Source organism: Piliocolobus tephrosceles, chromosome 6, assembly GCF_002776525.5.
Source record: "Piliocolobus tephrosceles isolate RC106 chromosome 6, ASM277652v3, whole genome shotgun sequence".
In the NCBI taxonomy this organism is placed as follows: domain Eukaryota; kingdom Metazoa; phylum Chordata; class Mammalia; order Primates; family Cercopithecidae; genus Piliocolobus; species Piliocolobus tephrosceles.
The window spans coordinates 35,287,836-35,359,642 of NC_045439.1; the positions used below are offsets into that span (position 1 = coordinate 35,287,836).

Below are 71,807 nucleotides of genomic sequence, written 5' to 3' on the forward strand. Positions count from 1 at the left end.
GCTGCTGTAAGAGAAAGAACTTGAACTTGAATGTCAGCACCAGCGTCCAAAAGCGCACTGCTAGTCAGAACTTTTCATTTAATGCCTGGTCAAGCAGACATTTGTATTTTGCTGGAATTTATAAATGGGCCAGACTCACATGTGAAATTTTTGTGTCTTAGATTCTGTCTTAGTCCATCTACTACAACGAAATATCATAGATTGGATGGCTTACAAACAACACAAATTTATTTCTCACAGTTCCGAGGCTAGGAAGTCCAAGATCAAGGTGCAGGCACATTTGATATCTGGGGAGTGTCCACTTTCTATTTATAGATGACTGTCCTCTGGCTGTATCCTTGCATGGCAGAAAGGGTGAGAAGGCTCTGAGGTCTCTTTTATGAAGGCACTAATCCCATTTACTAGGGCTTTGCCTCAGGACTTCTTCAACTGCCAGAGCCCCACCTCCTGATGCCCTCACCTTGGGGGTTAGAATTTCAACATATAATTTGGGATGACGCAAATATTCAGACTAGCAAATTTCAATTGGGTTGGATGGGAGAGGCAACATTTTGTTACGGGAACTTTGGGGTGTCGCTTTTCTGGCCGGAAAACTCTGTGGCAAGTGGTGCCTCTGTGTGAGTTTTGCTCGGGTCTGCTGGGCTCATTCCACCCATTCAGCCTGGCCGGCTGTGCTCGGCTCATGCTACCAGCCTGGATCCTACACCTCGACGGGAGATTGCGAGTCAGGTGTGGAGCAGTGAGGGGTGTGTGAGCAAGTGTGGGGTCCAGCCACTGTGCACAGTCAGATACACTGACTGCTGCCATGGGGCGGGCAGCTCCAGGTGCTGGCACAGCTGTTGGCTCTCTGCAAGGCTGCGGCTGGGCCAGCTGCACCACAAGCAGCTTCCGTGGCTGGCACCAGGGAACACGGTGGTGCCCAGAAGCTTGGAGACTCCAGGAACCGCAGAGCCCCAAAGGGGGAGTCATAGCCCTGACTTGGAGAGCTCACAGGTCTAGGCTCCCCAAAGAGCGGCAGCTCCTCTCTCCTTCTCTCCTTCTCACTTCTCTCCTCCTTGTCACTCACAACATGGAGAGCAAGGGGCGTGTTTCAGCCCTGTCTGTATTACAGCTCTTTTAGCCCCGCCATTTGGCAGGTCCCAGATTCTCATCCTGTGTCCAGGAAGAATGAGGTACATGAGACAATTGGAGGGTGAGCAAGACAAAGAGGAGCTTTACTGAACAATAGAACAGATCACAGTAGACCTGGAGTGGGCAGCTCCTTTCCATAGCCAGGGAGTCCCAATGAGTGTTCAGCTCTCAGCAGAGAGGGTAAGACGAGAGCTCCTCTCTTCTGGGCAGGTCGTCCCAGGGAGTGTTCCGCATTCCCTAGAGAAGGTAGCTCCTCTCTGCAGCTGGTTGGCCCATCGTCTCTCCAGCTCTCAGCAGAAAGGGTAGCTCCTCTCTGCAGGCAGGTCTCCTGATAGGTGTCCAGCCGTCAGCAGCGAGGGTAGTTCCTCTTTGCAGCTGGTCGGCCTGTCATCTCCCCATCATCTGTCTGTCTTCTGATGGAGTCTGGCTGAATCTGAGGCTTGCATGGGCTTTACAAGGGAGGAAGTGTGTGCTGATTGGTCCAGGGGCGGCCTTGGGCGGGCCCAGGGAAAAGCACCAAAAGCTCCCCATGCAGTCTGTGGGAACTGGTGGCAGAGCCCCCAGGCTTCAGGCCCTCCCCAGTTTGAAGGTGGGGCTTCGCTCACTGTGGATGAGCCCCCTTCTGCCCAGGAGTCTGTCTGCCTTCTACCACTATTCATGGCGCCCAAGTTGTTCTGCCAGGGGGCGCCTGCAGGCCAGTGCCGGACTGTCCTCAGCCCCCCTCAGCCTCCCTCCAGTGCTTGGTGGTACCCAAAGTCCGGAGGGGGCCAAGGTGCCAAGGGGCTGGCGTGTCAGGCATGTCAGCACTGCCCCCAGTGTGTACACACTCATCTGGGCTGTGCCAGCCCGGGGCTTGGCCTCGACTTTGCTCTGAGATCAGAGCGGGCACTAACAGTGGGAAGAAGGCAGGCAGCGCAAGCAAGCATTTCTGGGGGGGGCGGTGAGATGGGGGTGGCAGGGGGCCTTCCTGGGCCCCCAAGAGTGCACAGATGCCTGGGTCTGCAACCACGGCAGGGTGCCTGCAGGGTGCACCCGGGGAGCTTTCACCCCATCAACTCGGAAGGGGTGGGGCTCCTGCTTGTCCCCCGGCTCCCACTGGGTCTGTGGAGTGTGCAGTCCCAGCCACGCCTCCTTGCAGCCTGGGCCAGGGCCTCCAGGTCCTCACTGGGCCACTCTCTGCCTGCTCCTCCATGCCCAACCGCACCACTCCCCCACCAGTGGGCAGCTCAGCCCACTCCATCATAGTGGCCCCTAGGGCAGTGGGCTCCCAGGGGCAGGCTCTGAGGACTGTCCACTTCCTCCTTGTACCCTCCTTGCAGTGACCGCGAGCGAGAGCAGCGACACGGGGCCAGGGTCCGGAGCGGTAGAGGCTCTGGGCCTGGAAGTGGGTCTCACATAGCCATGCCAGGGTGGGCACTATGCAGTTGGCTGCCTCAGGGACGTGGGGCACAGGGGTCTCAATGCTGCCACTGCCGTTCCTGCCGCCACTGCCTGCATCCCTGCTGCCACGGCCGACGTGATGGCAGCAGATGCTCCAGATGGCCCGCTACTGCCATCAATTTAACATTTTTAAGAGAACAACGTATTTTCAATCACCTAAAAAAAAATGAGTCAATAGTCTGGGTATGGTGGGTAATGCCTGTAATCCTAGCACTTTAGGAGGCCAAGGTGGGAGAATCCTTGAGTTCAGAAGTTTGAGACCAGCCTGAGCAACATAGTGCTATCCCGTCTTTACAAAAAAAATCAAAACATTAGCTGGATGTAGTGGTACATCTGTAGTTCCAGCTACTTGGAGGCTGAGGCAGGAGAATGGTTTGAGCCCAGGAGGTCGAAGCTGCAGTGAGCCATCATCGAACCACTGCCCTCCAGCCTGGGTGACAGAGCGAGACCCTGTCTCAAAATAAATAAATAAATAGGCCATTTACAAAGGATTTTAATAAATTTGTTAGTTGAAACAAGTCTATTATGTCCTGAATTGGGCAACACAAGCTAACCAGCACTTGTACTTGGACTGACAGAAGTGTCTTTCTTTCTCAAATACAAATATTCATTCGTTGCTTTTTCATGGCCAGTGGTAAGAGCCTGGACCACAGAATAATGTAAATCAGCATCAGAGCTCTGGCTCTGTTCCCTGCAAGGCACAGGGTCTAGAGTAAGTTACATGTGCTCTCCAAGAATCCATTTCCTCATCTATGAAATGGGAATAATAATTCTCCCTATCTAACATGAGATTTGGCCTTACCCAAATCTCATCTTGAGTTGTAGCTTCCATAATTCCCACATCGCGGGAGGGACCCAGTGGGAGGTAATTGAATCATGGGTTCGGGTCTTTCCCGTTCTTGTGACAGTGAATAAGTCTCATGAGATCTGATGGTTTTATAAAGGGGAGTTCTCCTACACAAGATCTTTTGCCTACCGCCATGCTCTTCCTTTGTCTTCCACCACGATTTTGAGGCCTCCCCAGCCATGTGGAACTGTGAGCTAGTTAAACCTCTCTCCTTTATAAATTACCCAGTAATATGTCTTTATTAGCAGCATGAGAACAGACTAATACACCACCTCGCATGCTTGCTATGAGGATTAAATGAGCTAAACCATGCAAATAACTCAGCCTAATATCTGGCACATAATAAATACTCAATAAATGCAAGCAGTTATGATAATAACTATTCCACAATTTAGGTTTCTTACTACCTTTCTTTAGCATTGTCTTTAAATGGTCTGACTAAAGTGTTTAATCACAAACTTTACATGGAACGTGGAGATAGTACTTTGCTGTTTTGAGAAATCGACATTTTTTTAACCAATGAATTTTCTGAATAGTGTTCTGTGGGTATTAAGAATGATAGGATGAGGCCAGGCGTGGTGGCTTACACTTGTAATCCCAGCACTTTGGGAGGCTGAGGCAGGAGGATGATTTGAGCCCAGGAGTTCAAGACCAGCCTGGGCAACACAGCGAGACCCTGTGTCAAAAAAAAAAAAAAAAAAAAAGAATGATAAGGATGAAAGTTGTCACCAAAGGTTCGTGTAGGAGATGATGAAACTGGACTCAAAGGTGAGAGGGGTTGATATAACTTACAATTACTTACCTGAGAAATCAACTCTTCTTCCAAATTGAGTTGTTTTCCTACCCTCAGCAAAACATGCTTCAGTTTATTCTCTGGCTTCAGAAAACTTCTATAAATCAAATACCTACTAAATCATCTATGCCCTTGAACCGAATCTAGGAAACTCTGAGAGATGATATTTATGCACTATATTATGGCAAGAATGGGCTAAAAAATGTAATTCTCCTTGGACAGCTTTGAAGAATAGGGTGTCCTTTGTTTATGTATTCTGAGGTGATGTCATTGTCTCGCTGGTCACTGGGAGGGTGCCAGGAGTTGCCATAGGGCTGGCCTGGAGCAGTGATGGATTGCACCTCTCACCTGGACCCTTCATGAACAATAGCCCCTTTGTCAGGCTGTGGACCCAGGCCTTTCTGCTTGTGAAAGGAGGTGCAGTCACGTGACCTGCATGAGGCCTGAAATTCTCACATCAGCCTTCCTACAAAAGGGCTGTAACCACAAAAGCCAAAAGCTATAGCTGGGTCCAGCCTCTGGCAAGGCACTGGGAATGCAAAGGTGATGACCCAGACAGGCATGGCCGCTAGCTTCCTGAAGCTTACATTCTAATGGGAAAGACAGCATGTAAACAACTGGCAAACAGGAATTAATTACAGTTGAAATGAGCGCCATGAAGCACAGAGCAGTGTTGGGTTTTAGAATAGGATCTAATGGGGAGGGAGAGGAAGAATTAGGCATGACATTGAAAACACATTTTGAAAAATATCAAAACAAGCACAGAAACATGACGTAGAACACCAACTGTGTTTCAGTTTTAAAGATAAAGCTGAAAACAGCAGAGAAACATCACATTTGCCTAGGGTGGGACTGACAGGGCCTCGTCCTCCTCTTAGATCCCTTGACATGCATCATTAGTGGTTGTCTTGCTATCAGATTAGTTTGTCACTTACAAAAAGGTTTTACCTTTATGAAAACTACAGTGAGCAGAGAATGATGGTGTTGATACATGAATGCTGATAATTAATCTCATGCTCCCTAAGATTGCACTTTTGTATCCTAGCTTCACTATAAAATTTGATGCTTTATTATACTGAACACATTTTTTCAAACCTCCAGAATGTAAGTTACACAATGCTACAGTTTGAATGTGTCTCCCAGAATTCATGTTTTGGAAATTGAAACATTTCCAAATGACAGTATTGGAGGTAGGGGCTAATGGGAAGTGTTTAGGTCATGAGGAATCCATCCTCATGAACAGATGCATGCTCTTAAGAAAGGGCTGGTGGGAGTGGGTTCACTCTCTTGCGCTCTTGCCCTTCCACTTCTGCCATACAATGACAAGCAAGAAGGCCCTCACCAGCTGCCCGTGCCTTGATCCTGGACTTCTCAGCCTCCAGAACTGTGAGCCAATAAATTTCTGTTTATTATAAATCACCCAATCTCAGGAATTCTGTTATAGCAGCACAAAATGGGTTAAGACAGTGGCATTGCAAACCAGTTGGAGACAGAATAAAATATCCAATGCATAGCAATGGATTGATATGCTCCTTGTTTGGGGACAGAGAAAAGTTAGACTGTCCCACTCCACCTCATACCTTACTTAACAATTAATTCCTTATGACCAAAGAGCTGAACATAAAGCAAAACTAGCAACTTTAAAATATATTTAGCAGAATTTGAAAAAAATATCCTGAGATGGGGAAAATCCCCTAAAGCAAGACTTAAATCCAGAAAACTTAAACAAAATAACTGACAGTTTGTTTACATAAAATGGCAAATTTTGCATCTAAACAGATACCATGAACAAAATAAAAACAAACTGGGTGTGGTGCAATGGTTTACACCTATAATCCCAGCACTTTGGGAGGCTGCAGTGGACGGATTACCTGAGGTCAGGAGTTCGAGACCAGCCTGATCAACATGGAGAAACCCCATCTCTACTAAAAATACAAAGATTAGCCGGGCATGGTGGTAGGCATCTGTAATCCCAGCTACTCGGGAGGTTGAAGCAAAAGAATCATTTGAATCTGGGAGGTGGAGGTTGCAGTGAGCTGAGTTCATGCCATTGCACTACACCCTGGGCAACAGAGTGAGACTCTGTCTCAAAAAACAAACAAACAAACAAAAATCCAAAAGGGCTAGACTGAAAGCAAACCCTTTTGAGTATACCTCACAAGCAGGTAATACCTGCTTGTGAAGATTACCTCCCCAGGTAATCTTTTCAGTAGAACTCCTTATCTTCAACACTCAGACCTCATAAAATGTACATATCTCTCCAATACAATATTTTTTGAACCAATGTTTATATAGAACATTTTATTTGCACATTCCCCAAACTCAAGATAACATTTTTAAACAAAGTAGGATGTGTGGGAGGGAAAGGGGAAGAATTTTCCAGTTACTTTCCAATTATAATTGGAAGAATGTCAGAATCACATGCAGATGTTTTGAAAAGTGCCAAGTGTCAACAAAGGGATGTGAGTAGGATGTTGATGGCTACACACAAGCAAATGTCTGTTAAAAGTCACATGAACTGTTTGGTGATCAGGAAACAATGTTTTGTGAGGTGGGGTGGCTCACGCCTCTAATCCCAGCACTTAGGGAGGTCAAGGCAGGAGGACTGCTTGAGGTCAGAAGTTTGAGACCAGCCTGGTCAATACAGCAAGATTCTGTCTTTCTACCAAAAATTAGAAACTTAGCCGGGTGTGGTGGCACTCACCTGTAGTCTGAGCTACTCAGCAGGCTGAGGTGGGAGGATTGCTTGAGCTCAGGATTTACAGGCTGCAGTGAACTATGATCATGCCACTGTACTCCAGCCTGGGCATCAGAGTGAGATCCTTTCTCTAAAAAGATTTAAAGGAAGCAATGTTGTATGCATCTTATGTACTAAATAATTTGTTAAATGCATTGACATATTCCGGTGTTTTAGGAAATTGATTGGCAGTGTTACATTGATAGAAAATGGAATCCTCGTTAGTATTTTCATTCAATTTCTGGTGTTTAGGGATGGGTTTCTGATGTAATGGAGACACATTTGTATTCACAAATGGTAATACAGATAGATCAGTATTGAGAAAATACATAAAATGGTTTGTTCAAATCTAAAAGAAAAAGATGAAAGAGAAAAAGATTTAAAATCACTAGGAAATGGGTAAAGAAATGAAACAGACAATTCACAAGACAAAAAAATATGAAATTGTGAAATTAGCTAATAAATATGAACAGTACTCAACCTCAGTGTAAGCAAAAAATACATTAAGTATATTCACTTGATCTTAGACAAAAGGCCCAGAAGCGATAATATTAAGTATATCCAAACAATAAATTACCCTTTTAAAATTATCACACTTACAGAAGAGAAAAAGTTTGATAATATTGAGTTGTTGAAGATTTGGGAAATCAGGCACTTTTACGTTTCTAGTGGCTGTGAACATTGATGAAGGCATTTTTCGAGGCAAATTCCTAGTATCTATTAAAAACTGCAATGCATACATACTTTAACAACTTACTTCTAGAAACCTATCATTCGGAAATACATATATTCACAAAGATATGTGCATCTATATGAACACATACTGCAGCATTATTTGTAATATCAAAACATGTTGAAAAAATCCAAAATGTACACCAAGAATTTAAATATATTATGGTATGAAACAGCATGCTATTGTTAGAGAGGGTCGGGTAGACTTATACGTACTGAGACGAAAGGTCTCCAAAGCATATTAAGTGAACAGAGCAAGTTGCAGAAAAATACATACAAAATTAGATATTTATGTGTATGCCTGTAGAGATATGTCAGCAAATACATAGGAAAGGAGACTGAAAGGATGCACACTGAACTGTCTAGAACAGTTGCTTCTGGGAGAGAAGTAGTTGTTGGAGGAGGTGCTGGACAATGGCATTCTCTATTACCAAACATTCCCGTTTCTTGCCTTGCAGTGCGCCTCTCTGCAGGAGGATATTTTCCCACACTGTTGACCTCAGGAATGACCATATTACTTGCTTTGGCCAATAACTGATGTTGGTCATTTTTGTGCAAAGTTTTAGAAGTCAGGGCACCATTTGCCTTGTCTTTTTCCTTCTGCCACGAGATTGGTGATATTCCAGATAGAGGTTAGGTTCTTCCATCAGTTTTCGTTCTGGAGTCAAGATGATAAAAAGCAGAACTGTAGTGGACTCATGAAAAACATGCATGGCTGAGCGCGGTGGCTTAGGCCTGTAATCCCAGCACTGTGGGAGGCCAAGGTGGGCGGATCACTTGAAGTCAGGAGTTTGAGACCAGTCTGGCCAACATGGTGAAACCCTGTCTCTACTAAAACTATAAAAATTAGCTGGGTATGGTGGCACATGCCTGTAACCCCAGCTACTTGTAAGGTTGATGTGGGAGGATCACTTGAACCCAGGAGGCAGAGGTTGCGGTGAGCTGAGATTGTGCCACTGCACTCCAGCCTGAGCAACAGAACAAGACGCCATTTCAAATAAAAAATAAAAAATTAATCAAGGCTGGGTGCAGTAGCTAATGCCTGTAATCCTAGCACTTTGGGAGGCAGATGTAGGCAGGTCACCTGAGGTCAGGAGTTTGAGACCAGCTTAGCCAACATGGTGAACCCTGTCTCTACTAAAATACAAAAATTAGCTGGGCGTGGTGGTGCACACCTGTAATCCCAGATACTCAGGAGGCTGAGGCATGAGAATCTCTTGAACCCAGGAGGCAGAGTTTGCAGTGAGCCAAGATCGCTCCACCGCACTCCATCTTGGGCGAAATAGTCAGACTCGTCTCAAAAAAAAGTTAAATAAATAATTTTTAAAAAGAAAAATAAAAATAGAAAAAAATGTAGTGTGAACAAGAAGAAAACCTCACACCTGTAATCCCAGCACTTTGGGAGGCTGAGGTAGGAGGATTGCTTAAGGCCAGAAGTTTAAGACCAGCCTGGGCAACATAGGACAAATAAATAAATAAAAGAATAAAGCCATTGAGGTTTGGGGACATTTGTTACTGTAGTATAACATGGCCTACTGTGACTGGTACCAATAAAGGAAAACTTCCACAGGTTTTCTTCCGTATTTTTTTTATCGTACGGACATTTTTGAATACACATATACTTATGTATTAGTTATAAACTAATTTTTAAAAATTGACCTCTCAGACCGGGCACAGTGGCTCATGCCTGTAATCCCAGCACTTTGGGAGGCCAAGGTGGGTGGATCACGAGGTCAGGAGTTCAAGACCAGCCTTACCAACATGGTGAAACCCCGTCTCTATTAAAAATACAAAAACTAGCTGGGCATGGTGGGACACGCCTATAATCTCAGCTACTCAGGAGGCTGAGGCAGAACTGCTTGAACCCGGGAGGCAGAGGTTGCAGTGAGCTGAGATTGTGCCACTGCACTCCAGTCTGGACGACAGAGCTAGATTCTGTCTCAAAAAAAAAAAAAAGAAGAAGAAGAAATGACATCTCAGCAAAATTACAAATGACCTTCAGGATTGTTGACAATTAGAAACTGCAAAAGCAAAATCCTGGAATTCCAAGGGCAAATTTGAAGTGCCTGCCTGAAACATGACTGCACACCAACGCACTATGTAGACCTGTGAGGAGGTAAGAGGTGTGTTGTCAAGCCAGGGACCAAGAAATATAGTGGTTAACTAGACAGGTGAGAATTCTTCTTGTGTATATTAGAGGAAGGACATTCTGGCAGTCAGCGTTCCACCTTCTAACCACAGTGCTGAAGCGCATCTCAGTAAATGGTGGGATCATAGTGTTTGCTTTTGTAGACATTATGAGATGTTGTTCTTCAATAGTAGGGGTTAAGTTGCAATGATTGCTGAGTCACCGTTGTCTGAATGTGCCCACCTCTTCAAATGCGTCCGCCTCTTCAAATGTGTCCTCAACACAAAGAATTTGAGAACCCCTGGCTTAGGAAGTAGGGCAGGTAATTATGCGTAGACTCTTCTTTCCTGGTGGCTGCTGCCCCTCGTCCAAATCTAAATGATCAGCACTTACTCCTTGATGGAGCACCTGTTCCGTGGGGGCCAGACCTATGCAAACCTACCCCCAAAAGTCCAAGGAAGCTGAGAGGCCGAAGAAAGAGGCTGACATATCCAGTTCCTCAGAAATACGTACTTAATAGGAACTTACAAACAGAAGCCATGTCTGTGTCTCAGGCAGCGGGTGAAGCAAGATGGTGGATCCTGCACCATTATTCTCATGCCGAGGGCTTATATGCTATTGGGAAAGGGTATATGTGATTCAGAATGGATGTGTAGAACAATTGAAGTCCTATAACATTAAGGCTGTTTTGACCTCAGGGCAGGATTTACAGTAAGTACCTACTCTCACGCAAGGAACATCAAATAAACTGGAAATCTTAGAGGACTTCCTAGAACAAGGGTTAATCAGAAGTTAAAGTGATGGATTAGCATCCAAGATGGAGTTGCTTTGGCCTCCACAGCACCTCCTCTTTGGCAGGCACTGGATTTGCCATTAGCAATACAGACGCAATTCTTGCTCTCAAATGCATAGCCTAGTAGAGGAGACAGATCAGTAATACATACATAAAGGCACAGATAACAGTAATAGCAGTAGTAACCCTTTCAGAAAGGGGTAGTAGTTTTCAAGCATTTATAGTTTACACATACACCTACACACACAAACCAACCCAGCAAGCCCAGTATAATTTCCTTACTTTTATAGATGAGGACATTCCTTAGGTTCTGACAAACCATAGGTGGAGGCTCAGTCTCAAGTTCTTCTCATCTATACTAACTGACTTCCTGTGCAAAAGGATGAGTAAATAATAGCATCAGAGTGAAACAAAAGGCTGTGAGGCGCAGAAGAGAAAAGCCTTGAAGCAAAACTTTAACCTTCAGAGCAGGATGCAACAATTCAGCCTTTTGTTTACTTTGTTCCAGTGGTTAAAGCAGAACCCGGAGAGTGGAGCGGCCTGGAAATCTGACTTTGGTTAGCTATGGTTAGAATTCCTTCTATTTCTGCCTGCATGCCCACCCCCTTCTAGTACTGGAAGTAAACATCTTACTTGCTGGAGGGATGGGATTAGGGAGAAGGGAAGTCCTCACAATAGGTCTGCTGTTGTGCAAAGAATTCTACAAGATGCAGATTTAGACCAAGGCAGTGGGGGCAGTGGGGGAAGGGGTGGTGTCAAGGTCCAACCCATCAAGTCCCTTCTGTGGCTGAGGCTCGGAATTGATCACATATATTTGTCATCAGCTGAGTGATCTGTTTAACATTTTTCTTGGTTAGGCTCTCCGCACAGAGAAATATCCTGGGAGATTAAGTTCAGTCAGGTCTGTTCTCTGTTACTTAAGGGAGTTTAACCTGAACAAGGGTTTAGCAGGGCTCCTAGTCCCGAGACTATTTTCATATGGGCTCATTTTCCCACTTAGCAGGGTGAGTGAGAACAGTGAGTGAAGGTTTCACCAAAAGAAACCAAAAATCCAAGCAAGAGGCCTTGGTGGTGGTCTCCTGTTCTGGGCTCTGCTTTGGGGCTGAGGTCTCAGCCTTTGCACCACAGGATCCACAGGACCCCATGGACACTCAACAGAGCCAGTGGCTTGTTAGCCAGGAAAGAGAAATTCTAGACAACCTACTGAGAGGTGGCAATGTGCTAGCAGCCCTCGCTCTTGGCGCTTCCTTGGCCTTGGCATCCACTCTAGCAGCGCTTGAGGAGCCCTTCAGCCTGCCACTGCACTGTGGGAGCCCCTCTCTGGGTTGGCAGAGGCCGGAGCCGCCTCCCTCTGCTTGCAGGGAGGTGTGGAGGGAGAGGCGCGGGTGGGAACCGGGGCTGCGCGTGGTGCTCGCCGGCCAGCGCGAGTTCCAGCGGGCGCAGGCTCCGCAGGCCCCGCACTAGGAGCGGCCAGGAGGGGCTGCCTGCCCAGGGCAGTGAGGGGCTTAGCACCTGGACCACCAGCTGCGGAGGTAGCGCCAGGTCTCCCAGCACTGCCCGCCCTGTGCTCAAATTCTCGCCTGGCCTCAGCTGCCTCCCCGAGGGGCAGGGCACAGGACCTGCAGCCTGCCATGCTCAAGCCCCCTCCCCCATAGGCTCCCGCACGACCCAAGCCTCCCTGATGGGTGCCGCCCCCTGCTCCCTGGCGCCCAGTCCCATCGACCGCCCAAGGGCTGAGGAGTGCTGGCGTGGCTTGGGACTGGCAGGCAGCTGTGCCTGCAGCCCCGGTGCGGGGGAGGCCAGCTGGGCTCCTGAGTCTGGTGGGGACTCGGGGAACTTTTATGTCTAGCTAAGGGATGGTAAGTGCACCAATCAGCACTCTGTGTCTAGCTCAGGCTTGGAAATAACACCAACTGGTACTCTGTATCTAACTAACCTAGTGGGGACTTGGAGAACTTTTCTGTCTAGCACTCTGCGTCTAGCTCAAGGATTGTAAACGCACCAATCAGCACTCTGTGTGTAGCTCAAGCTCAGGGTTTGTAAATACACCAATCAGTACTCTGTGTCTAGCACAAGGTTCCTAAATACACCAATTGGTACTCTGTATCTAGCTAACCCAGTGGGGACTTCCAGAACTTTTCTGTCTAGCCCAGTATCTAGCTCAATGATTGTAAACACACCAATCAGCACTCTGTCAAAACGGACCAATCAGCTCTCTGTAAAATAGACCAGTCAGCTCTCTGTAAAATGGACCAATCAGCAGGATGTGGGTGGGGTCAGATAAGGGAATAAACGCAGGCTGCCCAAGCTGGTCCCTTCCACCCTGTGGAAGTTTTGTTATTTTGATGTTGTGGTAAATGTTGTTGCTGCTCATTCTTGAGTCCACGCTGCTTTTATGGGCTGTAACATTCACTGCGAAGGTCTGCAGCTTCACTCCTGAAGCCAGCGAGACCACGAACCCACTGGGAAAAACGAACAACTTCAGGTGCGCTGCCTTTGAGAGCTGTAACACTCACTGCGAAGGTCTGCAGCTTCACTCCTGAAGCCATGGAGACCACGAACCCACCGGGAAGAAGGAACAAACTCCGGATACACTATCTTTAAGAACTGTAACACTCAGCGTGAGGGTCCACGGCTTCATTCTTGAAGTCAGCAAGACCAAGAACCCACCAGTTTCGGACACACTATGGAGCGGTGAGTGGCTCAGCTCTGCATTGTGAATGGAAGTCAGAGGAAAAGAGATTTGTAAGAGTCTTTTAACAAGTGCCCCAGCTGACTAAAATGGTAAGCAAAGATAGAGGTTGAATGCGGTGACTCATGCCTATAATCCCAGCACTTTGGGAGGCCAAGGCAGGAGAATCACTTGAGTGATTCTAGGGGTTCTAGGGGTTCGAGACCAACCTGGGCAACATAGTGAGACCTTGTATCTACAAAAACCAAAATCGTCAGAGGCGGTTTAACCAGAGCAACTCCATCTTGAATAGAGGCTGTGTAAAATAAGGCGGAGACCTACTGGGCTTCATTCCCAGGCAGTTAGACATTGTAAATCACAGGATGGGATAGAGGTAGGAACAAGATACAGGTCACAAAGACCTTGCTGATAAAACAGTTTGCAGTAAAGAAGCCAGCCAAAACCCACCAAAACCAAGACGGTAACGAGAGTGACCTCTGGTTGTTCTTACTGCTACACTCCCACCAGTGCCATGACAGTGTACAAATGCCATGGTAACATCAGGAACTTACCCTATATGGTGTAAAAAGGAGAGGCGTGAATAATCCATCCATGTTTAGCATATAATCAAGAAATAACCATAAAAACGGGCAGCCCCAGCTCTCGGGGCTTTTCTGCCTATGGAGTAGCCATTCTTTTACCCCCTAAGTAAACTGGCTTTCGCTTTCCTCTGTGGATTTGCCTTGAATTCTTTCTTGTACGAGATCCAGGAACCCTCTCTTGGGGTCTGGATTGGGACCCCTTTCCAATAACAAAATCAGCTGGGCATGGTTGTGCATGCCTGTTGTCCCAGCTACTTGGGAGGCTGAGGTGGGAGAATCGATTGTCCCCAGGAGGCTGAGGCTGCAGTGAGCTGAGATTACACTATTGCACTCCAGCCTGGGTGACACAGTGAAATTTTGTCTCAAAAAAACAAACCAAAAACAGTAAGAGATGGAAAAAAAATGGGTGAAAGAAGCAGTTACCTTGTGCCTGGGAAACAAACATGGAATGTTTCGTGGAATGTGAGAAAACTGTGCGAACATTTCAATGGAGCAAGAGGTGGTGAAGGTTTCTTTTTCTTTTTTTCTTTCTTTTTTTTTTTTTTGAGATGGAGGCTTGCTCTGTTGCCCAGGCTGGAGTGTAGTGGCGTCATCTCGGCTCACTGAAACCTCTGCCTCCCGGGTTCAAGTGATTCTCCTGCCTCAGCCTCCCAAGTAGCTGGGACTACAGGGGCCCAACCACCATGCCCAGCTAATTTTTTGTATTTTTACTAGAGATGGGGTTTCACCATGTTGGCCAGGGTGGTCTCGATCTCTTGACCTCATGAGCCACCCGCCTCAGCCTCCCAAAGTGCTGGGATTACAGGCGTGAGCCACCGCACCCGGCCTGTCGGTTTCTTTAGAGCCGTGATTCAATGACATGTAGCGTCAAGTTTATGTGAGTGTCACATTTTCTTTGAATAGTGTTAAAAATGACTCTAAACTTTTGAATCATCAAGGGTCAGAAGAGGCCACTTAACTGTTTCCATTATACTCAGCTGCTCTTCTTAGGGAACACTTTGTGCTCTTGTGAAGTGAGCAATTGAAGTTCCAAAGGCCAGTGTGGTATGCCCTGTTTCTGACCTCTTAACCTGTGGGTGTCTTGAGGAAGAAAGTGGCTTAAAAAAAAATCTTTGTTTCCTCTGTGCCTGGAAGGGCCAGGAGGGGGTGGAGGGCAGGCAATGCCAGGTGGCACTCACTCTCAGAGTTGTGCAAATGAGTTTCTCCTTAAACTTTGTCTGCTCAATGCCTCATTGGGCCAGCCTAATCCTGGCCCTGGGGTCAAGCACAGTGCAGAGAGGACAATAGGAGCTCCTTGGCCAGGCACAGTGGCTCACGCCTGTAATCCCAGCAGTTTGGGAGGCCTTGGCAGGTGGATTGCTTGAGTTCAGGAGTTCATGGCTAACATGGTGAAACCCTGTCTCAAGGAAAAAAAAAAAAAAGAAAGAAAGAAAAAAAGAGAAGAAAAGTAAAGGAACTCCTTTGTTGAATGAGTAAGGGCATAAGTAAATAAAGTGTACAGGGAAGGACACACACAGTGGAAAACTCTAGATACTGAGTGTTTTCACAGCCTTTGTCCAGCCTGTGTTACGAAAGGTTCATGTTGAGGTAGATTAACTGGGCCTCTCCGTATCATCTTAGCTCAGGCTGCTGTAACAGGGTAACATACGGTGGCTCAGACAACAGGCATTTCTCTCTGAAGATTCTGGAGGCTGGGAAGTCCAAGATCAAGATGTTGGCAGATTCAGCTCCTGGGGAAGGCTCTCTTCCTGCTTTACAGATGATTGCCTTTTCACTGTGTTCCTCACATGAGAGAGAGAGAGAGTATGTGGTCTATATTCCTTTTCTTATAAGACACTAATCTCATCATGGGAGCCCACCCTCATGACCTCATGTACACCAGATTACTTCACAAAGGGCCCACCTCCAAATACCATCACACTGGGAGTTAGAACTTCAACAAATGAATTGGGGTGAGGCAAGGCACAAACACTCAGCCCATAATGTAGTGCATTAAAATTACACATTTTGGGTCCCTGCTTCGGCACAAAAGTTTGATCACTGTAATAGAATTCTAAAGTGGCCCCCAAGATTCCCTCACCCAGTGTGCACAACCTGTGTAATCCCATCCCTTGAGTGGGTGGGCCTGACCTAATCAGGTGAACTCTTTAAAAGAGGGTGTAGAGGTTAGAGATCAAAGAAGAGAGATTGGAGGCATGAGAGGAATTTTTCTTGAAGGAGCCAGTAGCTACATTGTAAGAGGGCTACAGGATGAGAAAATGGGAGAGACCTCCAGGAGCTGAGCAGTCCCTGGTAACAGCCAGCAGCAGGTGGGCAACTCAGTCCTACAACCACAAGCAACCAAATTCTTGATGCCAACCTCATGAGACCCTATGCAGAGAACCCAGCCACACAACACCTGCACTTCTGCCTCACTTTCTTGCTGGCTGTCACTGGCGACTGCTCTAAACTCTTAGGTGATCACAAATTTGTGTTTCATTAAGTGGCTAGGTTTATAGTAATTTGTTACATAGCATATAAAGCTTATCTCCTTTCTACAATGGATTAGTCCACCTCTCCTGGGTCCCCTGTCTTATTAAAACTAGCTCTCATTTGGTTGTTGATTACGTTTTTCCCTCACATTAATATATAACCTCTTCATTTTAATCCATAACCTTCTTTTTTCCCCTACTGTTTCCTTTGGGAATTTACATAGCAATTTTGAATCTACTACACACGTTGTTATTTGAACACTCACAGAAAACTATTATCTTCCCCCTGCCCTCTACAAAGCATCTCCAGGGCACATATTATTGTGAGGCCTCGATTTTCATCCTTGCAACCAGTGTTCAGAGCTTACAGAGCTTATCGTGTTTATTATATAACAATAAGACATAAGCCAAAACAACTTGCTGCTGGCTTTTAAACATAGCAACAGCAGAAATCTTTTCTGGGCTTGAGGAAGAGCCACTTCAAATGTCTACTAATTTCAGCAATTTTCTGGTCTATGGAATGAAAAGTCTAAAACTGGCTCTGAAAGTATTTAAGTACACTCACAGAAAGCCCTCCGCTCCACCATCGGACACCATGACGCAAGGGGGCAGGTGGGGAGGAAAGTGGCACACTCCCTAGTTGTTGGGATTCACAAGCTGCCTTTCAACGGAGTATTGCCTGGGTGGCGAATGCTCTTGGAGGAGGAAAGAGAAAGGCATGAAACGGAGATCCTTCAAAGTTGCCACCAAGGTAATGTCACTCAGTGGCACAGGGCTTGTTCCTCCCTTTCCTTCTCTTTTCTAATAGGAGGACCATTAGCAATTGTATTCAAATGAAGAGCTCATTTAGTTGTAAGCACTAAAAACCCAATCTGGTTTAAGCACAGCAGGTTTCTTGGCTGATGTAGTGGATTGAGCCAAGGCTGTGTTGTTTCCTTTGACCTCCCTGTTTGGTTTCATTCTCAGGCAACCACTCCCCACACAATGCCCTTCGCTTTCCCACTCCCAACCCAAATCTCTGGCCTCACCCCATGGAAAAAGGGTGCCTCTTTCCTCCATTCCAGCCATGAATGCTGGGCTGACCATTTGAGCTTTGGTCACATGTCCTTCCCTTGTGTAGTGCAGTGGCCAGGGAGATGGAACCCACTGTTTGGCCAGCACAGGGCATGTGTGTCTACTTCTAGAGCAAGAAGATGAGGTCACGAGGACTGAACGTGGGGGAAGCCTGGGTCCTCAGAGGAAAACCGGGGTGCCGTTACCATTGGAGGGTGGAGTGGCCACTGGGTGAACCACAGATGGCCTCCAGCAGTGGGACCTATCCCCGTACCAGATAGAGCTGGGCAGACTTGAAGCCCAGAGAGGCCATGGGGAGCAGAGGCTTTTCCCCAACTCTGTGCTTCCACTGAGTCACCCAGCATCCTACACGTTCATCTATATGTGTGCACCTCTCACCCAGGTTGTCTGCCTGGAAGTAGAGTCAACATGGAGGTGCATAGCACAGTGTTTCTCTGCCTCAGGCCCTCTAATTTCCTCTCTAATTTCTGTGCCCCTGTCCCTGTGTTCCTCTGAGAGTGGACTGCCTCTTCTCCCTTCACAAAAATCTGAGGGCTGTATGAAGACTTCACATGGGGGGCCTGGCCTGCTGTGGGTGGGAGTCTGCCTGCAGTAGGAAGTGGGAAGCTGGAGTAACCTTGGGTCCCAGGCCTTTGGAAGCCCACATTGTCCCGAAAGCTGTTGCTTCTCTCCGTAGGCTCGTTGGATTATTCCGTCTCCACTCGTGTCCTGTTGGATCTGCCACCCAGCAGGACCTCTCCATATCTACTTCCTATGGGTTCTCCCCAGAGCATCTTTCAGGGGTGCCATGACTCCTGCTTTCTGGATTGAGGCGGTAGGAAGGGCTCTCTCTTGTTTCTAATTGAACACTGGCCTATGCCAGACTGACCAGTTACTCCCTGATCATTCAAAGTGTCTCCTCCCCTTGGGCAGATTCCATTTCTGCTTAGCCAGAGAGATTACCCTATTCCATCAACGAGTTAAACCCTCTTTGATGGGGAAGGCAGAAGATTGTCCCTATGTAGGATACATACTTGGGAACTTGGCTGTTAGCAGTTGGATGTGCTATATGCAAAAGTAAAGTGCCAATTAGTTTTGCTGAATTTTATTAATATTGGGGGTCCATTATAAAACCAACCATTAGGTCTATAACAGCCCAACTTAAAATATATCCTAGTGGGGTTATGTATTTGATTCATGATGCTTAAATCAGTAATTTTTATACTTAACATAGAGAATGTGATTGAATGATACATTTACGTAGCAAAGTTGTACTTATTAAATATTTACTCAGTGTAAGGTACGGAGCCAAGGAATACAAAGATATCTGACACTAATTTCTTCTCCTCCAAAAGTTTATAATCTACTAGATGAGGCACATGCATAGCACAAAAATAGCTAAATGTGGTTCTGTGTCAGAATCAGTCTGTTTCTTTAGAAAGACAGTTTATTTGAAGTTCACCTGACTTCAAGCTTGAGCAGTTTTTACTGACACTAACTAGGGTTTGACTCAGGTGTCTGGTATTAAAAAGGGCTACTCAGAAGCTCCAAATACCAGGAAAAGTTCTGGATACTGGGGAGGAGCTACAGAGTTTCAGGGATTCTTTTGCTTCAAAAGTAAGTAAGAATGTTTTGACTGCTCTGAAGGAAGCTGTGTGAAACCCAGTGGAAAAAAATTGACTAAATTATTCTTGATCTTTTGGCATTTAACAGAGCAAAATGCAAGTGGAAAGGAAGCAGGAACATCAGATGATTAATGGCACATTAACGATCTGAAGAACATGTTGGTCCGTAGAGTGTGCAGAGAATCCATTAACGGGAATGTATCATGGGAAGTCAGAACAGATGGATGTCACATTGAGTCAGCAATAATGAGGGGACAGGTGTTGGACATTGATAGGGTCTGCTACAGTCACCAGAGAGAAGCTGTCTCAAACACTTGAGCCCCAAGTCTAAACATCTCTGGAAAGGGCCCTGGTTTGGCCTGTCTTTCATCACAGGTCACCCTTGGACCAATCACCTTGGGCCCAAAATAGCCGATGATTCTGTAGTAGCCATAGGAGCTACTGGGGTGGGAACATGTAGGGAAAGTAACTGTGAGGGGTGTGTACTAACTGGGGAGTTAGTCCTAGAAAAAGAGTGTCCAGTATGCCTGACTTTAGCTGTAGACATTTCTGTAGCTCAGCTTTAATTTTCCAGTATTCAGCATTGAGTTACTCTTGTTGCTTCTACGACTCTGACATGAAGTCCCAGTTCTAAAAAAAAAAAAAAAAAAGCCGTGGATGAGACAATAAAATGCCCATCTGGATTGCTGCAACAGGGTATTGTTTTTCACCATGTACCATATGAGTCTTGCCCCAGTAACTCAGTCCTTCTAGAACTGGACTTCTCAGAGACAGGGGTTCGTATGAATCTGTTCTTATGCTGCTGATAAAGACATACCCGAGACTGGGTAATTTATAAAGAAAAAGAGGTTTAATGAACTCACAGTTCCACATGGCTGAGGAGGCCTCACGATCACGGTGGAAGGTGAAAGGCACATTTTACATGGCGGCAGGCAAGAGAGAATGAGAGCCAAGCAAAAGGGGAAACTCCTTATAAAACCATCAGATCTCATGAGACTTATTCACTACCATAAGAACAGTATGGGGGAAACCATGCCCATGATTCAATCATCTCCCATCCAGTCCCTCCCACAACACATGAGAGCTACAATCCAAGATGAGATTCAGGTGGGGACACAGCCAAACCATCTCAAGGTCCTTACCCTGAACCTGGGCCTATGACCCAGCTCCACTCTCGCTAGTAGACTAACCTAATGCTAACTGCAGAACTTCCCGCTTTCCTGGAATCCCAGCTGATGTGCTTTTAGCTCCATGTTTGTCTCTTCCTGCTGCAGTTAGCTGAGCCATGATGACTGCCTCACAAAGGCTGCCTGCAAGGCAAGGCTCAGCGTGAAGGCTTTGCACAGATTTGACCCACGGAGCGAAATAGTAAGAGACTGAGAGAGTCAGGTTCCTGGAGGCAGCCAGCACCAAAATTGTCTGGGAGGGCAGGGTGACTCCAAAAGACCGTCTGGGGGAGTTCTCACACGTTCCTGACATCTTCGTCTCTCCATACTTTTGGCACAGGGAATTTGAGCTGGCTGGAGTGGGTGGACGAGGTGGAATAAAAAAAAAAAAAAAACATGAAGACAGCTTTAGACACCAAAATTACAAAATCTTACTGTGGATTCTATCCTTTCCTGGACATTTGGCTTGTTTAGGAGGATGCTTGAAACCCACACACACATGCAGATTACACTCAGACCAGCACATTGCCCTCCAGCGCTTTCCAATGCTGGATGTGACCCTTCAGAAACCATCCTGGGGAGGTTTGGGCAGGACAAAGCCAGAGGATGGGCAGGACAAAGCCAGAGGCTCACGGAGCTTAAAAGGGGTGAGGCCCATTCATGACACCCTCTGGAGATGCCTGCTTTCATCCTATTCCACCTTCTACCCTCGCCCTTTCACAAAACATCTGTCTTCCTGAGATTCTACCATGAGCCAAGTAATGAGCTAAGAGTTAAGAGGGGAGTAAGAGCTAAGAGGGGAGGGTCTTTGCCATCTCCTCCCCTCCCCAGAGCACTGTAGGGTAAAGGAGGGCTAAGAGTGAAGCTTGGCAGTAAACTGGCAATGTGTGCCTCTTCTTACTGAGATCATCAAAACCCCCTCAAAGGATGTGAAAAGTTAGCCCAGCATCTGTGAGGCTTGCTGGACTCCAGAGATGACTTCTAAGACCGAGGCCACAGGCTAGGCAGGAAAGGTTTCTCTGCTCTCTAGGGAGTAAAGAAGTCATCAAGACGGCACAGTGGCTCATACCTGTAACCTAACACTGGGAGGCTGAGGCAGGCAGATCCCCTGAGCCCAGAAGTTTGAGATCAGCCTGGGCAACATAGTGGGATCCCTGTCTCTAAAAAAATACAAAATCCCCTGAGCCCAGGAGTTTGAGATCAGCCTGGCCGACATAGTGGGATGCCCATCTCTACAAAAAATACAAAAATTAGGCCAACGTGGTGGTGCATACCTGTAGTCCCAGCTACTCTGGAGGCTTGAACCAGGGAGGTGGAGGCTGCAGTGAGCTGCGATTTCTCCACTGAGCCACTGCACTCCAGTCTGGGTGACAAAGCAAGACCTTGACTTAAAAAAAAAAAAAAGGAGTGATCAAAACATCTGGTTTTTAAAACCGCAGGGAGATGAGGAGACAATGATCTCTAAGGTACACAAGTCCTTGGTTTTTAGAAAGAATCACTAGACTTTTTTTTAAAAGCAAACTCTCTTAGTTAATAACAATATATTGTATATTTGAAAATTGCTAAGAGAGTAGATCTTAAGTGTTCTCACTACAAAAAATAAGTGTGTGAGGTAATGCATATGTTAAATAGCTTGATTTAGCCATTCTACAATGTGTGTGTGTGTGTATATATATATATATAAACATCATGTTTTATACCATAAATATACACAATCTTTACTTGCCAGTTTAAAAAAGAAAAAGCCAACTCTCAAAAGAAAGGAGTGGTAGAGATGGTGCAAATGCTCTGTCCAGTTATTTGTTCTTTGTTCTTTGTTCTTTTTATTCTGAGCATTTTGGTGAGGACAGCATGGCCCAGGAGGAGAATGGGGCCGGAAGGCAGGCTGTGTAGGGGGGATACTGGCTGGGCCCTTTCCTAGCTGTGTGACCTCGGGCAACTTATAACCTCTTGAGCCATAGTCTCTTTATCTAAAAATGGGCGTAATAAGAGAATAACTGTTGTGAAAATGAAATGAAAGAATGCATGTCGGCTGGGCACAGTGGCTTGCGCCCGTAATCCAAGCACTTTGGGAGGCCGAGGCTGGTGGATCACCTGAGGTCAGGAGTCCGAGGCCAGCCCGGCCAACATGGTGAAACGCTGTCTCTACCAAAAATACAAAAATTAGCCAGGTGTGGTGGGGTGTACCTGTAGTCCCAGCTACTCAGGAGGCTGAGGCAGGAGAATTGCTTCAATTCTCGAATTCAGTTCTTGAATTGAATTCTTGAATTGCAGCAGCAGTTGCAGTGAGCCAAGATCATGCCATTGCACTCCAGCCTAGGCGACAGAGTGAGACTGTCTAAAAAAAAAGAATGCATGTCAACTCTTAGCTCATTACTTGGCTCATGGTAGAATCTCAGGAAGACAGATGTTTTGTGAAAGGGCGAGGGTAGAAGGTGGAATAGGATGAAAGCAGGCATCTCCAGAGGGTGTCATGAATGGGCCTCACCCCTTTTAAGCTCCGTGAGCCTCTGGCTTTGTCCTGCCTATCCTGGAATCTCCAGTACCAAGCAGGGGCCTGGTGGAGAGTGGGCTCTAAGGAAATAATGCTTATTAGACTGAATAGAGCCTTGGCTGAGCCCTCATGGAGGAGAGATTTGCAGAAAGGAAGGAAGGCAAGTGAGAGAGGAAAGGACAGAGAGACAGGGGTGAGGCAGCAGGAGGGGACAAAGGCCACACATTGGGACAAAGATTCCCAATGATCAACTCTAACTGTGCCCTGTCTTTAGAGCCCCATAAAATGAAAGGACTTGCAATGGAATTGTTTCAAAAGTGCTTTGGAAGCCAGATGGGAAGCTTATGTAATTGTTTTTACTTGCAAGCTCAAGTGAAAATAATGAGCCCTTTTCTTGCCTGCAGGGGAAGAAGGTTTTGGTTCAGACATCCTCCACCTTTCTCTGTCCACCACGGCTGGGACAGAGCCCTCCCATGTGCTCTGCAGATGCCCTTCGGAAAAGCTGCCTCTTCTATGTGGTGCTTCTGGGCAGCTGGGGAACAGGCATGGGGGCAAGTGCTGGGAGGTAGGGCAGCAGGGGGAGAACTGGATGTTCCACCCTCACAACAAAACACATCCCACATCTCCTCCCAGAGGCAAAGAGACATCAAAAGAAGACCAAATTCTGAGGCTGGGAGTAGGATGGTGGGGTGGGGACTAGGGAGAGACTTTTAAGGCTTTTAACCCTTGAAGAGTAGTTATAGATATGTAGTATATGAAAGCTGTTGGAAAGTGGTAAAGTGCTGTACAAATACAGTCATCATTCGATATCTGAGGGGGATTGATTCCAGGACCCCCTCACCCCAGGACCTCAAAATCCAAGGATGCTCAAGTCCGTAATATAAAATGGTGTAGTATTTGCATATAACCTACACACATCCTCCCATATACTTTAAATCATCTACTATACAAATGGTCATTACACTGTATTGTTTTTTTAAATTGTGTTATTTTTATTGTTGTTTTTAAATATTTTCAATCTGCAATTGATTGAATCCATGAATGCGGAACCGGCAGGTAGGGAAGACTGACTATATAAAGCTTTGTTAGTTATTAGTGTAGGGAGAAGAAAAAATACCAGAACACGAGGTAGGGCAGGATTCTTCTGCCTGCCTTGCTGCTCACCCCTTGGTGGGCAGGACCCCTGCGAACCTCTCTGGATCTTCATTTTTCACCTTCAAAACAAGGTTCATCTCCCTGATCCTACTCATGGTCAAAAATGATCCCCAGTTTTTTCCTGCTCCCAAGGCACGTGGCCCAGGTTTTTACTTGACCTGTATTTCACTCTGTCTAGTGTGTGATTTTTCTCAATACTTCAGCTAATTGTTTACACAACTCCCAACTCAACAGAGTATAAGCTCCATGAAGGCAGGAACTGATAGGGAACATAGTCAATAATTTTTCATTTTCAGTCATTTACTTAAATATTTATTGAGGTCACTAGACACTGTGATAAACTCCAGAAATACAGCAGTGAGCAACTCAGACAAAATCTCAGCTCTCTGACTTTGCTTTCTGGTGGAGAAGATAGATAGTAATGATAAAACATAACATAAACAAGAAAAGTAAAAGACAGCAGGGCTCCTGTGTTGCACACCTGCAGGGGGCACTATTTGCATGAATGTAATATTAATGGCTCTCTCTAGTGTTGTGCAAAGGCAGCAGCTCTGGGGATGCTATATCCCTAGGGTCTGGCCCAGTGCTTGATATGCGGTAAGCATTCTGTAAATATTTATTCAAGAATAAGTGAATGAATAAATGAGTAGTCTTAGTGTGGTAAAGTCTTTTAATATCCAACTATATCCATGTTTCTCTCTTTTAGCATACATCTGTTGGCTCCTTGAAGTTAGTAAAGCCATGTGACTGTTTCTGCCCAGTGAGAGGTAAGCAGAAGTGTTGGAATTTACTTCTGGGTGGGTACCTGATCACCTCCAGATGTTTCTTCCCCTGCTGCAATGACTAGGGCAGGTGCAAGATAGTGGATTCTCCATCACCCTGAGCACCTGAGTGATTTTGTGGAGCAGAGCAGACCCTCATTGGATATGAAGCATTTGCAAGATGAGCCTTTGCTATGTTAAGGCCCCAAGACTGTGGTGGTGTTTGTTACCAGGCATAGTCCAACCCATTCTGACTGATGGTCTCACTCTCATGTAAACTGTTTGAGGGTGGGGCCATGGGATTCAGCTTAGGGGCAGTCTGTAAATGTTCAAAAAGAATTGATGGAAGAAAGAGTAACTCACATTGATTAATACATATTATCAGTCTCTTTTCCCTCTGCTTGAATTCCTTAGCTCTTAGGAAACTGGATGGCTAGATTCTTCATTTCCAATGGGTGGGTTTCCTTTGACTCCTAAAGCCCTCTCTGTGGCAGGTGAGGCAATGCTGCCCTTTGCCACACACCAGTTTCCTTCCATGTGACTCAAACAATCTGGAGGAAGGACACAGGAAAACCCCCAGAGTTGGAGCAAATGGGATCTTTGCCTACTCAAGCCTCTTCAGTGTGGCTTGCATGAAACAAAGATATTTGCAGCTGTGCTGTGAGTCCAGACATAAGTACAGACAAAAATTCTCCACTCCCCGCAGGATGGGGAATACACTGTTACAGATCTCTTTCCTTAGACCATGGGTCCTCAGACCCTGGCTTGCATCTGAGTCTCCTGGAGGGCTGATTCAAACGGATTGTCAGTGCCCACCCCAACATCTGTGATGTAATTTGTTTGGAGTGGGGACTGGGAATGTGCATTTCTAATAAACTCCCTGATGAAGCTGATGCTACAAGTCCAGGGACTGTATTTTGAGAAACCATTGCCTAAGACTGATGCTCTGCCTTTCAAAGTCAAGAGTAAATGCAACACCTGTGAGACTAGTGCTATAACCTGTTATTAGTCATTAACAACATGGGATCAGGTAATTTTTTTCAGATTACACAGCTAAGAAGGGGAGAAAAGATGGAGGAAAGAAAAGTTTCAGGAAGGGGTGGGCCTGGGAAAGAATACAGCTTTGAGGACTGCTGCCCAGAGGAAGGACTGATGATGTCTTGAAAGAAGGTCCTGCAGTTGAGAGCCAGAAGGAATCTGGGGCCAATATGGGTGCAGAGGTGGCCAAGGAAAGACAAGTTTGAGGGCTTATCATTGCATAGTGAAAAGAGGGCTGGACTTGGCGTCCAAAAGCCTGCAGGCCTCTCCCATGAGACCTTGTAGCTGCTGGCAGCAGCCAAGGTGAGCCACTTTGTTAAGCTGTTAAGCAGACTTAACAGCTTGTCTGTGGGGAGAGCCTGCCAGGGTTAACTCAGCATCCAGCCTTAACCTCTTTTGCATGAGGAGATAGGTAAGCCCTTCCCAGGGCCCCATGCCCAGTGCACTGTCTGTACCGAGCCTGTGTTCCAGCATCTTCCTGATGGCTTATTATCGGTGGTCCCCAGCAAAACAGAGTTGTGCTGTACCAAGGGCTAGCGTAGGTGGCTGTGACTCACGCAGCCTCATGGGGAAGCAAATGCTGCCACTGTAACCAGCGCTGCCAGGGAAACAGGCTAAATAAATCCCAGATCCTTGTAGAGGGCAGAGAACAAGCTGCCTGCAGCCAGTGAGCCAGCAGCTCTGGTTCTGTTCTGGTCCAGCCACTGTAACAGCCTGTGTCCAGCTCTCAGCTTCGGGGCTAACTGGGGACTAGGATTGAGAACAGCAACAACAGAGCCTTGTGCAGAGGATGGAGCATGTGACAAGAGGTGATGTATTAGTCCGTTTTCATGCTGCTGATAAGACATCCTCGAGATTGGGTAATTTAGAAAGAAAAAGAGGTTTAATGGACTCACAGTTCCACATGGCTGGGGAGGCCTCACAATCATGGTGGAAGGCAAGGGAAGAACAAAGGCATGTCTTATATGGTGGCAGGAAGAGAGAGAATGAGAACCAAGTGAAAGGGGTTTCCCCTTATAAAACCATCAGATCTCGTGAGACTTATTCACTACCACGAGAACAGTATGGGGGAAACCATGCCCATGAGTCATTTATCTCCCACTGGGTCCCTCCTACAAAATGTGGGAATTATGGGAGCTAAAGATGAGATTTAGGTGGAGACACAGCCAAACCATATCAAATGATCCGAAGGCTGTGTCTAATGATGGGTGCCCATGCACAGCTGCAGGACCCTAAGCTAAGCCTTAGGCACTAGGCTGACGAGTTCACACAGATCCTCTCTGAAAATTTGTGGGATATTTGTGCTTACTGGTGGGGTGAGGAGAAGAGATGAGAAACTCACTTTTTTTTTTTAAGACAGGGTCTTACTCTGTCACCCAGGCTGGAGTGCATTGGTGCGATCTTGACTCACTGCAACCTCTGCTTCCTTGGTTCAAGCTATTCTCATGCCTCAGCTTCTTAAGTAACTGGGACTACAGGCGTGGAACACCACATCTGGCTAATTTTTGCATTTTTTGGTGGAGATGGGATTTCACCATGTTGACCAGGCTGGTCTTGAACTCCTGATCTCAAGTGATTCACCCCACCTTGGCCTCCCAAAGTGCTGGGATTACAGACTTCAGTCACGGTGCCTGGCCAAGAAACTCACTCTTGATTCTCTTCTCTCTCCCATTTGGAAAGGAGCAACTCCCTCACTAGACAATGTGAAGCTGCCCTCTATTCCAACTGGCCAGAAATTGACCCCCTGAGAAGTGTCTGTTTTGTCATAAACCAAGAAGAGGAAACTGAGGCCAGAAGGTGCAATGACCTAGCCAAAGCCCCACAGAGGCTTTTAGAGGCAGTGTCAGGCTGGGCTCCTGGTACCCTGGACGCAGAACCTCACCATTTCCCACTGGACACTGCACCCCATGGAAACAATCATATGGGCCATAGGGAATTTGCCTTACCATGAATATCTGCTCTTACAGGCAGTGGGTGGTGCCATTAGTAACATACACTGCTTTTTCCATGAGCAACAGGGAGTCTCTAGCCAACTTTCTCCAACTTAATCAACTCCTAATCCAGGCTAATGAGTCCCTGGCTCTACCAGTCAGATAGTGGAAATCCCAAGAGTTTTTAGGTTTGCCTAACATCCTATCATTGCAGGGTCAGGAACAGAGCCAGAGGTGGGCCTCTTGGGTTTTCAAACCAGGCCTCCCGAGGTAGTGAATGTCCAAACTCATCAGTCCAACCTGATGATTCTCAGGTAATTTCCCCATCAGTCCCCACTCCCTATTCCCAGCCAAGGCTCACAACAGGGCCTAGTGGTATTAGCACATTTTTATGGCCCCAGGTCTCCCTGAGGCCTTAAACAGGAGATAGGAGGGCAAGGTCAGGAAGGACAGTGAGGCCCATCCAGTGGCCCTTATTTCTCCTGTGAAATCGAAGGGGAAGGTAGAGACAGAAGGTCCCTCACAGCCCTCCCTGAGGCAAGACTTGACTCTGGAGGCTCGGCTCAGACACTGGACCAGATTGAGGTCTAGCTAAAACAGGGAGGAGGCAAAAGCACCTCTCCGTAAGACACATCCACCAGCATGCCATGTCAGTTTACCATTGCCATGGCTACACTGGGAAGTTACCACCCCTTCCATGGCAATGACCTGACAACCCATAAGTTACCACTCTTTTTCTAGAAATTTCTGCATAATCTTCCCCTTAATTTGCATATAATTAAAAGTGAGTATGCACATGACTGCAGAACTGCGTCTGAGCTGACACTCTGGGTGCACTGCTCTGCCTAGGGGTAGCCCTGCTCTCCTGCTGCTGCACACCGCTGCTTCAATCGAAGTTGCTGTCTAACACCACTGGCTCACCCTAGAATTCTTTCCTGGATGAAATCAAGAACCCTCCTGGGTTAAGCCTCAACTTGGGGGTTCATCTGCCCTGCATCACCCCCAGGCCCCCAGCGGCCACCTCAAGCCTTCCTTGCTTCTCAAGTCCCACACAGTGGGCTATAAGGGACCTTCTCTCTCTACCTTCCCCTTAGATTTCACAGGAGGAATAAGGGCCACTGGATGGGCCTCACTATCCTTCCTGACCTTGCCCTCCTGTCTCCTGTTTAAGGAAAGCCCCTTCTCCTGCATCCTGATCCCTTCCCTCCCTGCCATGTCTTTGCTCCATAAATTATCTCCCCTCTCCTAATTATTCAACATCTGCCTTTCTACAAGTTCCTCCTCCTCAGCCTATAAACATGTTTATGTGTCTCCCACATAAAAGAAAAAAACCAACTAAATCAAGTGTGTGTTCCTCCCTGGTGACTCTTCTTCTCTACCTGAAATGCCTCTTACCAGAGTACCTGCACTTTTTGCCTCCCCTTTCTTACTTCTCAATGGGTCCCAATCTCTTTCTGTAACTTGCTGTGTAAGCTTGGGCAAGTGACTTAACCTCTCTGAGCCTCTCAGTGTATTCATCCATAAAATGAAAATAATCATACTTTCTTTGCAGAGTTGTGAAAATTTAATGAAATTCCACACACAAAACTCCCAACAGAGTGCATGGCACATGGAGGATGCTGAGTAAATGGAGCAGCTGCTTTCGTTATTTCGATCCAATGCTGTCTGAATTTTGCCCTGTCGCTCTCTTGAAATTGTTCCTGCAAGGTCACCAAGAGTCTTTTATATTTTTTTTGTTTTTTAAATTTTCATAATTGAGATTGTATTGGTTGAAGATCAGTACAGACATTTCAATTCGTACACAATTCTTAACATATGTAACAAAATTCTAAAAAGTCACATAATTCTTTTTTAAAGTTAGTCCAGTGACTTTCCAGCTTAAAATTTGAAAGTAAATTTTCCTTAAGAGGCTATCAAGTACCAGTATCTTCACATGTTGGTCAGCTGTTACATACGGCCCACAGTTCACAGCTGAATAGCATGTACACTACATATTCAAATTTGTAATCTTTCACAGCACAGTAACAAAGTTATTAGGAAAATAGGACTACCACAACCAAAGATGTTACAGAGTGCACACAATTCTGACAGGGAGAGCCACGATCAAAGAGTGGTTTTCTTTAGGAAACAATTCTACTAGAAAACAACATGGGAATAGAAGTAATTTAAAATGTTCAAGACATTAAATGCAGGACTGACTACATATTGCCATTTAATACGCTTTGTATTCTAGGACATAAAAAGTAACCCCCCATCTATGGAATGTTAAGCTGACACCCGAGACAGTCAAAGCCTCCCATAATTCAATATCCCACACTATTTTCTGGTTGTACCAAAAAATAAACAACCAGCAAATGATTTCACCTCTTAAAAAAATGCATTTACACTTAAACAATGGGATGAGGCTGGATTCCCTCCTTAAAAATGTTTCTAGAGCTACTAAAAAACTTGCATTTACAAAATAGTTGATAAAAATATTCCTCTGGATTGTACAAGAAGGGAGACAGGGACCATTGGTAAGACATGGTATATGGTACAAATCAGACTTGGCTTCTTTCTCTTCTGCTTCCTCAGAGGCTGGACTCTCCTCAGTTTTCGTTTCCCCGTTTTCTGCAGGTAAATCTTTAGTTTTTTGGTTGGCCACTTGGGCCTGTTTTTCCTTTGCTCCCCTTTTCCCTTTTGTTTGCACCTTTTTTGTCTGAAGATATATCCTGAAAAAAAGCACCATGCCGTATGGTCAGGTTGACTCTCCTGCTACAGTTAATCCCTTTATTTCATATAATGAGGAACTAAAAGGATCAATTTTGAATTTATCATTTTCATATAGGTGTTGAAGAATCTAAGTTTTGGATAGAAATTAATCACCCCGTGAAGAACATGTAGAGCTTTGCAGATGGTGGTTTCAGTGCTTCGCTGCTGCCTTTTTCGGCTTCGCTTCCGCTTTTGCAGGAGGTTTAGCTGACAACCGCTCGGATCTCCTCTTGGATCTCCTCTTGGGCTTTTCCTTGGTGGCCCCTTCGGCGGAGCTGACCTTGCTTCCTCTTGGGCATCCTGGCAGCGGGGAAAGGTGCATGCCAGGTGCCTGTGGGCCACGGCACGCAGAGAGATTTCGCAAAACTGGGCTGCCTGGCCCTTTTTCTTTTTTTTGGCTATGGAGTCTCGCTCTGTTGCCAGGCTGGAGTGCAGTAGTGCGATCTCCGCTCACTGAAACCTCCGTCTCCCGGGTTCAAGTGATGCTCCTACCTCAGCCACCTGAGTAGCTGGGACTACAGGTACCTGTCACCATGCCCGGCTAATTTTTTTTGTATTTTTAGTAGAGACGGGGTTTCACCATGTTGGCCAGAATGGTCTCAATCTCCTGACCTCGTGATCTGCCCACCTCAGCCTCCCAAAGTGCTGGGATTACAGGCATGAGCCACTGCGCCCAGCCAAGAGCCTTCTAATGACCTGTTACACAGGATCCCCTTCGGTGCCCGTCCTGCTTGGCCTCCCTTCAGCATCTGTTGACTTTACCCTCAGTCTAGAGTCTTCCTTTCCCCACCTCTTATCTGCTCCTTCTCCACTGCTTTCCCTCACTCTTCCTCCACCCGTCCCTGCAATGCGTGCCCAGGTCTCTGTCCTTGTGGTTCTTATTGCACATTCCCCTGGGCTTCCTCATCCATGTCTAGGAACTACATGAGTCTTCCAGATTAATCTTCATAAAGAAGGAAGAGTCTTGAGTTGTCATTCCCTTTTTCAACAGTCATCAGTGGCTCACAGGGATCTCCAGTGCTGGATCCCGGGATATGCTAGGTTTGGCTCTTGAACATCCATTGCACCCCTCGTCCTTTAATCCACCTGCAGTGGATGCAGGGAGGGGCCCCCTAGATCCCTCCGTAGCAGTTATTCCCCCTGTTGCTGGGCATGCTGCTGGCAGACCACCCTGAGCTATCAGCCCTCTTTGGGAATTGTCTCTGCTGAAGGGATTCACTTTGTCCACCATTACACCCTTTCCCAGAGCAGCCTGCATCTCGTGGCATCAGTGTGGGAGTGTAAAGTCTTGAGCCCCGTGCCCTAACTCAGGAAATCTCTGAGGAGTCATTGCAGCTCCAAAGCTCCTCAGAGGTCAGCTGAGGCCTTGGTGGAGACTGCATCCCAGCCCAACTTCTCCTGCCCAATCCTGCCCCCTTCCCTTCTCTTCCCCTCTCCTTTGCTCCCCTTCCCCAGATGTTACCCCTGGGAGCACTCAACAGACTCCCTGCACATTTATCTCCATCACAGTCCACTTCTCAAGGACACAGCCCAGGACACTACCCACATCACCCTATTTGCCTCACTTGATGAATCCGCCTGCTGCATTCTTTCCTTCCTTGATTTCTTGGCTCACACCATCCCCTCCCATTCTCCTGTCCTTTCCTCCTGTCTCTACCTGTCAAAATACTCCTTGTTCTTCAAGGCCCAGTTCAAATGGCATCTTTTGCGTGATGTTTTTGTTTGATGTTCTCTGGTTTACCTCTCTCCACCTCTAAGGTAGAAGATACCATTCCCATCTTTTTGCCTGGGTTCTGAAATTGCCCCAGAACCAATTTGTGATTGTTATTTTATTTTATTTTTGAGGCAAGGTCTTGCTCTGTCACCCAGGCTGGAGTATAGTAACGACCTCAGCTCACTGCAATCTCCACCACCCAGCGCAAGCAATCCTCTTACCTCAGCCTCCCCAAACAGCTAGGACTACAGGCGTGTGCCACCACACCTGGCTATTTTTTTTTTTTTTTTGTCTTTTTGGTAGAGACAAAGTTTCACCACATAACCCAGGCTGGACAAACTCCTGAGCTCAAGAGATCCACCCATCTCAGCCTCCCAAAGTGCTGGGATTACAGGTGTGAGCCACTGTACCCGGCCTGTGATGGTTAACTTTAATGTGTCAACTTGGCTGATCCATGGAGTGCCCAGATAATTGGTCAAATATTATTCTAGATGTTTCTGAATGAGATGGACACTTAAATCAGTAGACTGAATAAAGCAGTTTGTTCTCCCTAATGTGTGAAGGCCTCATTCAATCGGCCAAAGGCCTGAATAGAACAAAAAGGGTGACCTCCCAAGTAAGAATTCTTCCTGCCTGACAACCTTGGAAGTGGGACATTAGCTTTATTCCTTGCTTTTGGACTTGAACTGAAACATTGGCTCTTCCTGAGTCTCAGGCCTGCTGGCCTCCAAACTGGAACTGTATCACCTGTTCTTCTGAGATTCAGGCCTTCGGACTTGGACTGGAACTAAACCATCAGCTCTCCTGAGTCTCAGCTTGTCACCTCACCCAGCGGATCTTGGGACTTGCCAGCTTCTGTAATTGTGTGAGCCAGTTCCTTATAATAAATATCTTTCTCTCTCTCTCTCTCTCTCTATATATATATATCCTATTGGTTATGTTTCTTTGGAGAACCCTAAACAATTCTATGGGAATAATGGATTTGGTGTGAAAAATTAGTGTTGTCATGCCTGTATAAGCACCTGAACAGTTCCTATATGTAGTTATCCCAGCACAATGAATGTTAGCTATTATTATTTGTGTCTTATTATTCTAGAACTAGGGTAATGTCTTAATAATTTTTATCTGACATATCAAGCCCAGAAAAAATATTTGCTGATGGAACCCAATTATCTCCTGGCTTAAATACTCCCACCCATGTATTACTATGATTTCAGCTCTCACTGCGTTTCCAGCTGTTTCCAGGGTCTCTCTCTCTCTCTCTCTCTCTCTCTCTCTCTCTCTCTCTCTCTGTCTCTCTTTTAGAGATAGAATCCTGCTCTGTTATCTAGGCTGGAGTGTAGTGGTGCAATCATAGCTGAATGCAGCCTTGAGCTCCTGGGCTCAGGAGATCCTCCTATCTCATCCTCCAGAGTAGTTGAGACTACAAGTGTGTCCTGCTACCAATCCTAGGCTAATTTTTATGTTTCTTTTATAGGGATGCAGTCTCACTATGTTGCCTAGGCTGTTCTTCAACTCCTGGCTTCAAGTTATCCTCCTGCCTCAGCCTCCTGAAGTGCTAGGGTTACAAGTGTGAGCCACCATGCCCGGCCATTTCCAGGGGTATCTAAGGAGATGCCTCCCATGTGTCCTGTCTATCAGTTGCACTCATAATGATGCCAAGCATCTCAGCTCTTCCTCCTTGTCTTAGTCCCTCCCTCTCACCCTTGCTGGTGTCCACCATAGGCACATCAACATCTGTCTCATGTTCCCCACATGTCCAGTTGTCAGGGCACCAGAGGGGAGGTGGCTTCCAAGTAGAGGGGTAGGGGAGAGTCTCCCTGCTCTGAGCCACTCACCTTCTCTTGAGCCCCAAAGAAGCTATACTTGTGCTCAAAGTTTCTTGAATAGCCTCCTTCAGCTTCAACCCTTGCCCTCCCTCCCTACCTCCCACCGCCCAATTGGACTCTAAATGAGTTCACAGGACCAACCAAAAAAGAGATGTCTGGTCTCCTCTTCATCTCCTCTGGCCCTTTCTCTACCAAAAATTTTGTATCTTTCTAAGGCTGCAGAAGAAAAATTTCCAGGAATGGAGACAGGAGAGCAGATACCGACGGGAGTGGGTAGTGGGGAGAAGAGCAGGGGGTTCGATCGTGCAGGGGCAGCAGCAGCTGCTGCGCAAAAGTCCCCAGACACACTTAGTATATTCTTATGGGACGCAGCACAAGACGAGCGAGAGTGAGATAGACTAGGGACAGGACTCAGCCAACCCCCGCTAAAGTATTTTTCCATACATGCCCACTGACCACCAGGCCTTGATGCACCATCCCCACCAGCACTATACCCGCTGACCAGAGCTTGCAAGGTATCTGAGGAAACTAAGATAAGCAATATTCCACCATAAATCTTACTCAAGGGCGTTAACTCAATCGCCCACATGTGCATAGGCCAGGAAAATGACCGATTTTAATCCCTAGCCTCATTGTAATTCTAAAATATCTGCCCAGGAAGGGGTTTTTATCTACCACTTTCTGATGATGTGATGCGTGTGTTAGCATGATTTGTTACTGCATCTGTGCATCCTGCACTCCACCTGGCACATGGAATGATGCTCACTCACCGTGTGGATTATGCATGTCACCATCCTTAAGACACCGTAATGCACTCCCCTGGGGGAGCCAGCTGGGGAACCCTTCCTTCTGCACTGTCTCCCTTATGTCCAATCTCTTTGGCCATAAGCCTTGTCTGGAAAACTTGCTTGACCTCATGTTAATTTCTGTTGCATGGGAGCCTAAGACCCTGTGGTCGGTAACCAGGGTAGAGCCATCAGGGACTGAAAGGGGAGGCTCTGATTCTTAGTCTTGGAGCTGATGGGTCTTTGAAAGATGTGGAAGGAAATGTTTCCTTTGACCAGAGTCCATAGCTAAGAATCACCAGGTAGGGAGAACTGGCTCATCTCGTAGGGGAGGTAGAGAGGAGGCTCCACTTACACAGGCTTTGCAGGGTCAGATTTCATGGTTGAAGGCAGCAGGCCTCCCTGCCCAGGCACTTGCAGCTTTGTGAGTGGCCAGTCTGACCGTCATCCTCTTCCCTTTGGAGCACTGGGCACAGCCAGAGCCTCTGCACATGGTGAGACTTCATTCCCACTGGAGTCTGCCCATTGGGAAGATACAGAAGCTCTTGACTCAAGGTGCTGCTGGAGATGGCAAGGCCATTCTGTGATACCAGAGCCCAGGTTGTCAGTTTGCTTTCCCCTAGATTTCAGTACCCATCTCCTGTCCCTGGGCCTGAACAGGCTTCTGGAAAATGTACAGAAAGGCCAGCATACTTACGGCCTCACACAGATCTCCCCAAAGCCGTCTAGATACACCAAAATGTAGACTCCCACCTCATGGTCTAGAAGGCAGTCCCTCTTATGGAAGACTACTTGTCAGATGATCAGTCTGTCTGGCTGGAGTAGTTTTCAGAACAGAAGGCTCTCTGCTTGATTAGGAAGTCTGTAGAATGGACTTTGGTTAGTAGGAATGTTGTATTAGGCCGTTCTTACATTGCTATAAAGGAATACCTGAGACTGGGGAATTTATGAAGAAAATCAACTTAATTCACTCACAGTTCTGCAGGCTGTACAAGAAGCATGGTGCTGGCATCTGCTCAGCTTCTAGGAAGGCCTCAGGAAGCTTACAATCATGGCAGAAGGCAAAGGGGGAGCAGGCATGTCACATGGCAAAAGCAGGAGCACACGTGAGTGGGGTGGGAGGTGCCCCACACTTTCACATAATCAGATCTCGTAAGAGCTCACTCACTCTGGTGAAGACAGCACCAAGCCACCGGGATTCGTCTCCATGGACCAAACACCCCCCACCTGGCCCCACCTCCAGCAATGGGGATTACATTGTAACATGAGATTTGGGTAGAGACAAATATCCAAACTGTGTCAAATGTCTCCCTGATCAAGGTTTACTAAGCCAGATTTGGAGTGTGTCTGGGGAAAACATGAGCTGCATACATATCTATGGTTATTTTTCTGAAGAGGTTTGTTTTCAGAAGGTTTAATATTTATACATTTCCTTCAAGGGGGTAGGCATGCAGGAAGAGAGCCAGGTTGGTGGTAAAAGGAATGGTTACATTCTTGTGAGCCTTTAGTTAATGCCCAGAAAGTCTACATCTTATATAAGGGGAATGTTTCCAGAGGAAAAAAATGAGTAAAAGAAGAATCAATTATACAGACATCTCTGGGTAGGGGAGGAATGATTGCTCTCTTGGTTCTGCACCTGGGAATGTATGCTTATAATCGACATTATCAGCTTGGAATGAAACAGACTTCCATTTTAGGAGCTAGACTTAGATTGTAGACCTAAAGTTACATTTGGCATGTCCTTGTTTATGGGAGGCCAGCAAAAACAATAATTTACTTATGAATGAATGATCTGTGGAGGTGGTCCTTTGTAGATAGATGCCTGAGGACTTACCCTTCTGTGGAGATCTGGCTAATGCAAGATGCTACTAACAGCTATTTGGAAGGGGGTTCTGCCTGCTTAACCTCTTTTTGCACAAGGAGCATGGGAGTGCTGAGATCTTTTCATTTTCCTTTAGACTTGGAGCTTCTACCTACCTCGTTCTACTGTCTGGTCCTCAGAAGAAAATATCTAATCCATTATCTAATTGGTCCTATGGGAGGTAAGGGTGGAATTGTTTAAAGTGGATGTCTGGGGAGGCTAAAGGACTTATGAAACAAGCTACAAGTGGAAATGGGGTTAGAGCCCAAGTGTCTTAATTTCCCAGGTCAGTTCTCTTTCCATCATTCTGTATTTCATAATCCTTGACAATTATTGTTGAATACTTACTGTGTGTGCCTGGAATACTGGGTGGGTGTTGGAGTCATAGGAGACCATGACCCTCTCTGCAGGGAGTTATCCGTTCAGCTCAGGGGATGCTCCTTGTGGAATAAACACACACACACACACACACACACACACACGATTCAAAGCACTTGAATCCTGGCCTCATCTTCACCCAGGAAGGTCAGCCTGGAAAACCATGCTTCATCCTTGCTTTCAGCTGCTCCCTCCAGCACAAGCTGACAGAGAGGAAGGGAAGCCCAAGAAGGGAAGAGCCTGAACTCAAAAGGAAGAAGAAGGGCCGGAAGAAGAGTTTGAAAATGACAGCCGCCAACTTTGGCTTGGAAAGAAGGTCCAGAGCCCACAGGGGTGTGTGGGGGAGGGAACAGGTAGAGCCAATCATGCTCACTAAGTGCCAAAGACAGTGGGGAGGTAGGGGAGCTGGGCCTGAGCCCCAGAACTGCAAACTGGAAATGCCAGGGCCACACTCAAGCAAGGCAGGCCCCAGTCATTCCCAAGGACCTGGACTTCTGGGCCAGGCTTCACCACTACCAGAGATGTGCCTTCATCTTTCTTAGAGGGAAGGTGTTCTGATTCCAGCGCCCTGCTGAGTCCAGCACCAACAGTAGTGCTTAGTAATCCAGCTGCATTCCCCACCCTGCCCTCCATCCCCAGGATGGTAGTACTTACACAGCTGAGTCATTTAGGCACAGAGAGACCCAAGCCCTACTCTTTGAAGCTTTTGGATGCAAACGCTGACATCCTTCCAGATGCTCAGAAGTACAACACGTAGGGACTTAGTGGTCCGAACAGCATTTACAGCCCAGCCTACCTTCTTTCATGGGAAGAGAGCTGGGAAAGGGAGCCGTGGCCTCTCCAAATGCTGCACTTGGCTTTGGATGTCTGACTGTCAGGGAGCTGAGGCGCTCGTGTCAGAATACAGGGCTACCAGTGTGGATCTGGAGAAAGTCGGCTCCAAAGGGGAGGAAGCAATATTCCTAAGTAACAGTTCTTAATAAGGATTCCCAGACAGTTGAGACATGGTAGATAGGGCTCCAGTTCTGTCTCTGCCATGGACAGCTGTATGGCCTTGGGAAGTCACTACACCTCTCTGAACTTTGGTTAGGTCAGCTTTCACATGAGACATGATCTGCTCCACCTCCTTTGAAGGTGGTTGGGATCTGACATACATGAAAGTGCTTTGAAAAAGTTTAAATGAGGGCTATCCTCTTTGAGTCCCCTCCCTTTGTATGGGAGCTCTGGTTTCACTCTATTTTCACTCTATTAAATCTTGCAGCTGCACTCTCTTCTGGTCCATGTTTGTTATGGCTTGAGTTGAGCTTTCGCTTGCCGTCTACCACTGCTGTTTGCCGCCGTCACAGGCCTGCCACTGACTTCTATCCCTCCAGATCCGGCAGGGTGTCCACTGTGCTCCTGATCCAGTGAGGCGCCCATTGCCGCTCCCTATCGGGCTAAAGGCTTGCCATTGTTCCTGCATGGCTAAATGCCTGGGTTCATCCTAATGGAGCTGAACACTAGTCACTGGATTCCACAGTTTTCTTCCCTAACCCACGGCTTCTAATAGAGCTATAACACTCACTGTGTGGCCCAAGATTCCATTCCTTGGAATCCGTGAGGTCAAGAACCCCAGGTCAGAGAACACGAGGCTTGCCACCACATTGGAAGTGGCCCGCCGCCATTTTGGAAGCGGCCCACCACCATCTTGGGAGCTCTGGGAGCAAGGACCCCCAGTAACATTCTGGTGACCACATTTTGGTGACCACGAAGGGACCTCCAAAGTGGTGAGTAATACTGGACCACTTTCACTTGCTATTCTATCCTATCCTTCCTTAGAACTGGAGGAAAATACCGGGCACCTGTTGGCCAGTTAAAAACAATTAGCATGGCCACTGGACTTAAGACTCAGGTGTGAGGCTATCTGGGGAAGGGCTTTCTAACAAACCCCAACCCTTCTGGGTTAGGAATGTTGGTCTGCCTGGAGCCAGCTTCCACTTTCAATTTTCTTGGGGAAGCCGAGGGCCGACTAGAGGCAGAAAGCTGTCATCCTGAACTCCTGGCAGTAGCTGGTTGAGATCATGCTGCAACCAGAAGTCTGTACTCAACAGTCGCTCATGCATGTGCCCATACCTTTCCTTCTGACCCGTATCTCCTGGGTCCAGACCACAGCTTTCTTGAAAGTGTAGCCCCAAAATTCTCCTTATCTCTGAATCTACTTCCTCTGATCCCTGTCTCCTAGGTACTAATGGTTCAGACTTTCATTTCCTTTAGCAAGCTGTATCTCCAAAGGGATCTGAGGAAGCTCGAAGCTGTGTCCTTAGGCACCTAGGCTATAATTCAGGGAGTCTTATCCCTGGTGTACCTCCTGATTTAGGTATACAGCTCTCGACATGGAAAGTTATGTGGGACCCATTCCCCACCACCCTTGCCAGGGGCTCAAGTTTGTAATGGCGGAGAGAGAGAGAGATGGAGAGAGACAGAGATGGAAAGAGAGAGACAGAGAGAGAGAGATGGAGAGAGAGACAAAGAGGGAGTCAAAGAGAAAAAGAAAGAAAAAGATAGAAATAGTAAAAAAAAAAAAAAAAAAAAGTGTGCCCTATTCCTTTAAAAGCCAGGGTAAATTTAAAACCTGCAATTGATAATTGAAGATCTTGTCTGTGACCCTATAACACTCTAATACCACTTTGTTGTCAGTATAAATAAGGGCGTAGCCCAAAAGCACTGAGGCCACTGACAACCTGTAGCTTACCTATCAAAAATCCTCAACCCAGTGACCTGCGGATGGGCCAAATGCATTCAGTCGGTAGCAGCACCTCCTTTGCTAAAAGTAGAAAAGTAACTTTTAGAGGAAACCTTGTTGTGAGCACCCCTCACCAGTTCAGAATTATTCTGTCAAAGAAGGAAAAAGGTAGCTTACTAACTCAAAAATCTGAAAGTATGGGGCTATTCTGTTAGAAAAGGGTAATGTAACTCCAACCACTGATAATTCCCTTAACCCAGCAGATTTCCTAACAGGGAATTTAAATCTTAATTACCATACAAAAGTCTGACCAGACCTAGGATAGATGGTTCCTCCCAGGTGATTGAGAAAAAAACCACAATGGGTATTCAGTAATTGATACGGAGACTCCTGTGGAAGCAGAGTTAGAAAAATTGCCTAATAATTGGTCTCCTCAAACATGCCAGCTGTTTGCACTCAGCCAAGCCTTAAAGTACTTACAGAATCAAAAGACTATCTCAATCCTGACTCAAAAGGTTAGCTACACCCTTTCTGAAATGAATTTACATAAGAACTCTTGTTTATGGGAATGCATCTTGATGGGGCAGCTGGGTTGTTATGAAATACTCAGGAACCCAGACCAGCTCTAGGACTCACCCCTTAGTGCAAAGGCAATGTTGGGCATGCTGGTAAAGGACCACTAGAATCCAGCAGCCCGGATCCCTTTCTTTGTGGTCAAGAGAGGCGGGAAGACGGGTGCAGGACTGCTACATTGGTGAGCATAACTAATCCGATAAGCAGAGGTCCCTGGGTGGTTACACACCCTGGAAAGGAAAATCATTAGGACCATAGAGGATGCTCTAGGACTAATGCTCATCAGAAAATGACTACAGGGTGCTGGCTTCCCTATGTTCTTTTTTCAGATGGGAAATGTTCCCTCCAAGGCAAAAACGCCCCTGAGATGTATTCGGGAGAATTGGGACCAATTTGACCCTCAGACGCTAAGAAAGAAATGACTTACTTTCTTCTGCAGTACCGCCTGACCATGATACCCTCTTCAAGGGGGAGAAACCTGGCCTCCTGAGGGGAGTATAAATTATAACACCATCTTACAGCTAGACCTCCTTTGTAGGAAAAAAGGCAAATGTAGTGAAGTGCTATATGTACAAACTTTCTTTTCGTTAAGAGACAACTCGCAATTATGTAAAAAGTGTGATTTATGCCCTACAGGAAGCCCTCAGAGTCTACCCCCCTACCCCAGCGTCCCCCCGACTCCTTCCCCAACTAATAAGGACCCCCCTTCAACCCAAACGGTCCACAAGGAGATAGACAAAGAGGTAAACAATGAACCAGAGAGTGCCAATATTCCCCGATTACGCCCCATCCAAGCAGTGGGAGGAGGAGAATTCGGCCCAGCCAGAGTGCATGTACCTTTTTCTCTCTCAGACTTAAAGCAAATTAAAATAGACCTAGGTAAATTCTCAGATAACCCTGATGGCTATATTGATGTCTTACAAGGGTTAGGACAATCCTTTGATCTGACATGGAGAGAGATAATGTTACTGCTACATCAGACACTAACCCCAAATGAGAGAAGTGCCGCCCTAACTGCAGCCTGAGAGTTTGGCGATCTCTGGTATCTCAGTCAGGTCAATGATAGGATGACAACAGAGGAAAGAGAACGATTCCCCACAGGCTAGCAGGTGGTTCCCAGTGTAGACCCTCACTGGGACATAGAATCAGAACATGGAGATTGGTGCCACAGACATTTGCTAACTTGCGTGCTAGAAGGACTAAGGAAAATAGGAAGAAGCCTATGAATTATTGAATGATGTCCGCTATAACACAGGGAAGGGAAGAAAGTCCTACTGCCTTTCTGGAGACACTAAGGGAGGCACTGAGGAAGCATACCTCCCTGTCACCTGACTCTGTTGAAGGCCAGTTAATCTTAAAGGATAAGTTTATCACTCAGTCAGCTGCAGACATTAGAAAGAAACTTCAAAAGTCTGCTTTAGGCCCGGAACAAAATTTAGAAACCCTATTGAACTTGGCAACCTCGGTTTTTTATAATAGAGATGAGGAGGAGCAGGCAGAACGGGACAAACGGGATTAAAAAAAGGCCACCACTTTAGTCATGGCCCTCAGGCAAGCGGACTTTGGAGGCTCTGGAAAAGGGAAAAGCTGGGCAAATCGAATGCCCAGTAGGACTTGCTTCCAGTGCAGTCTACAAGGACACTTCAAAAAAGATTGTCCAAGTAGAAGTAATCCTCCCCCTCGTCCATGCCCCTTATGTCAAGGGAATCACTGGAAGGCCACTGCCCCAGGGCATGAAGGTCCTCTGAGTCAGAAGCCACTAACCAGATGATCCAGCAGCAGGACCGAGGGTGCCTGGGGCAAGCGCCAGCCCACGCCATCACCCTCACAGAGCCCCGGGTATGCTTTACCATTAAGGGCCAGGAGGTTAACTGTCTCCTGGACACCGATGCAGCCTTCTCAGTCTTACTCTCCTGTCCCAGACAACCGTCCTCCAGATCTGTCACTATCCAAGTGGTCCTAGGACAGCCAGTCACTAGATACTTCTCCCAGCCACTAAGTTGTGACTGGGGAGCTTTACTCTTTTCACATGCTTTTCTAATTATGCCTGAAAGTCCCACTCCCTTGTTGGGGAGAGACATTCTAGCAAAAGCAGGGGCCATTATACACCTGAACATAGGAGAAGGAACACCCATTTGTTGTCCCCTGCTTGAGGAAGGAATTAATCCTGAAGTCTGGGCAACAGAAGGACAATATGGATGAGCAAAGAATGTCTGTCCTGCTCAAGTTAAACTAAAGGATTCCGTCACCTTTCCCTACCAAAGGCAGTACCCCCTCATACCCGAGGCCCAACAAGATTGGGCTCCAAAAGATTGTTAAGGACCTAAAAGCCCAAGACCTAGTAAAACCATGCACTAGCCCCTGCAATACTCCAATACTCCAATTTTAGGAGTACAGAAACCCAACGGACAGTGGAGGTTAGTGCAAGATGTCAGGATTATCTGTGAGGCTGTTGTTCCTCTATACCCAGCTGTACCTAGCCCTTATACTCTGCTTTCCCAGATACCAGAGGAAGCAGAGTGGTTTACAGTCCTGGACCTTAAGGATGCCTTTTTCTGCATCCCTGTACATCCTGACTCTCAATTCTTGTTTGCCTTTGAAGATCCTTCAAACCCAACATCTCAACTCACCTGGACTGTTTTACCCCAAGGGTTCAGGAATAGCCTCCATCTATTTGGCTAGACATTAGCCCAAGACTTGAGCCAGTTCTCATACCTGGACACTCTTGTCCTTCGGTACGTGGATGATTTACTTTTAACTGCCTGTTCAGAAACCTTGTGCCATCAAGCCACCCAAATGTTCTTAAATTTCCTCGCTACCTGTGGCTACAAGGTTTCCAAACCAAAGGCTCAGCTTTGCTCACAGCAGGTTAAATACTTAGGGCTGGCCAGGCATGGTGGCTCATGCCTGTAATCCCAGCACTTTGGGAGGCTGAGGCAGGCGGATCACAAGGTCAGGATCGAGACCATCCTGGCTAACACGGTGAAACCCCATCTCTACTAAAAATACATAGCCAGAGTGGTAGCGGGCACCTATAATCCCAGCTACTCAGGAGACTGAGGCAGGAGAACGGCGTGAACCCAGGAGGCGGAGCTTGCAGCGAGCCGAGATCGCACCACTGCACTCTATCCAGCCTGGGCGACAGAGCAAGACTGTCTCAAAAAACAAACAGACAAACAAAAAATACTTAGGGCTAAAATTATCCAAAGGCACAGTGCCTTAGTGAGGAACATATCCAGCCTATACTGGCTTATCTTCATCCCAAAACCCTGAAGCAAATAAGAGCGTTCCTTGGCATAACAGATTTCTGCCAAATATGGATTCCCAGGTACAGCAAAATAACCAGACCATTATATACACTAATTAAAGAAACTCAGAAAGCCAATACTCATTTAGTAAGATGGACACCTGAAGCAGAAGCAGCTTTCTAGGCCCTAAAGAGGGCCCTAACCCAAGCCCCAATGTTCAGCTTGCCAATGGGGCAAGACTTTTCTTTTATGTCACAGAAAAAGAGGAATAGCTCTAGGAGTCCGTACACAGGTCTGAGGGATGAGCTTGCAACCCGTGGCATACCTGAGTAAGGAAATTGATGTACTGGGAAAGGGTTGGCCTCGTTGTTTACCAGTAGTGGCAGCAGTAGCAGTCTTAGTATCTGAAGCAGTTAAGATAATACAGGGAAGAGATCTTACTTTGTGCACATCTCATGATGTGAATGGCATACTCAGTGCTAAAGGAGACTTGTGGCTGTCCGACAACCATTTACTTAAATATCAGGCTCTATTACTTGAAGGGCCAGTGCTGTGACTGCACACTTGTGCAACTCTTAACCCAGCCACATTTTTTCCAGACAATGAAGAAATGATAGAACATAATTGTCAACAAGTAATTGCTCAAACCTACACCACTCGAGGGGACCTTTTAGAGGTTCCTTTGACTGATCCCGACCTCAACTTGTATACTGATGGAAGTTCCTTTGTACAAAAAAGACTGTGAAAGGCGGGGTATGCAGTAGTCCTTCAGAATAGAAGAGCTTTAGACTTGCTAACTGCCGAAAGAGGGGGAACCTTTTTATTTTTAGGAGAAGAATGCTGTTATTATGTTAATTAATCCGGAATTGTCACCGAGAAAGTTAAGGAAATTCGAGATCAAATACAACGTAGAGCAGAGGAGCTTAAAAAACACTGGACCCTGGAGCCTCCTCCACCAATGGATGCCCTGAATTCTCCCCTTTTTAGGACCTCTAGCAGCTATAATACTGCTACTCCTCTTTGGACCCTGTATCTTTAACCTCCTTGTTAAGTTTGTCTCTTCCAGAATCAAAGCTGTAAAACTATAAATGGTTCTTCAAATGGAGCCCCAGATGCAGTCTATGACTAAGATCTACCACGGACCCCTGGACCGGCCTGCTAGCCCATGCTCCGATGTTAATGACATCAAAAGCACCCCTCCTGAGGAAATCTCAACTGCACAACCCCTACTACTCCCCAGTTCAGCAGGAAGCAGTTAGAGCGATCGTCAGCCAACCTCCCCAACAGCACTTGAGTTTTCCTGTTGAGAAGAGGGGACGGACAGGACTAGCTGGATTTCCTAGGCTGACTAAGAATCCCTAAGCCTAGCTGGGAAGCTAACTGCTTCCACCTTTAAACATGGGGCTTGCAACTTAGCTCACACCCAACCAATCGGATAGCAAAGAGAGCTCACTAAAATGCGAATTAGGCAAAAACAGGAGGTAAAGAAATAGCCAATCATCTATTGCCTGAGAGCACAGCGGGAGGGACAAGGATCAGGATATAAATCCAGGCATTCGCGCAGGCAGCGGTAACCCACTTTGGGTCCCCTCCCTTTGTATGGGAGCTCTGTTTTCACTCTATTTCACTCTATTAAATCTTGCAACTGCAAGCACACACACACACACACACACACAAATAAAAATTTAAATGGAAGGATGTTTTCTTATTCTGAATGAATGTTCTAGAAGGATATCAGGCAAGGTCTTGCAATGAGGAATATTTTTTGTTTTCCAGAGAATGTGCTTGTTTAAATATAGCTGTGTGAAAGCAGGCTCTGGAACATAGGACCTCGGCCTTCTACTGTGCCTATCTCTTGGTAGGATGAATGAAGCTTGTGAAATACAGCTGGAGATTTTTAGGGGGAGTCTGACCATTCCAAGGAACCTGCTGGAGTCACAGCAGAGATTCTAGGATGCTGTGCAAATACCAGTGGAGCTCCTGCACTGACGAGTGCTGAGTGTCGGGGTTTTAAAAGGCAAAGGCCCTGCCCGGGAAGATCTTGGAGTGCAATGGATGTGGCAGAGGGTCTCAGAAAGCAACACATGGTAAGTGCCAAAGCAGAGGCTTATGCCGATTGCTAAGTGTGTACAGAGGAGATTAATCAACACTAGAGAAACCAGGGAAGGCTTCAAAGAAGAGGAGCCAAGTGGCCTATACAGATGCCAATGGCGGTGACAGACTCATCTGAGCCAAAACCAGGGCAGAGAATTCCTATTTGAGATCATGGGAAGAAGTTGGGTCTAGGAAGCTGCGAGCCAAAGGAGCCACAGGAGGAAAGTTCTGCAGAAGCGCAAGCAGATCACCAGCCGGGGGAACAGGGACCAGAGATTGCAGTCAGTATCCCTGAATCTAGAGCTGGGACCACGTGAGAATGGAGCCCACCTACAAACAGCTCGGGAAATCCAAAGCTTCTAGGTTGACCCATCTATCTGTGGCCTGCATTTTTTCCTCAGTTTCACAGCCACCTGGTGTAGGGCACATGGAATGATCCACCTGACTTAAAGGACCAGGTTCAGCACAGACAGTGAATAGAACTTCCAAAGATAGGGATGGGAGATGATGGGTGGGAAGCTAGGGGCTGAAATGCCAGTGAAGGCCCCTGTGTGGTGACAGGCCCAGCATGGGATGGTAGAGGCCACCGTCAGAATCAGGGAAGGCTACGAAGTCTGGTGTGATTTTATTTGGTGAAGGTGGGGGTTAAAATGAAAGGCAAGGATGGAAAGTCAGGGAAGGCTGGTGCTTAATGCACACCCAGAAATCTGGAGTTTATTCTGCAGGCAGTGGGGAGTCATTGGCTGGTTTTGAGAATATCTCATATGACTGATTATTCTGACAACAATATGGGGAAACTCAGATGAAAAAGACCTCTTGGCAAGAGGAAATAGCAACCTTAACAAGAGCAGAGGTAGTAGAGAATAAAAGACAGATTTCAAAGAAATTCTGGAGGCAGAATCAATAATACCTAGTGATAGGTTGAAAATGGGAACTGGGCATGAAGAAAAAGCCCAAGGAGATTTTAAATTGCAAAAGCTCATGTTGAGGAAGATGGTGATATAAACAGGTAAAATATAGAACTCAAAATTGGAAATATGAAAAGCAGAGGATGTTTATGAGAAAAGATGATGAATTCAGTTGTAAATATGTTGAAATTGAGATATGTGTCGGGTCACCTGCGTGCCAGCATCCATCAGATATTTGGAAACACAGGTCTCCAGCAAAAGAGGGAGGTATATTGGAGATGAACAACAAAGTCATGGAAATAACTGATATTTAAAAGGAGAAAGTGTAAAATAAAACGAGAAAAAGGCTTGAAAAGAAAACCATGAGACATGCACAAGCATACGTTCTCAGGAAGGAAAGAAGAATCAAGGAAGGAGGCAAAGAAGTTGTGGCTAACAAAGGAGAAGGGAAAAACTGAGTGCTCTATTCCTGATACGGAGGGAGGCACTACAGAAACAGGGTCAAATCATTAGTCAGGTCTCTTTGATTGTAAGGGAGTGAAAATCTACTCCAACTAACGTCAACGTCGAGTGGATTTATTGGCTTGAAATGCAACCAGTGTGCAATAGTGATATTGGCTGAAGCGGCACCTGTTGTTTTGCAGCCTTCCAATGTTGATGTCCCCTTCTCAACAGCATGCAATTTTCCTTTTGAGGCATTTACTCTTCCCTGAGAGATGCAGTCTGGTGGGGCCCATCCCTAGCTAAGGATCAGGCTTGTGCCTCCAGCTGGACCAATCTACAGGGTCTCTAGAACTGGAATCTTGAACAGAATGAAATAACAAAGACAGAAGGGTAGCATCCTGCCTCTCAGGGTTCTGTCTGCATAAACTGTTCCACTGTGTGATTATTCTTATCTATCTTGAATCTTGGGCCTTACAGTGGCCTAGATTCCCACCTGTTCCCAAGCTTGGCTCTTCAGACTTCCATCATTTCTCTGAAAATCTGAAGTCCTTCAAATAAATTATCTTTGGCTGGAAATAACAAGGCTACAGGCAACCAAGAAATGCCGACTGATAGATCAACCTTAGGGACACACTTCCACCTGACTTCCTTAGCCGTTAGGACCTGGCTTCGGCAGCCTGAAGACCAGAGAAGAAGAATTCAGGGTCGAGCAATTGTGTGCTGTGGGGGTCTGTCCTGCAGACCCTGACTCAACGACAGATGAATAACGTACACTGATACAGATACTATGCTTATCAGTCCGGCTGAGAGTCCCAGCCACTTACAGACTCTAAGGAGACTGCTGTCAGTCATGGCCCCCGACTCGCTGGCCCTCCTGGCATTTCTTCAGCACATATTAGATGGCAAATGTCTCAAATAAACACCATGAGAGGGTAATCAACTTGGTCACCTTCTCCCAGAGAGCACCATCCTGCCTGCAAATGATCAGAGATTAGTTTTAGAATCACATGAGTAAACAAGCTATTTAGATAGACTCCTCTACATTCCTATGTTAATTACCCTTGCTATAGCTTAAAGAGGATTAGGCTGCCTTCAGCCAGACTATCTGAAGCTATGCAAAAATCTTTTGGTCTTCCAAGAAGCTTTTATGTTTTATTTTATAATTTTCTCCACCATCCTGACTGAACCCCTACAGTGTACATTGCTTGACAGTCACTGAGGCCTGGGAGGTGGCATCAAGTAAAAGGACAGTGGCCCTTATTCCTTAATTTGACAAAGTGGAGGAAGGAGCCATTCCCCTAAAGATGGGTAGATAAAACTGTACCTGTGAAGTCGGGACATCTCACCAAGACGTAGATTGCTTCCATGCTGCTGGGGCTGGTCCCTTGTTGAGGCTGATGCTGCTGGTGCCTTGTCCTCATTTCGGTAGCAAAGCCCTTGGGGGCATAAATAGGGAGATTGTGTAGGCTGAAGAGGGGGGCATTTAGGCAGTTTAGAACATCTTGGGTAATCCAAACAGCTGTTTCAGTAGCATTACTGGGGTGAAAGCCCAGTGACAGTGAGCTGAGGGAGTTGGAGGGAGACAGGGCAGATGATGAGTGGTGGAGCTCCTGAGAGGGCAGCAACACCTGCCCTCCTTGGGGTGTCACAAGGATGCCTTTCTCAGGGGATTTCTGGGTAAATACATGCCAGTGTTAGCAGGAGGAGGACAGGTGTGTGGAAGCCTGTCCCACTCACCCCTGCCCAGTCTTGCCTTCTGCTCCTCCCAGCACTTGCCATGCCAAGCCTTATGGGCTTCAGGTGGCGTGGCCCCTCAACTCGCCCTCTCCTTTGCCCATTGGGTGCTCTTGGCGTCTTAGGGGCTGTCCACACTTTTCTCCCCTCTCTTTCTCCAACCTGTGCAATGTTTTCTCATCTTTCCTGTCACCTCTGAGAACTGTTTGAGGTAAAATAGAAGTCAGGGGCCAGGCGTGGTGGCTCACACCTGTAATCCCAGCACTTTGGGAGGCTGAGGCAGGTGGATCACTTGAGATCAGGAGTTCAAGACCAGCCTGGCCAACATGGTGAAACCACGTCTCTACTAAAAATATAAAAATTAGCTGGGTGTGGTGCCGGGAGGCAGAGGTTGCAGTGGGCCAAGATCGTGCCACTGCATTCCAGCTGGAGGAGACTCCATCTCAAAAAATAAAAAAGATGGGACATGAGTCAGATTACATCATTTCCCTGCTCAAAATCCTTCAATGGCTCTCGTGTTATCCCAGTAAAATCCCAAATCCTCCCAGTGGCTCCCAGGGCCTTCCATGACCTGGCCACCCACTCCTCTCAGTTGTCGTCTTCCACCCTCCACCTCACTCTCAACACTGGGGCCACAGAAAATTCCTCATTTTTCCTCAGACACACTACACAGGCTCCCGACTTCGGTTCCTTACACTTTAGTACATAGTTTTTCCATCTCTTCACATCTTTGCATGAAAGTCACCCTCTCCACATAAAATCTTGACCATGCATGTTTGCAGCAGCACTGTTCACAAGGGCCAAAAGGTGGAAGCAACTCAAGTGTCCATCAACAGGTGAATGGATACACAAAATGTGATCTATCCATACGATGAAACGCTATATGGCCATATAAAGGAACGAAGTCCTGATGCACACTACAACATACATGAACCTTGAAAACATTATGTTAAGTTACAGAAGCCAGACACAAAGCACCACATATTGCAGGATTCCATTTATATGAAATGTCCAGAATTGACAGATCTACAGACACAGACAATGGATCAGTGGTTGCCTAGGGCTGGAGGGAGGGAGGAATGGGGAGTGACAGCTAATGGGTAGAGAGTTTTTTTCAAGGTGATGAGAATGTTCTACAATTGATTGAGGTAATGGTTGCATAAATCTATGAGTATACTAAAAAACATTTAGCTGTATACTTTAAACAGGTGAATGATGTATACTATGGTTTAAATATCCCCTCCAAAACTTATTTCGCAATTTAAAATGTAATTGCCATTGTGATGGTATTAAGAGGTAGGTGGGAGCTTTGAGAGGTGGTTAGATCATGAGGGCCCTGCATTCATGAATGAATTAATGCTGTTATTGCAAGACTGGGTTAGTGTTCCAAAGAGCCAGCTTCTGGTAAAAGGATAGGTTTAGCCCCCATTTTTTCTGTCCTGCATGCACACATGCTCACCATGTGGTATTGCAGCATGGAATATTGCTGCATGGAGCTTCTCACCAGAGGTCAGCACCATGCTGTTGGATGTTTCAGCGTCCAGAACTACAAGTCAAATAAGTCTCTTTTCTTTATAAATTATCCAGTCCATGGTACTCTCTGATAGCAGCAGAAAGTGAACTAAGGCAGTTTAGTATTACTCAGAGTTCTCTAGAGCTCAAAAATCAATAGAATATATACATACACATATATGAAGAGATTTATTATAGGAATTGACTACTCAATTATGGAGTCCAAGAAATCCCATGATCTGCTGTCTGCTGTTAACAGCTAAAGACCCAGAAACGCTGATGGTGTAATTCAGTCCAGATCTGAAGGGCTGTGAATTAGGGAGCTAATAATGTGTATAAGTCCTGGCCTGAGTCCAAAACCCTGAGAACCAGGATCTCTGATGTCTCAGGGTCAGAGAAGATGGATGTCTCAGCTCAAACAGGAAGAAAATGTTCCTTTTCTCCACCTTTTTGTTCTTTCCAGGCCTTCAAAAGATGGGATGATGCCCACTTTGATGGGTGAGGGTGATCTTTACTGGATCTACCTATTCAAATGCTAATCTCTTTCAGAAACACCCTTACTGACACACCAGAAATAATGCTTTAACAGCTGTCCAGATACCCTTTGCCCAGTCAAGTTGACATGTAAAATTAAGTAATTAATTAATCATCACCTTTTTTTTTTTTTTTTTTTTTTGAAATGGAGTCTTGCTCTGTCACCCAGGCTAGAGTGCAGTGGCACAATCTCCACTCACTGCAATCTCCACCTCCCTAGTTCAAACGATTCTCCTGCCTCAGCCTCCTGAGTAACTGGGATTACAGGTGCGCACCACCATGCCCGGCTAATTTTTGTATTTTTAGCAGAGACAGGGTTTCACCATATTGACCAGGCGGGTCTTGAACTTCTGACCTTGTGATCCACCTGCTGCGGACTCCCAAAGTGTTAGGATTACAAGGTATGAGCCACTGGGCCCAGCCTCTTTTTCCAGTTTTTAGAGGCTTCCTACATTCCTTGGCTCATGACCCCTTCCATCTCTGAAGCCATCAATGTCTGGTTGAGCCTTTCCCATGCTGCATCTCTCTGACACCATCTCTTTGGCCTCTCTCTTCAATATTTCAGGATCTTTGTGATTATACTGGGTCCACCTGGATAATCTCCCTATTTTCCTTTCGACTGATTAGCAAACTTAATTCCATCTACAACCTTAATTCCTCCTTGCTATGTAACTAACATAGTCTTAAGTTCTGAAGATTAGGATGCAGACATCCTGGGGATGCCATTATTTTGTCTGCCAGTGTCCTGGGCCAAACTAGACCTCATCGCCACCATCAGCTGCAAGGGAGCTTGGTAAATCAACTAGCTGGTGAAAGGTAGCAAGCTAGTCATGATTAGCTTAGACTAGTGATGTTTCGTCATCTGAATCTGTCACTGTTACTCAAATCAAATCAGGGTTTTATTAGCAAGAAAAAGTTGTGAAGGAATGGCTTATTGGGTTGGCTGCTAACTGTTGACCACAGCAAAGTATAGCTGACTTCTTGGTCTTCCCTAGTCACATGTCACATTTGTGTTTTGTACTGAGATGAGATGGAAATTGCTCATGTGAATGTTCTCAGCCTGGGCCCACACTCTGAGCAATCCAGAGGACTCTAGCTTTGCCAGCCAGAGTTCTCATTCTCTCCCCTTCTCCTGACCCCCAGCTCTTCAAAGAAAAAACCTACTCAAACAATATGGTTTTCTTGTTTTTTTTGTAAAGGGCAAAAAGGAACAAATTAGAGAGATGAGGGAGTTAGGGAAGAAATTATGTCAATGTATTAATAAAAATCATATAGAATGAGGGGGAAAGAGAATAAGAATAGAATTAGTTTGGAGGTAATGGGGGAGTTTTCCCAAGGGTTTGAAACTGCTTTCGGTCACACAGTTAACTGTGACTCCACTCTGGAACTCAACCAAATTGTAGATTCAACATAAATTATTACAAGTAACTGGCCCACCCCATCCCCTTCCTCAAGTTAGCCCTGAGGCTAACTTGCTGGTCAGTGGTGCTAGTCAGTGCCTGGCAAATAGCAAACACTGGCATCAGAGTCTCATCTGTAAAATAAGTATTTTGACAGGAAGATCTCGAAGTTCCCACCCTGCTCTGATCATTTACAGTCCTGTGATTACTATGTGACGTGCAGGTCAAACTACTTTTTGTATTTGGAAATTTAAGGTGTCAGAGATTCCAGAATTGGATGGCTGGAATTCTCAGAAAAACTAGCTCCCTAGAAATAAACTGGACTGATTTCTGAGTGCAGACTTCCAGGGATTTTACCACCTCCAACTTACAGTGGGGGTTACTTTCTTGTGTTCTAAAGATGGACTCAACATAAAGAACACATAATTTGGAACTCTAACACTCATAAGATCGCTTACCTCCTCTTGGCTTCAGTTTTCTCAAATGCAAATGGTCTCAGTAACACCCATCATGGGGTGTTTATGTGAGTATGAAAGATAACATATTGAGGGCACATGGCACACAGTAGGCACTCAATGAAGACTAGCTATTATTATGCCCACTAAGAAAGGAATTCTTGGCTGAGCACAGTGACTCAGGCCTGTCATCCCAGCACTTTTGGACGCTGAGGCAGGTGAATTACCTGAGGTCAGGAGTTCAAGACCAGCGTGGCCAACAGGCAAAACCCCATCTCTACTAAAAATACAAAAAGTAGCTGGATGTGGTGGCATGCACCTGTAGTTCCAGCTACTTGAGAGGCTGAGGCAGGAGAATCGCTTGAACCCAGGAGGCAGAGGTTGCAGTGAGCCAAGATCATGCCACTGTACTCCAGCCTGGGTGACACAGCAAGACCCTGTATCAAAAAAAAAAAAAAAAGAAAGAAAGAAAAAAGAAAAGAATTCTTTATTCCCCCACCCTCCCCCCCCAAAAAAATGAAACTCGATGGTCTGTGATCAAAGGGGAAAAATATAGCTGTCTTTAGGATAGTGACAACAACACAATTATCAAAAGCAACATCTTGAAATTTTTAATTAGAGATCTCAAAGCATTTCTTTTCTTTTCTGTTCTATACTTTGCACACCCGAGTTGGCTGGTCACCCCTGCATCTGATTACTAGCATACAGGGTCTATAGAACAGCACACCTACTAATTAGAAATACATGTTTGCATGTCCCCTTTCGAAACATGGTGTAAGATTCTCCTACTCTATATGACCAGGACCCTGTCAACTTCACACATGACTAGAGAAGCTGTTTCTGCAAATTCTTTGGCTAATTTGCATGATTCTTTGTTTCATCCCAAGATCCCTCAGCCCTACGCTGTCCAATACAGTAGCCACTAGCATACATGAATTGAAATTAAGTGAAATGAAAAATTCATTATCTCAGTGGCATATGTCACATTTCAGTTGCTGCACAGCTGCATGTGACTAGTGACTGCCACACTAAACACAGCATAGAACATTTCCACCATCACAGAAAGTTCTATTACACAGCACTGCCCCAGACTGCTTCACTTAGCTTTTAATAAAAATAAACCTTAAACAGAAATCAGTCTGGCAGCTGAAGTCCTGCACAGTCCTGATAAAAGGGCCATCTGCCACTCTGGCAAAGACCATTTTCCCAACAACCTATTGCATGGGAACAGAGCCAGCCTAGTGGCCCACAGGTGGAAGAGATTTTGTGAAACCCATCTCCCTGGGCCCACAAGGGCTCCACTGGGAATTGCTTTTCAGTCCAAGTGAAGTGCTGGCAGCTTCTTGACTGATAGCTTAACTAGTCACTGTTCCCAGTTGGAGACTCAGAGAGTGATCTCTCAGATCCAGGCTTTAAAAGTCAGATCCAGGCTTTAAAAGGCCCCTTCAGCACTTAGTCCTGGAGCAATTAAGGGTTGCTAGCTTTCCTCGTAGCCTTCCCAGGCCACAGATAAGCTGATAGGCATGTCTTCAATACCTTTTCTGACTGTCAAAACCTCCCCAGCTCTTCTTCACTTTCTCAAATGCCACCTTCTTTCAGGACCTCCCTGACTCCTTGTGATGCCCGTCTTAGCACTTTCTTTTCTTTTCTTTTTTTTTTTTTGAGATGGAGTCTCACTCTGTCACCCGTGCTGGCGTGCAGTGGCACAATCTCGGCTCACTGCAACCTCCGCCTCCCAGGTTCAAGAGATTCTCCTGCCTCAGCCTCCTGAGTAGCTAGGATTACAGGCACACACCACCACACCTGGCTAATTTTTGTATTTTTAGTAGAGATGGGGTTTCACCATGTTGGTCAGGCTGGTCTCAAACTCCTGACCTCGTGATCCGCCCATCTCAGCCTCTCAAAGTGCTGGGATTACAGGCGTGAGCCACTGCACCCAACTGTCTTAGCACTTTCTTCGCAAATCTCCAAGAGTTCACATGGCAGATGTTAATTAGTGGAATTTGATTCTTGTAAACCCCACATGGTCCAGGTCCACCCTGAAACGTTCTGTGGGAGGGCTCAGCCCCACACACTTGTCACAGAGAAACCCTGATGGTGGCCTCTGTGCCTGCCACTCGCCACAGCTCATTCAGCCATCTGCCTGGGCTCCCGCCTCCGGGGGGCGGGGGGGTGGGGGGGCGCAGTGGGAACAACAGGCCCAGGCTGCCAAAGCTCAAACTTCCCTCTGCCCCTAACTTGCTGGGTGGCATTAGGAACATTATTTCACATCTCTGCAAAACGGAGACATAAATCGTATAAATATCCTGGAGTTGCTATAGGGAAGAAGCAAAATAACATACATAAAATGCCTGGCAAATAGTAAACAGTAAATCATAATATTACATTATCATTATCATTCTCAGCAACAGCCTAATTGTTCTGGGAAGTAGCTTCCTGGCTTCATTCATGCCCATATTCCTGCCTTTGACTTTCAGTTCCCTGGTCTCTGTAGTCATCTATCACACTAAGCATCTCCCAGCCCTGCTTGTCCTGGCCTCCTGCAGCCCCGCCGTGGGCACCTACCTGCCTCCCAGGTGTGTGGGCCCCAAGACGCCAACTCCACTGGATAACTGTGTCTTCCTCAGGCAGAGGATGCTCAATAAGCTTCAGCTGGCTGGAATTGCTGTTCTCAGAAAAACTTCCTCCCTAGAAATATGCTGGACTGATTTCCGAGTGTAGGCTTCCAGGGATTCCACCACTTCCAGCTTAAATAGGGTGTGTTTACGAGAGGAAGGGAAAGGGTGTTGGAAAATCAAAGGAGAGAGCCTTCTGAGAGTATCACGTATCACTTGGAATAACAAAACAAAAGGCATAAGCCAATCCTAAGAGCTTTGACTAAAATGGCATTTTGGAAAAAAGAATTTGGGACCCATGAAAGTGTCAATAATCAAAGACCAATGGTTTACAATGCTGGCAAGTGTGCAGTGTCACAGGTATCCTTCTAATGACGGTCTTCCAAAATATGGAAAGAAACTTAACAATATTTACAAAAATGTTCCTATACTTCATACTAGAAAGACACTTCTAGAAATACAGCTCAATGATATCAGAGATATAGGTTAAACATTTAGATATAAGAATATTAGTGGCGGCGTTCGTTTATGAAAAGGAAAGCTTGGAAACAGTCTAAATAAATGCCCTGAAATGTAGAAATGCTTTTTGCAAGAGTAGAAATCTATTATTAACTCAGTGGAATAGATAAAACATTGAAAATATTGGGTTTAAAAGGTTTAATGATGGGAAGATTAATACAATATAATGGGAAGTGAAATGAGCAGAATGTAAATTCCTTTTAGGGGTTAGCGGAAGATGGAGTTGTATTGAATGAGAGTCATTGACTTCTTAATGGAAGGTGGAAGATGGAGTTAGAGCACTGCGTTCACTGAGCATCTGGATGCTTGGACCCAGGGGTTTTTAAGGGATGCCTTGATTTGGGGTGGCAAGCTAGACACACAGACAGCACAGAACAAGGAGCAGACAGGATATTCACTTCCTGGCTGCGTCATCTTGTCAGCATCAACTGTTCCCTGGCAAGACCAAAGGCAAGGGCAGGCGGTGGAGGGGGTTTGCTGCTGTACTCCACTTGTGTGACTCCCGGGCTTTCCTTTAGGATCTCATGTGGCTGCTCTTCACCTTGGCGTTCACCATGTTCCGCTTCATGAATGGCTGACTCAGTGTCCCTTGGATCACTTTAAGTAAAATTATATTTTCTTTTTTGTTATCAAAACTCCAATTTTGTTCAGGTATCTGCTCCCCTGCAGACCCACACCCAGCTCAGGAGGTAGGAGCTGGTCAGGGTAAGCCCATCAGAGCTTGGTCTTCCCTGGTAGCAGTTATTGGTCTGGGGTAAGCACGTGACCTAAATGGAGGCAGAAGGGAAAGTCAGCGATGCACGTGTGGTGATGCGGGAGACTAGCCTGAGGATGAAACTAAGGCACAGTGAGGGGGTGAACGAACCCAGGACCTCAGTGGTCTCCCTGAGCTGCTGTCTTACAACACTTACGGGCCATCGTCTTGTGGACTTTCACTTAGGTGAAGAACATTACTTTTCTCATTAACACAGTTTGTATTTTAAACTTCTTAACTGATAGCAGTGGGGAAGCCAGAAGGAATGATAGACTTGAAGTCATGGAATTAGATTCTAGCCCTGATCTACCGCCAACTACCCATGACCTTGAGAAATCTCTTAACGGTGAGTCTTCTGTGAAAGGGGAGTGTACATGCTCTCCTAGGTTCCTTTCAGTGCAAAGGTTCCATGACTCTTCATCTCTAAAACAGCAACTTATCAACATTTTCTAATTTCTTTACCAAAACAATATATTTGTACACAGAGCATACAAAACCCACTTGCCTTGATTTGAAACAAAAGCAAGCACCTATTGACCCAATTTTCAGCTCTGATATTACCCCGGAGCTGCCCCTGGGTCCCTAGGCATCCTGGAAGGCATTCCATGCACCACTCTTATGCCTGCCTGCAAGCCTTCTGGCCACTCCTGTGCTCTGGGGTTGTCTGACAATCGGCCCCATCCTTTCAGCCACAGAACCCTCACATGAAGAGAAAATGGACAACTAACCCCACAGACTTCGCCATCAGGTGGAAGCTGGCATGTAAGGCCCTGACGTCTACTCTGGGCACGCCTGAGCCTTACCAAGCTCCAACCTCACACTGTCCTGTGAGGAGGGATGCCTGGATCACTTCCAGGTTATTCATCCATGTTCTTTGCAGTCTAAAGTGAGTGTCATCTTTAACAGCTTAGCAGTGGCAAACACATTCACCTCTAATAATGAGGAGAAATGATTTGGGTGCATAATTCCATTTCACTATGCATTTCCTTTCCTTTAAAAACTGCCTCCTTTGCCATGATCAGGTCTAAGCACCCTGTAGTGTGAAATGCCAACTCCAATTTCTAATTACAAAATTCATGCATGTTAGAATTGAGAAAATACAGATAATCACGAAGAAAGAAAAAGTAAGATCATTTATATTATCTTATTATCCAGAGACAACAACAGGGGCCCTGGAGTATATTCTTCCAGCCATTCGTGTGTGTGTGTGTGTGTGTGTGTGTGTGTGTGTGTGTGTGGTATGTATCTGAGTTTTAACTAAAAAAGGACCACCCCTTGTTAAGGAACAAAGCAAATTGCTAAAGTAAAAAGGTATATAAGGTATATATCTTTATCCCTTAATGGTGTAAAAAAATGGTGATTATCTTTCCCAGTACATAAACACCCACCTTCAGCATCATTTTCATGACTTCAAAGTATTACATCCACACACAAATCACTTATTTAACCAAATTCCTAGTGTTAGACATCTAGATCCTTCCCATGTCTCCAAAAAGCATGGTGTTCCCTAAAGCAACATCACCAGACTACCCAAGTAAACCACTTGCTGTCTCCTAGCTGGATTCCTGAGCCTCCTTCATGGGTGATCCCCCTTGCTCCCTGCCACCAGCACAACTTCAATGGGGACTTCTTTTGGTCATGCCCAACCTCACTTGTATCAGAACTTCTGGTGCCACAGCTGGTGTTGGTCAACTTCCAACTCACCTCATGAACTTCCACCAGCTTTGTATGAAAAGTCAGTCTCAAGGATGCAGTGCTGTGTTGGTGAACAGGCTTCTATTAACCCAAACCCACTGAAAGGTCTAGAATGAGGGTCCAGAGGTCGGGGCTCTGCATCTCCCTTGCTCATCCTCCAGGAGCAGGAGTCCTGCCCTAGAATCCGAGCTGTGACTGGCGCCCAGCCTCCAGCATGCCAAGTGCCCCTGTGCAGCATGTTACTAAAGCCTTGGAATAACACCACAGGGTACGTTCATTATCATCTTCCTTTTACATGGAGGGAACCCAACACAGAGGGGATAGGTGACTTGTCACAGTCTAGTGGCTTGTGAGATCTGGAATTTATACTGAGGTCCATCTGACCCCATCTGCCTTTGCGTTATTAGATAATTAACCAGCATTACCTGCCAAGGCCTCCTCATGAGGCCCGCAGCCAGGTCACATAGGAACAAACGTGACCACTGACCTTCAAGCACATACCATTCCTCCTTCTTCCCATGTCTACCTTGCATGTGTTAGGATAATAGTGAAACTGCTGTTAAAAAAAAAAGGTCCTAAAGGTGGACCAGGTGTGGTGACTTATGCCTGTAATCCCAGCACTTTGGGAGGTCAAGGCAAGAGGATTGCTTGAGGCCAGGAGTTCAAGACCAGCCTGGGTAACATATCAAGACTCTGTCTCTATTTTAAAAAAACAAAAAAACTAAGTCAGCTGGGTGCAGTGGCATGTGCCTGCAGTCCTAGCAGCTCCGGAGGCTGAGACAGGAGGATCTCTTGAGCCCAGAAGTTCAAGATTACAGTGAGCTATGATCACTGCACTTCACACGGGTTGACAGAGTGAGACACTGCCTCAAAAAAAACAAAAAAAACCAAGCCCTAAAAACGCAATGGCTCTCTGCCACTGCATTGAATGGCTAAAATTGAAAAGGATTTGTGTTGGCAAGGATGTGGAGCAAATGGCACACCCACACTTGCTGACAGGAATGTTTGGAAAACTGTATGGCAGTTTCTAATTAAGTTTAATATGCTTCTAAGCTGTGACCCAACAGTTCTACTCCCAGGTATCTATCCAAGAGAGATTTAAAAAAAATAAGTCAGGCCAGGCGCGATGGCTCACACCTGTAATCCTGGCACTTTGGGAGACTGAGATGGGCGGATCACAAGGTCAGGAGTTCGAGACCAGCCTGGCCAATATGGTGAAATCCCATCTCTACTGAAAATACAAAAATTAGCCGGGCGTGGTGGCAGGCGCCTGTAGTCCCAGCTACTTGGAAGGCTAAAGCAGAAGAATCGCTTGAACTCGGGAAGCGGAGGTTGCAGTGAGCCAAGATTGCGCCACTGTATTCCAGCCTGGGTGACAGAGCGAGACTCCGTTTCAAAAAAAAGAGAAAAAAATAGTCTACAAAAAGAATTGTTTAAAGCCTGCTTGTAGCCACTTTATTCATAATAGCCAAGAAGTAGAAACAATCCAAATGTCCATCAATAAGAGAATGGATCAACAATTTTTGGTATATTCTTACATTGGAATTTTACTCACCATAAACAAGAAAATTCCTGAAAACATTTAACAACATGGATCCGTCTCAAAAACATTATGTTGAATGAGAGAAGCCAGATACAGAAGAGTTCATACTGTATGGTTCCATTTATATGAAGTTCAAAAATAGGCAAAACTAAGTTGAGAGAAATCAGAACAGTGTTTACCTGGGGAGTGGGGACAGAGGTAGGGATGGCCTAGAAAGGGTAACAAGAAACTTACAGGGAAGATGGGAGTATTTTATATAGCGTTTAGGCTGGTTGTTACAGGGGTGTATACTTTTACTAAAATCCACCAAACTGTACACTTAAGATTTGTGTATTTCACCATGTGTAAATGATATCTCATTAACGTTAGCATTAGAAAATGCAAGGACTCAAACAAGGGAGTTTATTTCTCTCCCACAAATCAGTCCAAGATGGATAGGTGAGCTCTACTACATAGAGTCATCTATGGTAGCAGATGGTTTTGCCATCTGATGGTTTTATCATCATCTGCACGGTCAAAGATGGGCCATCAAGGCCTGGCTCCAGTCAGTCCAAAGGAGAAAGAAGCTCAAGGGAGAAGCACTGAACAACGTTTCCTGAGCCATGCCTGGAAGTGACTTCCTCCCATACAGTTGGGACTTGGTCACATGGCCACAGATCTTCACAGGAAGGCTGGGAATTATAGCCCTACTATTGGAGAAGGATGAAATGGGTTTTGGTGAACAGCTGGCAGTGTCTGCCCCATTTGGTCTCCTGATGATTAGAAAACTCTTGGACCTGGCTGGGTACAGTGGCTCATACCTGTAATCCCAGCACTTTGGGAGGCTGAGGTGGGTGGATCACAAGGTCAGGAGTTCGAGACCAGCCTGATCAACATGATGAAACCCCGTCTCCACTAAAAATACAAAAATTAGCTGGGCATGGTGGCACATGCCTGTAATCCCAGTTACTCAGGAGGCTGAGGCAGAAGAATCGCTTGAACCCGGGAGGCGGAGGTTGCAGTGAGTGGAGGTTGCGCCTCTGTACTCCAGCCTGGGTGACAGAGCGAGACTCCATCTCAAAAAGAAAACTCTTGGACCTGTGGCCTTCTCCTCGTTTTCTACTTCAGGACCCTGGCCAAGTTCTTTGCATAACAGAGGTGGCACCATGAACTTCAAACTAAAGCGCAGACCTTGCCAACCACACTGGTGGAATCCCTCATCACCGTAACTTATAGAACAGTGTTCCACCGGAAGAAACAATGGTGTTTGCAACTACACGGCAAACACTTAGGTATAGTGCACCAATTATCACGAGTTCCCTGGGCAGACAGCAGGGCTTCTTCTCCATTGTTTAGACTGAAACAGGAGACAAAGGATGGGGGATGGACTGACCCACCTCAGGATCATGTTATGGTGAGTTCTGGTCTGGAGACAAGGCCATTTCTTAGAGTAGTGACACAAGTTGGACAATGCCAGCCCTAAGTTGATTCAATTCTTTAATGTGATCAAACTTCCCATCCAATTAGGTTGCTAATGGGAGGTTCCAAGGAAAACGGGGAGAGGAGTGAGCGTTGTTTAACAACTGCCACAAATTAAGTCCAGGGAATTTCAGATAGAGTCCAGTTCTCACAACAAACCTGTAAAAAGTGGGGTCTTCATAGGGTGTACACCAAGAGTGAACTCCAGTGTAAACCATAGACTTTGGGTGATAACATAGTGCCAATGTAGGTACATTGATTGTAACATATGTACCACTCTGGTGGGGATGTGGATAATGGAGGAGGCTTGTATGGATGAGGGCAAGAGGACTCTCTGCACTTTCCTCTCACTTTTACAGTGAACCTAAAACTACTCTAAAAAACAAAGTCTATTAAAAAACAGTAGGGCCTTCATCCATTTCAGAGAGAGGAAAACTGACACTTGCCCAGGATACTCTCAACTACTGTTTCCCCATTGGGTCAAAAGGGCCTGGGAGGCCACAGGCAGTGGCTCACACCTGTAATCCCTGCACTTTGGGAAGCCTAAGCAGGCAGACTGTTTGATCCCATGAGTTTGAGACCAGCTTGGGCAACATAGTAAGACCCCATCTCTACAAAAAAAATGCAAAATTGGCTGGATGTGATGGTGCATGGCTATAGTCCCAGCTACCTCGGAGGCTAAGGCAAGAGGATCATTTGAGCCTGGGAGGTCAAGACTGCAGTGAGCTGTTTTCACTGTGCTCTAGCCTGGGCAAAAGAGCAAGAGACCATGTCTGGAAAAAAAAAAAAAAAATAGAGGCTTGGGAGCAGGAGTTAACTCAAGCCCTCCACACTTCTCTCTTCCAAGTCAGCTCATTCAATTAGCAGGTGAGAAGAAAGCTGGCAGGCCAAGCTGGGAAGCCAAGAAAAGACTGTTTCTAGTTCCAGTGAATTTCAAGCCCTATGCATCCTGTGGACTGAGGCTCCAAAGCTTCCAAAACTCAAAGCACCTGCCAAAGCCAGCAGGTAGGTGATCCCCTCAACACAGCTGACTCATCAAGCAAACTTCCGAATGTCCAGGCAGAGTCGGAGGCTGGGAGGAGAGTATTTGCGCATACTATTTTCCCTATGCCTGTATTTTACTCTAATTACTTTTGATTGATCCATCGATTGATTCTTCTTTTCTTTTTGAGATGGAGTCTCGCTCTGTCACCCAGGCTGGAGTTCAGTGGCACAATCTTGGCTCACTGCAACCTCCGCCTCCTGGGTTCAAGCAATTCTCTGCCTCAGCCTCCCGAATAGCTGGGATTGCAGGCTCCTGTCACCACACCTGGCTAATTTTTGTATTTTTAGTAGAGATGGAGTTTCACCACCTTGACCAGGCTGGTCTCGAACTCCTGACCTCGTGATCCACCCACCTCAGCCTCCCAAAGTGCTGGGATTATAGGCGTGAGCCACCGGGCCCAGCCTGATTCATTCTTTTATTCATTCAGTACACTTTTACCGAATTCCCCCTCCAGGGCAGATCTAACTTTTGTGGGGAGCTGATACTTATTTGGGAAACTTCTGTAAGAAAAATTATGGCTGGGAGTGATGGCTTATGCCTGTAATCTCAGCACATTGGGAGGCTGAAATGGGAGGATTGCTTTAGTTTAGAAGTTCAAGACTGGCCTGGGCAACATAGTGAGACCCCCATCTCTAAAACAAATACAAAAATTGGGCCAGGTGTTGGTGGCTCATGCCTGTAATCCCAGCACCTCGGGAGGCCAAGGCAGGCAGATCACCTGAGGTCAGGAGTTTGAGACCAGCCTGGCCAACACGGCGAGACCCCATCTCTACTAAAAGTACAAATATTAGCCAGGTGTGGTGGTGCGTGCCTGTAGTCCCAGCTACTTGGGAGGCTGCGGCAGCAGAATTGCTTGAACCCAGGAGGCAGAGATTGCAGTGAACCGAGGTTGCACCAGTGCATTCTAGCTGGGCAACAGAGAGACTCTGTCTCAAAGAAAACAAAAAAATTAACCTAGCCTGGTGGCGTGCACCTGTGGTCCCAGCTACTTGGAAGGCTGAGGCAGGAGGATCACTTGAGCCCAGGAGGTTGAGGCTGCAGTGAGCCATGATGACGCCACTGCACTCCAGCCTGGGTGACAGAGTGAGACCCTTTCTCAAAAGAAAAAAGAAAGAAAGAAAAATTACAAATCAAAAATTAGGTACAAAAGTGAATATTTATTTAGAATGAGAAGAGAAATCACAGCACATGAGTGTCCTGGACATTCAGGTTCCTTTACTCTGGGGTCTTTTGGGCAATTGATCTTGTATAGATATGCATCCCTCATTGCAACCTGCCCCACTAGAACACTCGAGACTAGTAGCCTTTCCAGGGCCCCTGCAAGGGAGGGTCCTGAAGGTTGAGCTTCATTAACTCCCAAGAAGTTCCACCTCTGTAGGAGGGGTAGGCACAGATACAGTCTACTCTCTTGGCACTTGCCATCAAATACCATCAAGTAATTACACTAATAATATAATCAAAAACTGATTAGTTCCACAGAGGAGAGAAACATGGAACCATCTCTGAAATTGTGTGATAAAGAGAATAGCAGACCAGAGGCTTCAGGTGGCCAGAAGAGGGTTCTGGACAGGGGATTGGTAGGTCCCCAAATATTCACTCACTCCTCAATCTTGCTGAAGTTTTCTGTTCATGTGTGAGCTTCTCCCCAACTAAAAGGCCCTGCACTGGGCCTACTTCCAACTGCACAGCTGATTAGCTCTGAGACGGTGGCTGGCAAGTGAACTGGCCTTGAATTCAATGCCCAAGGAGGGCTCTCCCACTCTGATACCCAAGGAAACGATAATACTCTGCCCCACTCCTAAATGGACTCCAGGTCTAGCTTGGATTTCCTTCTGAGAGTTGAAGCCAGTTGGACTTCCTGGGTCAAGTGGGGACTTGGAGAACTTTTCTGTCATGCAAGAGGATTGTAAAATGCACCAATCAATACTCTGTAGCTAGGACTGTAAAATGCACCAATCAGCGCTCTGTAACTAGGTAGAGGTTTGTAAAATGAACCAATCAGCACTCTGTAAAATGGACCAATCAACACTCTGTAAAATAGGCCAATCAGCAGGACATGGATGGAGACAAATGAGGGAATAAAAGCTGCCCACCCCAGCCAGCAGCAGCAACCCGCTTGGGTCTCCTTCTACTCTGTGGAAGCTTTGTTCTTTTGCTCTTCACAATAAATCTCGCTGCTGCTCACTGTTTGGGTCCGTGCCACCTTTAAGAGCTATAACACTCACTGCAAAGGTCCGTGGTTTCATTCTTGAAGTCAGCGAGACCATGAACCCACCAGAAGGAACAAACTCTGGACACATCTTGGGGGCTCATCCAGGAAATTGCCAAGTGGTGAGTACCATTGGACCCCTTTTGCTTGCTATTCTGTCCCATTTTTCCTTAGAATTCAGGGGCTAAATGCCAGGCACCTGCTGTCCAGTTAAAAGTGACTAGCCTGGCCGCCGGACTAAAGACACGGGTGTCAGGCTTTCTGAGAAAGGGATCTCTAACAACCCCCAACTCTTCAGAGTTGGGAGCGTTGGTTTGCCTGCAACCAGCTTCCACTTTTCCGTACTTCCAGGCTGAGCTGATGTTCGACAGAGAGGAAAGCCATTCATCTCCAGAGTCCCAACAAAAAGTTGGTTGACCCTGCAGCCATGAGCAGAACTCTCAAAGTCATGTTGCCCAAGCAAGACTCGCCCATCTATCCTATCTATCCTGACCCTTGCCTCCTGAGTCCTAATGCCTTTCAGACAAACTTCCTCCTGCCTCTTTTCTCCAAGGCTAATCCCACTTCTAAAAACCACTCCCTGTGTCTCGTGCTTTTCTAGTTTATCCTATAAGAATGATTTCTAGTATAAATCTAAGCATCCAGACTCACCAACCAGACAGACATAATTTTTGCCCAAAGTCCCATTGGGAGGGGGCAGCACTATCTGGAATTTTAGGATCCCTCCTCAGACTAGCAGGCCTAACAAAGGTTATTCCTGAAGCTAAGGTATGGGGATCCTCAGAAATTATAGACTCCACAATTAGGGGGATATCCTTCCTATTCATATTATAAGAAGTGAGGACAAAAGGCATCAGTCTTTCAACCCTAGAGATCCCTTCCCTCCGTCAGGGTATGGCCCTCCATTCCATTTTGAGGCATATCATCTTTATAGGACAGGTGAAGGTCCCAATACTAACAGGAGAAAATGCTTAGGACTCTAACAGGTTTTTGAGAATGTGTTGGTAAGGGCCACTACATCCAATTTTTCTTGGTCCTCTTTATGGTCTAGGAGGAAAACTAGTGTTTCTGCTGCTGCTTTGGTGAGTGCAACTATTCTGATCAGCAGGGTCCAGGGACCATTGTGAGTTCTTGGGCAAGAGGGGGATCTGCTGCTGCATCAGTGAGTGCAACTATTCTGATCAGCAGGGTCTAGGGACCATTGCAGCTTCTTCAGCGGGCGGGGGTGGGCAGGGGAGAGAACAAACAAACCAAAACCATTGGCAGTTTTTTTCTTTCAGATGGGAAACACTCAGGCATCAACAGGCTCACCCTTGAAATGCATCCTAAGCAATTGGGACCAATTTGACCCACAAACCCTGAAAAAGAGGCAACTTATTTTTTTCTGCACTACGGCCAATATTCTCTCTCTGATGGGGAAAAATGGCCACCTGAGGAAAGTGTACATTACAATACTATCTTGCAGCTTGACCTTTTCTGTAAGAGGGAAGGCAAATGGAGTGAAACACCTTATGCCCCAGCTTTCTTTTCATTGAAGGATAATCCACAACTATGGAAACCTTACAATTTACATCCCACAAGAAGACTTCTCAGCTTACTCCCATATCCTAGCCTCCCTGTAGCTCTCCTTCCTGTTAATGATAAGCCTCCTCTAATCTCCCCCATTCATAAGGAAGCAAGCAAAGAAATCTCCAAAGGACCACAAAAACCCCCAGGCTATCGGTTATGTCCCCTTCAAGCTGTAGGGGGAGGGGAATTTGGCCCAACCCAAGTACATGTCCCTTTCTCCCTCTCTGATTTAAAGCAGATCAAGGCAGACCTGGGGAAGTTTTCAGATGGTTCCGATAGGTACATAGATGTCCTACAGGGTCTAGGGCAAACCTTCAATCTCACTTGGAGAGATATCATGTTATTGTTAGATCAAACCCTGGCCTTCAATGAAAAGAATGCAGCTTTAGCTGTAGCCTGAGAGTTTGGAGATACCTGGTATCTTAGTCAAGTAAATGATAGGATGACAGATGAAGAAAGGGACAAACTCCCTACTTGTCAGCAAGCTGTCCCCAGTATGGATCCCCACTGGGACCTAGACTCAGATCATGGGTACTAAAGTCGCAAACATCTGTTGACCTGTGTTCTAGAAGGACTAAGGAGAATTAGGAAAAAGCCCATGAATTATTCAGTGATGTCCACCATAACTCAGGGAAAGGAAGAAAATCCTTCCACCTTCCTCGAGCAGCTACAGAAGGCCTTAAGAAAATATAATCCCCTGTCACCCTACTCCCTCGAGGGCCAATTGATCCTAAAAGATAAGTTTATTACCCAATCAGCTCCAGATATCAGGAGAAAGCTCCAAAAGCGAGCCCTGGGCCCTGAACAAAATCTGGAGGCGTTATTAAACCTGGCAACCTCAGTGTTCTCTAATAGTGACCAAGAGAAACAGGCTGAAAAGAAAAATTGAGATAAGAGAAAGGCCATAACCTTAGTCATGGCCCTCAGAAAACAAATCTTGGTAGTTCAGAGAGGACAGAAAATGGAGCAGGCCAATCACACAGTAGGGCTTGTTACCAGTGTGGTTTGCAAGCAATCTTAAAAAAGATTGTCCAATGAGAAGTTGTCCCCTCGCCCGTGTCCACTATGCCAAGGCAATCACTGGAAGGCACACTGCCCCAGAGGGCAAAGGTTCTCTGGGCCAGAAGCCCCCAACCAGATGATCCAAGTCAGGACTGAGGGTGCCCAGGGCAAGTGCCAGCTCGTGTCATCACCCTCACTGAGCCCCAGGTACGTTTAACCATTGGAGGCCAGGAAATTGACTTCCTCCTGGACACTGGTGCAGCCTTCTCAGTGTTAATCTCCTGCCCCGGAGGGCTGTCCTCTTTGCACATGCCTTTTTTGTTATGCCTGAAATTCCCACACTCTTACTAGGGAGGGACATATTAGCTAAAGCTGGAGCTATTATCTACATTAATATGGGGAACAAATTACCCATTTGTTGTCCCCTACTTAAAGAGGAAATCAATCCTGAAGTCTGGCCATTGGAAGAACAATTTGGAAGGGCAAAAAATGCCCGCCCAGTCCAAATCAGGCTAAAAGACCCCAACACTTTTCCTTATCAAAGGTAATATCCCTTAAGGCCTGAAGCTCATAAAAGATTACATGATATTGTTAGACATTTAAAAGCTCAAGGTTTAGTAATAAAATGCAGTAGTCCCTGCAACACCACAATTCTAGGAGTGCAAAAACCGAATGGTCAGTGGAGACTAGTGCAAGATCTTAGACTCATCAATGAGGTAGTAATTCCTCTATATCCAGCTGTACCCACCCTCATACCCTGCTCTCTCAAATACCAGAGGAAGCAAAATGGCTCACTGTTCTGGACCTCAAGGATGCCTTCTTTGCATTCCCCTGCACTGTGACTCCCAGTTTCTCTTTGCTTTTGAGGATTCCACAGACCTTCCAACTTACGTGGACAGTCTTGCCTCAAGGGTTTAGGGATAGCCCTGATCTGTTTGGTCAGGCACTGGCCCAAGATCGAGGCCACTTCTCAAGTCCAGGCACTCTGATCCTTCAGTATATGGATGGTTTACTTTTGGCTACCAGTTTGGAAGCCTCATGCCAGCAGGCTACTCTAGATCTCTTGAACTTTCTAGTTCATCAAGGGTACAAGGTGTCTAAATCGAAGGCCCAGCTCTGCCTACAGTGAGTCATATACCTAGGCCTAATCTTAGTCAGAGGAACCAGGGCCCTCAGCAAGGAACAAATACAGCCTATACTGGCTTATCATCACCCTAAGACATTAAAACATTTGCGGGGGTTCCTTGGAATCACCAGCTTTTGCTGATTATGGATCCCTGGATACAGTGAGATGGCTGGGCCCCTCTATACTCTAATCAAGGAGACCCAGAGGGCAAACATTCATCTAGTAGAATGGGAACCAGGGGCAGAAACAGCCTTCAAAACCTTAAAGCAGGCCGTAGTACAATCTCCAGCCTTAAGCTTTCCCACAGGACAAAACTTCTCTTTATACATCACAGAGCGAGCAGGAATAGCTCTTGGAGTCCTTACTCAGACTCATGGGACAACCCCATAACCTGTGGCATACCTAAGTAAGGAAATTGATGTAGCAGCAAAAGGCTGACCTCACTGTTTATGGGTAGTTGTGGCAGTGGCCATCTTAGTATTAGAAGCTATCAAAATAATACAAGGAAAGGATCTCACCATCTGGACTATTCATGATATAAATGGCATGCTAGGTGCTCAAAGAAAGTTTATGACTATCAGACAACCACCTGCTTAGATACCAGGTGTTACTCCTTGAGGGACCAGTGCTTCAAATATGCACATGTGTGGCCCTCAACCCTGCTACTTTTATCCCAGAGGATGGGGAACCAATCGAGCATGACTGCCAACAAATTGTAGTCCAGACTTATGCCACTTAAGAGGATCTCTTAGAAGTCCCCTTAGCTAATCCTGACCTTAACCTATATACTGATGGAAGTTCATTTGTGGAGAATGGGATACAAAGGGCAGGTTATGCCATAGTTAGTGATGTAACAGTACTTGAATGTAAGCCTCTTCCCCCAGGGACCAGGGACCAGTTAGCAGAACTAGTGGTGCTTACCAGAGCCTTAGAACTGGGAAAGGGATAAAGAATAAATGTGTATACAGATAGCAAGTATGCTTATCTAATCCTATGTACCTGTGCTGCAGTATGGAAAGAAAGGGAGTTCCTAACCTCTGGGGGAACCACAAGGAAATCATGGAGTTATTGCACGCAGTGCAAAAACCCAAGGAGGTGGCAGTCTTACGCTGCTGAAGCCATCAAAAAGGGGAAGGAGAAGGGAGAACAGCAGCAAAAGCAGCTGGCAGAGGCAGGGAAAGACAAGCAAAGAGAGAAAGAAAGAGAGAGAGGGAAGACAGAAAGTCAAAGAGAGAAAGAGAGCAAGAGGGGAAAGACAGAAAGTCAAAGAGAGAAGGAAAGAGAAAGAAAAAGAGACAGAGAGACAAAGAGGGAGTCAGAAGGAAAGAAAGAGAGACAAAGAGAGAGAGAAAGAGATAGAAGTAGTAAAAGCCAGGGTAAAATTAAAACTTATAATTGAATAATTGATAATTGAAGGTATTCTCCATGACCCTATAACACCCCAATACCACCTTCTTGTCAGTGTAAACAAGGGCATAGCCCAAAAGCACTGAGGCCACTGACAACCTGTAGCCTTGCTATCAAAAATCCTTAACCCAGCAGATTTCCTAACGGGGATCTAAATCTTAATTAATTACCTTACAAAGGTCCAACCAGATCTAGGAGGAACTCCCTTCAGGACAGGATGATAGATGGTTCTTCCCTGGTGATTAAGAGAAAAAGATGTAATTGGTATTCAGTAAGTGATAAGGAAACTCTTGTAGAAACAGAGTTAGGAAAATTGTCTAATAATTGGTCTGCTCAAATATGCGAGCTGTTTGCACTCAACTAAACCTTAAAGTACTTACAGAATCAGGAAAGAGCCATCTATACCAATTCTAAGTAAATATGGACTGAACGAGGTCTTATTAATAGCAAAGAACAATTGAAATCCCAAACTTACAAGGTTTTAAACAAAAGTAAAGTTTGCTAAAAGTTAAGTGTAACATGTATTATCCTAACTTCTAATCTTGTGGAAATCAGACCCTATCAGTGTCCCTCAAAACTCAAGTCTGCCAGCGCAGGGCCATACAACTAATACCCCTATTTATAGGGTTAGGAATGGGACTGCTACAGCAACCAGAATAGCCAGTTTATCTACTTCATTATCCTACTACCACACACTCTCAAATGATTTCTCAGACAGTTTGCAAGAAATAACAACATCTATCTGTACTCTACAATCCTAAATAGGCTCTTTGGCAGCAGTGACTCTCCACAACCACCAGGACCTAGACCACCTCACTGCTGAGAAAGGACGACTTTGCACCTTCTTAGGGGAAGAGCATTGTTTTTACACTAACCAGTAAGGGATAGTATGAGACACCAGCTGGCATTTACAGGAAAAGGCTTCTGAAATCAGATGCCTTTCAAACTCTTATACCAACTTCTGGAATTGGGCAACATGGCTTCTTCCCTTTCTAGGTCCCGTGACAGCCATCTTGCTATTACTGACTTTGGGACCCTGTATTTTTAACCTCCTTGTCAATTTTTTTCCCTCCAGGATTGAGGCCATCAAGCTACAGATGGTCTTACAAATGGAACCCCAAATAAGCTCAACTAACAACTTCTACTGAGGACCCTTGGACCACCCACTGGCCCTTTGACTGGCCTGAAGAGTTTCCCTCTGGAGGACACTACATCTGCAGGGCTCCTTCTTTGCCCCTATCCAGCAGGAAGTAGCTAGAGCAGTCATCACCCAATTCCCAATAGAATTTGGGGTGTCCTGTTTAGAGGGTGATTGAGAGGTGAAGCCAGCTGGACTTCCTGGATTGAGTGGGGACTTGGAGAACTTTTCTGTCTTATAAGAGGATTGTAAAATGCACCAATCAACACTCTGTAGCTAGGATTGTAAAATGCACCAATCAATGCTCTGTAGCTAGCTAGAGATTTGTAAAATGGACCAATCAGTGCTCTGTAAAATGGATGAATCAGCAGGACATGGGTGGGGACAAATAAGGGAATAAAAGCTGGCCACCCCAGCCAGCAGCGGCAACTGATCCCCTTCCACGCTATGGAAGCTTTGTTCTTTCACTCTTCACAATAAATCTTGCTGCTGTTTACTTTTTGGGGCTCTGCCACCTTTAAGAGCTATAACACTCACCATGAAGGTCTGTGGCTTCATTCTTGAAGTCAGTGAGACCACAAACCCACTGGAAGGAACAAACTCTGGACACAGTTCCAGTCTCCATCCCCAAGACAGCTTCTCGCTGCCTCAGCTGCAGCCGGTGGCATGCTGCTACAGAGCACTGGGAAGGTGGCAACTGATGCCACACAGGGAGAAAGAATGGAGCCACGCACCTCTGTAATTCCCAACCTCATGGATGCTGGTCACAGTGGACTCTCTTCCACCACTGCTCAAACACCAAGACCTGAAGAGTCCCTGGAGTAATAATGTGATGAAATGAGGGCCAGGGGAGGGCGGAGCAAGATGGCCGAATAGGAACAGCTTCAGTCTCCATCTCCCAGCGCGAGCAACACAGAAGACCGGCGATTTCTGCATTTTCAACTGAGGTACTGGGGTCATCTCACTCGGGAGTGCCGGACAATCGGTGCTGGTCAGCTGCTGCAGCCCAACCAGCGAGAGCTGAAGCAGGGCGAGGCATCCCCTCACCTGGGAAGCGCGAGGGGGAAGGGAGTCCCTTTTCCTAGCCAGGGGAACTGAGACACACAACACCTGGAAAATCGGGTAACTCCCACCCCAATACTGCGCTGTAACACCGGCACACCGGAGATTGTATCCCACACCTGGCCGGGAGGGTCCCACGCCCACGGAGCCTCTCT

General features: G+C 46.2%; 2 protein-coding genes across 2 annotated transcripts; one reads left to right on the top strand and one right to left on the bottom strand.

The window, feature by feature from the left end:
* The first annotated feature begins 14,317 nt into the window (after nt 1-14,317).
* LOC111554968 lies at nt 14,318-17,182 on the top strand. The gene is given in 4 exon segments (XM_023230715.2): nt 14,318-14,347; nt 16,570-16,771; nt 16,774-16,886; nt 16,889-17,182. Coding segments are annotated over 4 exon segments (639 nt in total).
* A 12,598-nt stretch (nt 17,183-29,780) lies between these two features.
* On the bottom strand, nt 29,781-48,296 carry LOC111554959. The gene is made up of 3 exons (XM_023230704.1): nt 48,222-48,296; nt 30,478-30,650; nt 29,781-30,279 (listed from the first exon to the last, which is right to left on the bottom strand). The coding sequence occupies exons 1-3, from the start codon at nt 48,294-48,296 to the stop codon at nt 29,781-29,783; spliced, it is 747 nt and encodes a 248-aa protein (XP_023086472.1).
* Nucleotides 48,297-71,807: the final 23,511 nt, after the last annotated feature.

Coding starts and splice junctions, on each gene's coding strand:
- LOC111554959 (XM_023230704.1), bottom strand. CDS start 48,296: ATGAGGACAAGGCACCAGCAGCATCAGCCTCAACAAGGGACCAGCCCC. Junction 30,651..48,221: donor TGGAAGCAATCTACGTCTTG/GTGAGATGTCCC, acceptor CGTGGCCCACAG/GCACCTGGCATGCACCTTTC. Junction 30,280..30,477: donor CCGAAAAAGGCAGCAGCGAA/GCACTGAAACCA, acceptor GCTTTTTTTCAG/GATATATCTTCAGACAAAAA.